This window comes from Nicotiana tomentosiformis, chromosome 1 (genome assembly GCF_000390325.3).
Source record: "Nicotiana tomentosiformis chromosome 1, ASM39032v3, whole genome shotgun sequence".
In the NCBI taxonomy this organism is placed as follows: domain Eukaryota; kingdom Viridiplantae; phylum Streptophyta; class Magnoliopsida; order Solanales; family Solanaceae; genus Nicotiana; species Nicotiana tomentosiformis.
Genome location: NC_090812.1, coordinates 89,919,555 through 89,990,495, shown reverse-complemented (window position 1 = coordinate 89,990,495; position 70,941 = coordinate 89,919,555). Strand labels below are relative to the sequence as shown.

At 36.8% G+C, this 70,941-nt stretch overlaps 7 protein-coding genes across 8 annotated transcripts; 4 read left to right on the top strand and 3 right to left on the bottom strand.

Annotated features, from left to right (window-relative positions):
• The first annotated feature begins 1,574 nt into the window (after positions 1 to 1,574).
• LOC104117149 (protein trichome birefringence-like 41) lies at positions 1,575 to 4,821 on the top strand. Its single transcript, XM_009628153.4, has 5 exons — positions 1,575 to 1,991; positions 2,573 to 2,744; positions 2,954 to 3,129; positions 3,350 to 3,508; positions 4,366 to 4,821. The coding sequence occupies exons 1-5, from the start codon at positions 1,639 to 1,641 to the stop codon at positions 4,664 to 4,666; spliced, it is 1,161 nt and encodes a 386-aa protein (XP_009626448.1). The 5' UTR covers positions 1,575 to 1,638; the 3' UTR covers positions 4,667 to 4,821.
• A 1,534-nt stretch (positions 4,822 to 6,355) lies between these two features.
• LOC104117150 (protein YAE1-like) lies at positions 6,356 to 9,521 on the top strand. 2 transcript variants are annotated; one of them, XM_009628156.4, is made up of 6 exons: positions 6,356 to 6,497; positions 6,582 to 6,641; positions 7,907 to 8,033; positions 8,551 to 8,672; positions 8,783 to 8,904; positions 9,036 to 9,521. In XM_009628156.4, exons 3-6 carry the CDS (start codon positions 7,928 to 7,930, stop codon positions 9,337 to 9,339), a joined length of 654 nt encoding a protein of 217 aa, XP_009626451.1. In that variant the 5' UTR covers positions 6,356 to 6,497; positions 6,582 to 6,641; positions 7,907 to 7,927; the 3' UTR covers positions 9,340 to 9,521. The 2 variants fall into 2 exon arrangements, with proteins under 2 accessions (XP_009626451.1, XP_070043453.1); XM_070187352.1 differs by having other exon boundaries at positions 6,396 to 6,641.
• Positions 9,522 to 9,816: 295 nt separating this feature from the next.
• Positions 9,817 to 13,016, bottom strand: LOC104117151 (uncharacterized). Its single transcript, XM_009628157.4, has 2 exons — positions 10,424 to 13,016; positions 9,817 to 10,276 (listed from the first exon to the last, which is right to left on the bottom strand). Exon 1 carries the CDS (start codon positions 12,785 to 12,787, stop codon positions 10,436 to 10,438), a length of 2,352 nt encoding a protein of 783 aa, XP_009626452.1. The 5' UTR covers positions 12,788 to 13,016; the 3' UTR covers positions 9,817 to 10,276; positions 10,424 to 10,435.
• A 4,069-nt stretch (positions 13,017 to 17,085) lies between these two features.
• Positions 17,086 to 24,446, bottom strand: LOC104117152 (uncharacterized). Its single transcript, XM_009628158.4, has 7 exons — positions 24,043 to 24,446; positions 22,751 to 23,088; positions 21,051 to 21,203; positions 19,448 to 19,540; positions 18,731 to 18,789; positions 17,935 to 18,028; positions 17,086 to 17,473 (listed from the first exon to the last, which is right to left on the bottom strand). Exons 1-7 carry the CDS (start codon positions 24,305 to 24,307, stop codon positions 17,258 to 17,260), a joined length of 1,218 nt encoding a protein of 405 aa, XP_009626453.1. The 5' UTR covers positions 24,308 to 24,446; the 3' UTR covers positions 17,086 to 17,257.
• Positions 24,447 to 26,180: 1,734 nt separating this feature from the next.
• On the top strand, positions 26,181 to 41,804 carry LOC104117148 (uncharacterized). The gene is made up of 15 exons (XM_009628152.4): positions 26,181 to 26,677; positions 27,185 to 27,327; positions 28,360 to 28,449; positions 30,008 to 30,070; positions 30,875 to 30,961; positions 31,089 to 31,238; positions 31,324 to 31,481; positions 31,827 to 32,061; positions 32,255 to 32,365; positions 33,743 to 34,801; positions 34,896 to 35,159; positions 37,725 to 37,910; positions 38,028 to 39,182; positions 39,783 to 40,133; positions 40,872 to 41,804. The coding sequence occupies exons 1-15, from the start codon at positions 26,389 to 26,391 to the stop codon at positions 41,172 to 41,174; spliced, it is 4,644 nt and encodes a 1,547-aa protein (XP_009626447.1). The 5' UTR covers positions 26,181 to 26,388; the 3' UTR covers positions 41,175 to 41,804.
• A 1,261-nt stretch (positions 41,805 to 43,065) lies between these two features.
• On the top strand, positions 43,066 to 46,389 carry LOC104117146 (U-box domain-containing protein 44-like). The gene is made up of 3 exons (XM_009628151.4): positions 43,066 to 44,012; positions 44,353 to 44,653; positions 44,776 to 46,389. The coding sequence occupies exons 1-3, from the start codon at positions 43,260 to 43,262 to the stop codon at positions 46,245 to 46,247; spliced, it is 2,526 nt and encodes an 841-aa protein (XP_009626446.1). The 5' UTR covers positions 43,066 to 43,259; the 3' UTR covers positions 46,248 to 46,389.
• Positions 46,390 to 47,080: 691 nt separating this feature from the next.
• LOC104117154 (putative B3 domain-containing protein At4g03170) lies at positions 47,081 to 47,776 on the bottom strand. Its single transcript, XM_009628160.4, has one exon. It carries the CDS (start codon positions 47,774 to 47,776, stop codon positions 47,081 to 47,083), a length of 696 nt encoding a protein of 231 aa, XP_009626455.1.
• Positions 47,777 to 70,941: the final 23,165 nt, after the last annotated feature.

The window sequence follows — 70,941 nt, the reverse complement described above, 5'->3', positions numbered from 1 at the left end:
GAACATAAAATTTGGTTCCGAAATAACTTGACTTTTATAATGAAGTGATATTATATAAAGATGTTGTTATAGATAGGTCTGACCGTAGAACATACATTCGAGTATGATTTTGTGGCGTAACGGCTTATGCCATTGTGCAATTTTTTATTCAATATGATGAGGTATTATATATATATATATATATATATATATATATATATATATATATATATATATATATATATATATATATATATATAACTTTATAATTATATTCCTTTGTGTCAAGATGATCACCTCTCTAATTGTCAGTTTTACTTCTGTTGCACATATAAATGTCAAAGAAAGAAAACAACCTATTAATCAAACTAAAGAAATCAAAACAAAAGTTCCCTTCATCTTCATCACCTAATTAAGAACACGAGACGCACTAGAAATCAAATCAATATGCTCTCCACTGAAGAAGAAGAAGAGACTTCTTGTTTGGATGATTGTTACCTGCTCTATTGTATCGTAGTGTTACTTTAAATACAATATTTGTTTTGATTATTACTTAAATTTTATTGTATCGTATCATTAAATCTATCGTTACGTAACGACGAAAAGTATCACTTTATGAAATGCCCGATTTGGTGTGGTCGCGTCATTACCTTTTTTTTTCTCATCTTGCCGTTCCTTATTATTAAATAATTCTATTTTATCATTTACTCTTACCTTTTTATATAATAATTCTACCTCATACCTTACTTTTTCTTTATAATATTGCAAGTTCATTCTTCATATTGTTGGTGCATGATATCATGAAAAGACGATAAATAATACAATATATCCAAATATTATATACATTAAAATGATATAGTACAATACAACACAACACAATACAATACAATACAATACAATACAATATAATATATTATGAAAGGATACATAACAACCATCCAAACAAGATGTAAGGATATAGTATGTATCCAAGAATCTTTATTAAGCATAAAACTTTGAGTTCAATTTGAAAAAAAACGTGATTTTCATAACAATCTGAATAAGGTACATATCACAAGGCTCCTTTTATAGGATTATATGCAATTAGATGAGAGCTAGCTTGCATATCTCAAATAGAAAATAGGGTGGTCAAATTTAAACGAATGATCATGTTTAATATTCAAGTATTTTCTTATTGGATTGTAATGTACACTTCCACAACTTCACTATTTTACACCATGTGCTCTGTACATGTCATCAAAATATACCATGATAAATTGGCTCATGCATGTACTTAATCACCTTTCCATTTCTATCCACATTATTGTTTCATCTCACTTTTCCAGCATAAAAGTTAAATGTTTCTCAGTATATATATATATTCACTGTTCCTTTAGTTAAGCATCTGCAAATTTAAAAACAAACCTTTCAATAAGCGACCAAACAAGGACTGTAGTAATAAAGACACTATTATGACAATTACTATCATTCCTTAATTAATCACTAGTAGTAGCAGCAACGCACGTGTTACATTGCTTGTCTGATTTTAATGACGCTACAAAATCTTAAAATACTAGCTCTATATCTTTTATTTATCAACCAGAAAATATCTCATCCCAATTGTTATTTTCAGGGATTTTTTGTTCAGTTTAGTCGTTTGCTTAGAAAGCGAGAGAGAAGATGGCTAAAGGTGTGAATAGTACTTTAGTATATATTCTTGGTGCCTTGTTTATGGTGAGTTTTGTGTTTGTTTTCGAAGCCATGTTGACAATATTCTCAACGTTTTATCTGGATGCATTTGCCAAGAAGTTAGTTCAAATTGAAAGAAATACAAAAGGAATATCAAAACACGAACAATCAGAAATTAGAAATTGCAACTTGTTTGAAGGGAGTTGGGTGTTAGATGATTATCTTGATCCTTTATATAACACGACTACTTGTCCATTTATTCGAAAGACATTTGATTGTACCAAGCGCCCTGATCGTCAATATCTGAAGTATATATGGCAACCTACTGCTTGTAATTTACCAAGGTATTTTCTCTCTTTCTGCTTGTGAAGTCAGAAATTTTGCTAAAGGTGTTGATCAAGATTTAGTATTTATGTATAAAAATAGTACTTATTATTTAACTTATATATACACGGTATAATTCTATGGCAAAGGATGTTCAGCTGATCACCCTTCACTAGCAGTAGCTCGGTCGGCCCTGCCAGCTCTCATCTGATTATTACCCAGTTAAACGATGTTGTTTTAGTTTACCTCTATTTTCTGCCTGTTATTGGGGGAAATTTGGTTTTCTACAAATATATATATTACAACAGATGATACATAATGTAATTAAAATGTCATAATTAAAAAGTTTGGAGCAACAGTAAAGTTGTCTCCGTGTGACTTATAGGTCACGAGTTCGAGCCGTGAAAGCAGCCACTAATGCTTGAATTAGGGTAGGCGGTCTACATCACATACATTGGATTACGGCCCTTCCCCGAGCTCTACTTGACCACGGAATACCTTATGAACCGGGCTACCCTTTAAACGTCATAACGCGTAGTTTGAAAGATTATCGTAATTGTATTTTTCAGTGTATGCATCTCACGTGAAGTTTCTCTTGCAGGTTTGATGGTAGAGATTTTTTGAAGAGATTCAACGGGAAGCAGATCATGTTTATTGGGGATTCTCTAAGTCTAAATAATTATGACTCATTTTTATGCTTACTCTATGTTTCAGTGCCTGGAATAAATTATAAGACTAAGTTAACCAACCAAAGCGTTACTGTAATTTTTGAGGTAAGTAATTATATTCTTCATTTCCTTTGTTGGGTACTCTCTATTTTATTTCATTTCCCTTAACCTAAAGTTCAAAACTGTTTTGACAAGTGCACCAGTCAGTGTAGTTCAGAAAAGAGGCAGAGCTAGAAGTCCGTATAATAAATTTTACTTAAACATTATTTTTCTTCATATCATCATACATTATTTTTCTGGACTTTCATTTGAAGGATTACAACGTTTCAGCCACATTATTCAACTCATTATACCTAGTAGACGTTGAAGAGGAACATATTGGAAAAGTATTAAAACTCAATTCCATTAAAAATGGAGAGATTTGGAAGCAAGCTGATGTTTTGATCTTCAATACTTGGCTTTGGTGGGCGAGAAGAAAGCCAAGACAACCGTATGAACTCACATTACCTACTCACTTTTTTCTCTATAAGAATACTTTTTCTCTATAAGGAATTAGGTTATACACATCGGACGTGTAAATATTTTTCACATTATAAATATAATTTAACTTGTGATAACAGGTAATTTATCATTTTTATGAGATTATCGGTTGAATATTATCATGTTAACCATGATTTTTTTTTTTGTTGAAATGGTGTAAATATGTATAGGTGGGATTATATTGAGGATGGTGGCAAGGTAGTGAAGGATATGAATCGTATGGTTGCATTTCGGAGAGGTTTAAACACATGGGTCAAATGGGTTGAGACAGAAGTGGACCTGACCAAAACCAAAGTTTTCTACCAAGGGGAAGCTGCTTCTCATCACTAGTAAGATATTTGTTGATTGTAATTCTAGGAAAAATATCCAAATATCCTCGTGTATTATTCGAAATATCTCTCGTTTTGCCTTTCCATTAAACTTTGGTTCATTATTATTTTTTATTTTTTTACATTAACAAATCATCTCATACTTGCCCTTAATTGTCATAAAGAAACTCCATCATGAAATGACATGGACTCCACGAGTCCAAATTCTTTAAGAAAAAAAAATTCAAATTTATTCCTTTCAATTTTTTACTGTTCTCTTCAATCCATTTTAATTGATTTTTTAGCCTTTATTATTGGTTCATAATATTTGACTTTTTCAGATATCAAGAAGAAATTAATTTATTTTTTTTCAAAGTTTCTCTTGGAGTAAAGTGACTAGGAGTATTTGTTATACTTTCAATGAACAAATTATGGTTATCATTTTTATTGTTAATTAATATTAAAAGATTAACTCCTTAATAAATGTGAAAATAGTCAAAAGATCAATTAAAGTGGACCGAAAGGAGTTTGATTTAAAACTACCTTTACGCAGAACTATGTTAGGAGTAACTTCCTACGTCAATATCCCCGTGCAATGCTGATACAGCCTCGGTCAGCTTCAGCTCAAGGTTGGTTAGTCCTTCCTTGTGCTCAAAACTTGCTTGAGTCTACGACCCTAGATGGACTTGACGAGGTCAAAGAGTTAGTAGATCAAGCAAGTTTTGAGCACAAGGAAGGACTAACCAACCTTGAGCTGAAGCTGACCGAGGCAAAAGAAACACAAAATTGAGCAATTTCAAATAATATAGAACAAATTTGACCATTTTTACCTTAATGCTAATGGATTTCTGCACTTTGTTTTTGTTTGTTTTTTTCAGCGGAGAAGATTGGGGTGAGCCAGGAGTGAAGGGTTGTTTAAATCAAACAACACCGGTAGCTGGATCAATATACCCAGGTGGTTTGCCATTACCTGCAAAAATAGTGAAAGAAGTATTGAAGAATAAGTCAAAGTCAATATTTCTGCTGGATATTACAATACTAACCCATTTAAGAAAAGATGGACATCCAGGCAATTACAATGGCTACGGAGGCGTTGATTGTACACATTTTTGCCTTTCTGGAGTCCCTGATACTTGGAACCAACTCTTTTATGTTTCTCTTCTCCATTTAACGTCTTAGAAATTAAACATCGAAGAATATTTTTGGGAAAAGATTATGGAATTATTCTCTCTTTTTTTCTACTTTACCACACTTCTTTTTTTGAACATTAAGACAACTTGTTATGTACTCATTACTTATTTTCTAATAATTCTAGTAGTGAAACACTTGGATTTTGTTTTTAGGAAAGCTTAAGGGCTTTAATTTATCCGAAAAGGGCCAGAAATGGCCTGAAGTATTGGAATTAGTACAAAATTGCTCTCCGTCCACCTATTTGAATAAAAATATCTCTACCGTTATTTTTTTGGTTCAACACTACCCTTATTACTAACAGAAAATTCATTAAAAAAAATAAAATTAAATAATATCCACGTGTCACCGTCCCATTGGTCTAACATAAACCCCCTAACATAAACCCCAACCCGCAACCTGCCCAGATATTGACCCGCCCCAATTTTAAAACATAACTCTCTCTCTCTCTTCGCTATTTCATATTAGTGATCATTTAATTACGAGTGTATGTCTACTATTATTCATGAGGCAAATTTAAAATTGAGTTATCTATTAGAATTATTTTTATGTAAGATGCAAGGAATTGTCATATTCTTCTTAATGCAAAAAGTTTAGTTTTTTTTTGTTTATGCAATGGGTATTCTTTATTATATAATTTTCTTTATTTAAAATTTATGGGAGGGTTTCTTCACTATTTTTTTGTCATTCCTCCATGAAAATTTGAGGATTTGTTTTTTAATTTTTTATTATTTATGTGATGTGTATTTCTATTTTTTATTTATTTCACTATTTATTCAATTAATATGTAAGCTTTTCTACTTCGTGTAATGGGTATTGTGCAATTGTCACATTTCATACACACTGGGTTCATATGATGTGCTAATAATAGTTAACAATATTTTTTGATAATTTCTTCAGTATTTATTTTCTTATTTTGATTGTTATATTCAATATTCGGACGGGTTAAGGGTGAGTTTAGTTATATTTTAGTTGAAGTTTAAGTTATGTCAATGGAACGGTGACACGTGGATATTAATTAAATATTTTTGTCTTCCAGAATTTTCTGTTAGTAATAAGGGCAATGTTGAGCCAAAAAAATAACGATAGGGACATTTTTATTCAAATAGGTGGACGGAGGGTATTTTTGTACCAATTTCAATACTTCAGGACAGTTTTGGCCTTTTTCCGTTAATTTATTATTCGTTGCTTAAATGTAAGTACAAAACATGAGTAAATAGGAACTTTTTTCAATTAAAGGCCATCTTATACGGAGTTTGCAATCAAACAAAGGAAGTGTGTCAATCTGACAAAATATTTAATCGTTCGTTAGATTGCAATCAAACAAAGGAAGTGATTCAATTTATTATTCGTTGCAGGTTTTTGGTGCATAAATAGATCTTTTTGACGGATTTGATATAATTGCAGCGATTTGTTAATTAAGATATTCTAAAATTATTTGAAGAAAAATAGTGATAAAAAAAATTATGAGAAATTTCAAGAAACATTACTTCTTAAATTTGAACAATTAGACTTATATTAAAATTAGAAAATTTGATGATTGTATGCAATTTAAATGTTAGGACTTCATAGTTCTGGGGTTATTTGTGGAGAAAATGACATAAATAGTTCCTTAAGTTCTGGGTAGATTTAAAATGGTCCTTCAAAATATAATTTAAGCATATTTAGTTCTTTATGGTTATAAGTAATGAACAGTTTTTAGTCTCCGTTAGCAAATACCCTAACACCGTCAATTAAAACTAACATGAAATTCAGGTGAGCAAATATCTGTGACGACCCCAATCGGTTTCTTCTCTACGCCATTCTGTCCGAATTCCCTCCGGTGAGAAAATCTTTACCTTTACGGTTCCAAACTTTACCTCCGGTGAGTATATTTTTGTGTAAAAGGAGTTGGTGCTGAGTACAGGAAAGGAGGGGAAGAAACAAAAGGAAGGTAGACTCCATAATTCGAAAGCTTCAAATCAAGGTAAGAAGATCCTCTTATTCAAAAAGCTCACTCTAAGTATTGAAACTGACGTAAAAAGCACGATTTTTTAATGATAAAGATAAGTTTTAATCTGGGGAAAAGATTAAAATCCATTAGGAGAAGCTCAGACGTTGGCAATCGATCAGTAAATCCTAATTGAAATCTTATTAGAGAAGGATTAATGTTTTGCTAAGGTTAAGGAATGATTTGTTCCTTGTGTTATAACAATTACTGTGATTCGGTTGCTGTGTGAGATTCATTTACTTCATATGCCATTTTTTGGTTTGAGATATCAGTATCAGTTCATAGTAAAAACAATGGAATCATAATAACAACGAAGAAGAGGTTAATAAGTGTCCTTTTAACATGGACTTTTGGGTTATAATGATGATGGGGTTATGGAGTTGCTTGTTTCTTGTTAATATTACTGCTTTGTATTGGTAAATGATGTTATTTTTTCCATTGCTTTCTTGTATTTGTTTATTACTTGCATCTCATCTTTAAAGTTTCTAGGACTTGATTTTGTATGGTAAAGATAAGTTTTAATCGGGGGGAAAAGATTTTAATTTATAGGAGAAGCTCATAGGCTGGGAATAGGTTTTTATTCCTGGCACATTGTTTCTTTTTGGTTGCATATTATACAATTTCTGTTTGATAGTAGACATTTATGTTATTATTTTTTATTTTATTTTTATGTAGATTCATAAGCTACAAACATTTTTCCGATAAATTATCAAAAGCTACAAATTTTGGGTTAAAACTTATTTATCAGTGCCTGCATTCCAACCAGAGGTTGCTTGATTCGAACTTGGTAAGCTGAACTTTTCATCTATTACGGTAAAGAGGGAATATAACCAAACAGTACTGAAGATGGTATAAATGTGTTCAAGAATAATTGGAATGAAATCTTTTATTTTGTTGCAATGGATGGCATTTTTGGAAGCTACTGGATATAAAATGGTATAGATGATGATCCGTTGCATCAATCATTTTAAAAGTTTTCCGTTGCTTTTTTACAAGAAGCATGACAGCTGCAGTGATATGTATTCTGGTACAATTATCTTCTATTGAGCACCTGAATGCTTCTATTAGTAAAATACACTTTGTGCATTCATGTGGAAACTTTTTATTAAAAGTTATATGTAGTTTTTCACAACAGGACAAAGGCTGTTGGTATAATTATGACGCAATTCTTTACTAATTGGTTTCCTTCTGGCTTATGATGCTTGAATTGGCTTGATTTCTTTTCTTTGTAATGTTTTCAGCTGATTGTCCAAGGTTTGGAGATGGATAGCAGTATAAAGCATGAACTCTACTCTGACATTTTTGATATGTCAAATCTTCAATCAAGTCTTAGGTCGACTACCGATACCGGAAACAATGATTCACATGGTATGGACTTCAGCTGATTGCGTCAACTGATAATTAAATTAGAAATGCATTTGGTATTAAGATTTGAACATCAAATAGATTACTGTTAAAAGAGGTATATTCCGGTGCTCTTATTCCTGGAAATCTGGAATTGCATCTTTATTTGAATAACCATCGAAGTGAAAAACTGAAGGTCTTCATTGGCATTTTAAAGAGTAGTATTCTAAAAAGGTCTTCTTTGCTGGCTACTCTCAGCAGATTTGGATGATAGCAAACTTCAGCTACCAATGCTTTTTTCTCTCTTTCCTTTATTTGTGTGCCTAAGATTAATTAAAATTGAAAGAACTGTATCTCTCCTGTCTTTTACTATTCTTTCATTTCAAACATTTTAAAACTTTATCGCGATTTGTGAATAATTATGTAAGTTAAATGCTGCTAAGTGGAGATATTCCCATATTTATGTATGGTTTACTTAGTTGGCTCTCTCCAGCACATAGTTGTGTTAATAGCACTGACTGTGATTAACATCTAATTCCAGACAGCGATTGGGACGACGTGTGGAATGATGATGGAGATTTGTGTCATGATTCTACTGATAAATTGGATAAAACATCTGAAATGGACAGGGAATGGCAGAGGCGGCATGACCAATTCCATACTGTATCCTTACAAGTTTAATCTGATTGAGAGTATCCAGAAAAACATAACTAGATGTATTCCTTTTGGTTGCAAATTCAATTTGTATTTGGTAATTCCTGATGAATTATCAGATTGGATACCGTGATGGTCTTATGGCAGGGAAAGAAACTTCAGCACAAGAGGGATTTAACATCGGTTTTAGGGACTCTGTATATGTTGGATACAACTGGGGTCTTGTCAGAGGTATCACTAGGTGAGTATGAGCATCTCTTTGATGGAATTTGTGGAGATTTGAGTTTGTATTACCAACTAGAAATTTTCTTCATGCTGGGTTGGATTTAAATTTGATCTTCTCTCTTTTTGTTTTCTTCCTCTTTGTTGAAGTGCTTTTGCCTCTCTTCCTGATGGCTTGAAAGAAAGAATGGTTGATACTAAGGAAATCCAGAATAAGTTCCAACACTTACACGAGTCTGTGCAATCTCTTTCAACAACGGAAGTGCTTAAGGTGTTCCATGATTATCTGTCAAAGAAATCGGAAGAGAGTGGTAAAGATGATAAATCCAGCTCCTGCTTGGCCGATGCCAATGACCTCAGTCCCGATGACTATCTTCTGGACCATTACCAGAAAGAGCTACAATCACTTATTGATGAATCAGGGCTCAAATTGCACTTAGACACAAAGCAATAGCTTTTCCTTCAGAAGTGATGTTTTTCCATCATACCCCATGAAAATTGCATTCAGAAGAAAAAAGATAGTATACTTGAATGCATAGTTTGTATGTGGAATAATTCCATTTTCTAATATTATATGCAAGGTTAAGTTAAAGTTGTGTGGCATTTTAAAGAGTAATAAAAAATTACTTTTTGACATGTTTGAGCTTGGCCCCATGAGGTAACTAATACTGAAGGAAAAAAGGTAAGTAATACTGCTAAAATTTTAGAAATTGGAAGTTTTCAAAAAGATTCAAGAGAAAAGATATCAGTGTATTGCTATTGTTACTGCATAGGAGAATAGTCTGTTGAAAAGAGTTGAAATCGCAGATCTCATAAAGAAAGTCCAGCACCTTATAGTTCATGACTAAATTGTCTGATCTTAGCAGCTCAGCATTTCAGCCTTATGATTATACTATTAATAAAAAAATTGTGAAAGGAATGTAGCAAAGAATTAATATGAAGTGGAAGTTGTGAAATAATAGCTGAAGATCATGGTATCATAACATTTCATGGATACATACATGAAATATTAACCAACTGTAGCTAAAGCCATAGATGAAAATACATAAAAACCCTTAACAACACTAAAGCATGGATAGGCATCATCCTCGACAAATAAGCATAATAGCAGGTTCTATTAAATAGCAGGTTCTATCAAATTATCGGAGAATCCATGATGATGTTTTCCATCATTCAATCCCAATCAACTCCCTTAATGCCATTAAGCTGAAATCTTTGCACATGCTGGAGGGTTGTGACTTGTGAGCAGCAAGCCAGTTGTTCCTGGACCAAAACAAACAGTTGCTCCTGGACCTAAGATTCTTGTTTGCTCCTAGAAATGTATTTTTTCTTGGGCTTTCTTGGTCTGACAGGCTTAATTTATAAAGAACTTGCTCCCCGCTGATGTCCACCTGTGCCACAATGGAAACATGTGTTTCGATCTGTAACTCATCTATGGAAACAACTTTATGTAATTCAAGATTTGATCCTTATCATACTAGTTTGATTATGAGCTACAAGGACAGGATTGTATCAAATTCTACGAGTTTGTAACTGACCTTGAACTGGCATCAGCGACAAGCTTGAATTGGCCTAGAATGTGCAAATCCTGCTGCGCTGCGCCTGAGGTGAGGTTCCCATTTAGATGTTGGCATGACTGTTTCAAAAGCTTCCACGAGCAATGCTACCTTTCTCTTGCGAGCTGGTGCAAGTTTGTCCACTGCTCGTCGGAGTGCAAAATCAACCATCCAGTCCTCTGCATTTTTCCTGTCATCCATCATCTGATGCTTGAGATCAACTTTCTCTGCTTCTGGATCTGGCTCCACTGGCAGGAAATTTGGTGCTCGTGGATTGAATTCTTTTGATTCCCCTGGCTCCTCAATGTCAATGCGCCTGGCTATGCCTCTCAGGTTTGTGTAGCTCTCAGACAGTTCTACACTCGAATCATATTTATGTGTCTTCTTATCTTTAAATCTTGGTGCATCTTTGATTTGGTTCAGCTTTTCCTCACATGCCTCAGCTGTTGAATCCGCTTCGACACCAGAAGCGTTTTCAGTTCTCTTGGGATCTGCATCCACTACCAATTGTTTATCATTACTGCCACGATCATTTTCATTTCCTTGTTCACAACAATCTGTTTTTGTTCCCACATCTTCCATCTTGACAGCAATGTTTTCATCAGAACTTTTTTGATTGTCCTTGCATGTTTCATCTTGTACTTCATTGAAATTGCAAACATTTAGCTCTTGATACCCCATAAGTGCAGTTGCACAATCATCTTGAAGAGTTGTATAGTCCTCGCAAGAAGCTGAAATTTCTTCTTCTAGACAGAAGGTAACAGCAACCTCAACCTGATAATCCATTGTTGCTGCCTCGCTGTCTGCTAGACAGGGACTGCGCTCATCTTCTGGCTTCTCAGCTATTTCACCTTCCAGAAAGAAAGTGGCATCCAGAGAGTTATTTGAAGTGTCCTCAGACGCTTCAACGCACTCATCAATGTCAAATACTGTATGTGAACAGGCAGATCGTGAGTCATCATAATCATAACTTATTCCAGAGATGATACTTCCATTATCCAAGGTCTCTTCCAGAATAGATGACTTTGCCATGAACTCGTCGCTGCCAACTGAATCATCAACCAGTGTGATGGGCTCTATATCATTTGAGATTGAACCTGTTTCGCCTTCGCTGTATGCATAGTACTTCTCTACATCCCAGTCCATATCGGAAGCTTCAGACTCTTCTATATCTAATTCACTGTGCATACTCAAGGATTCACAATCTGTTTCTTCAGTAGCACCTTCATTTAGATTCTCTGCAAGAGAGAAGCCAAGGATGTTAATTTCTGCTGAAATATCTTCTCTCTTTTGATCAAGATTGCCCTCTGTATCATCTGCTGCCACTTCACTGCCTTCATTCGAAGTTACTAGATCATCTGCCGAGTTTGTGTTTTTGCTAATGGTATCAGCCATCTCTTCCCTTTCTTTGTTATAAATTTCGACAAAAAAATCTCTGTCGTCGTCTTCATTTGTCACAGGAGCTACCTCTGTAGGATTCACTATTTGTTTTGGTACATTAGCATTCAAGCCTAATCCATGGGGATTAGCTCGACGTGGAGATAGGCATCCCAACTTGAAGTTTCTCTGAGTCTTTAATGCACGCCTTTTAGCTGACAAGAAACACTTTAATGGAGGCAAAGGAGGGTGATGATGGCCATTAAGAGAGCAATATGTGTAGGGGCAGACCTTAAAAACAGAAGTTCCATCTGATTCTGTTGCTCCGGGACTAAGTTCAAGGTATGAAGGAAACTTAGCTTCTTTCAAAGTTGATGAACATGTTGCTCTTTCAACATGGAAGTTTTCACACAGAACTACTGCTGGGGAACATGATTTCTTGGCCGAAACTCTTACTGGTTTAAAACTAGGAGTTTTTGTCAGTGTTGTCCTCACTAGTTTCAAACTAGAAGTTCTAGCTAAACTTCTTGTTGGTTTATTAACAGAAGAAGCTGAGCCTAACTTTGAGTTATTGGAATTCTTTCTGCTAGAACTTTGAGAGTAAGTTTGAGGGCTCCTTGAACTAACCTGAGACTGCTCTTTCCTTGCAACAGAACTGCTGGTGGACTTCATATAATTTGGAGTGGACTTCTTTGGTGTTGAAGAATTAGTAGTGGGATGAACAAGAGGTGGTGGCTTTCCTGGCTGAGGAACATGCCTTCTAAATTTGGGTGAGTGACAGATTTCATATTCTGAGAGCTTGGTTTTGCCTGATTTCTTCATCATCTTTATCTTGAGGTCAGCTCCTCTGTTTTTGATATCATGTTTTGGTGATATTGGTAAAGATGGTTTGAGGTTCATCGTTTGCTTGTTGGCTTTAATATGATCAGCTTTGATATCAAGCTTATTTGGAACCTTTCTTTGCACCATCTTAGTTGTTGGAATAAGATATATTCTTTTCAAAGGAAAACCACAAGGATATTTGGATTTGAGGTAGGATTTTCTTGGGTGTTTCTTCTTCTTGAGATAGAGGACTTTGAGATCATGAAGAAAGGCAGTTTTTGAAATCTCAACTACCAGAGATTCTAAGTTTATTTCCTTTGGTTTGCAGCCTTCTTTTTATTTTCTTGTCTTGTTTTCTTGTGTGTGTGGGTGGGGGGGTGCTTATTGCTTTTTGGTGTTTGATTTGTCATGTGGGAAGTTATTAATAATATTAAGGTTAAGATAAGAATTAGATGCTGACCTGCACTAATTGGGAGGTCATGGGTCCCTGTGTGCCTTTTGGCTTATTTTATGCTCATTCTTTTTTTCTGGTTCCCATTTAATATCCTGTATGAGTGGAAGTTACATTTTGGTAAAGCGTAACCTACCAAAGGTGACTTCATACTCGGAGCTTTAACCCGAGATTTTTTATTAAAGATGAACTAATACTTATCAATCCACGATAACATTTGATGGTTCTTTTTATGGTCATTCTGGTTTTGTATTATTGTGATATGTGACAAGGAAAGGGAACTCAAACATATGGCATAATGGAGATTTGATTTGTTAAAGTATTAAGTGATGAGCCATTACAGATTTCCAGTGTAATGTATTTATTAAACGACTGAAGTATCCTCAATTTATATAGGAGTGTCAATCGTTCGGTTCGGGTTGTTATTTTATAAAATTTGTACCATACCAATTTTTCGATTTTTCTATTATGTATAACTAAAATTAAACTTTTCGAAATCGTCCCAACCATGTCGGTTTCTCTTCGGTATCTACGGTTCGGTTAATTTTTGGTATTTTTTTAAATGTCATGTAAAAGTCATTAGTAAAAGTAGAATGCAATAATATACATACTTTTATAGGACTTAGCAAAACTCTCTAGGCAGTTTTAGTATTTAAATGGTGATGAATTAAGAAACATGAAAGATGGCTAGAGTATAGATCCATCCACTACTCTACAGCAGCGTAAAAGAAACTAGCAAGGACAAAGAAAAGATAAATCACACGAGTGGAAAGATATTAATCAAGTTGGGACTCAAGAATAAAGTCTATAGAAGATTAAATATTTATAAATCTAAATCAGACGAAATGAAACATATTCAATTCAATACATTGTAGTTTGCTACTCATAATTGCTAGAATACTTTGTGTCTTGCTAGTAAATATGCTAAGAATAATTTAGTTTCAATAGGAGTAGCATAATAGGTTTGGGAATTTAGGATTTTGATTTTAATTACTTATTGGCTTGTAACCATTTTCATAATTTCATGGCCCAAAGAAAAATTTAATGCATTATTATTTTTAAACTTAATATATAAATATATTTTCCACATATAAATTTATTCGGTACGGTTCGATATTTTTTCGGTTTATTTTTATAAAATAAAAAATCTACCATAATTATTGGTACGGCTGTAGATTTATATAAGAATCTATGGTTTTATTTTTAAAAACCTAAAAATCGATTCGGTACGGTACGGTACGGTACGGTTCGGTCGGTTTAGTCGGTTTTTAAATAACCCTAATTTTATACGTTAAGGGATGGCTTTATCCAGTAAAATAACTTGCCATTTTGGGATGAGATTTGTTAGTTCTATACGTAAATAATTCACGATATTTTGAAGCTTAAAAAAATTATAAGTTATAAACAAAATCATCCTTTTTAAAAAAAATGACAATGATAGGAGTAACGATTTTAGTTAAAGATCAACTTTGTTGGCCAACCATAATGGCATAAAATAAGGGAGCATAATATATAGTTTAGCTGATTATGCAGATCTTTAATATACCCAAATCGTTTGTTTTCAAGTATTAGACCGTATAAAAAATCATTATTCTAATTAAAAAGCTAAAACATGTAGAGGAACTTCTTGAAAATATAAAATATCAGAGATGATGCTGAAAATGGAGGATTCTTTTTCTCTTTCTTTCTTTCTTTCTTTCTTTTGCTTTATTTTATTAGATTAGATAAAGGAAAGTAAAGAAATGAGAATATGGAGAAGACAAATCTTGTATTCTAGGGTGATTTAGTTGACCATAGAAAATCCAAGTGCTCTTATATTTATTTTACTTTTTTGAAAAGGAAAAAAAAAGTTAGTGGAAATGGTCACAAAAAATGAATTAAGCTAATGGTCGGCCAAAAAGCTTGCCTATTGTAGGACCACCCACCTAAAGGAGGAGCGTCTTAGGTACAGCAGATTTTTCCAGGCACTCCGCACTTCTTTTCTCTTTGCTTTCTCTTTAAGGTAGAAAAAAAAAGTTGTGCTAAACGTTTTTTCTTGAATAATGATCATGTTTGATATTTTTATTTTGATCATTGAATTATTCTTGAATATCTAGGAGTCGTTGAGTTCGGAAACAAGTTATGCAGAAATTGATGATGTAGAGATTTATATATAATTTAAAATTAGTAATTCAATAATATAAGAATTATTTCTGTTAGACGATATTATAAGACGTATGAATTTGAATAGATGATTGTATCTTTTGTTATTTCAGTAGTTTTAGTTCATGAATTGCTAATATATACATTTTTCTATTTCATATTTTATCTCGAATAAAATAATAGTGGAGTGTAATTTATAAGAAGAAACAAATTTACAAACAATCGAGGTGCAAATTATGTTGATTTTAGTGAGGAGATTGATTCTTTTTATCTGAGCAACCAAACAATGTACTAGCTATGCTAAATATAGAAATTATTTGCCCAATCAAACGGCTCCACGAAGTGACTATACGTAACATAATTAAACTTATTTGGTTTCGTTGAAAGAATATTTGCGATTAATTGAAGTGCTTTTACATATTGTAACTGTATTCTTAATTGATGGCCAAATGACTTCCATACTCTTAAATTAGGTTAAATAATTCGTTGTCAAGAATCAAATAAACTAAGACAGTAATCTTTTTAATATTATCTAAAAATTTAAAATTATCTACACACAAGGTTGACGTTGAATTCTTTGTTTATATATTTCAAATGTATTTTAGTCACCGTGCTTTGCAAACTGAAGTATTTATCAGACCAAAAAAAAGAATAAACTTATTATATCAGCATCTCTTTAGTTTTGGGAGGACAAAGACAAAAAATAATTTGCAAATTTAATTTCGTTCAAACTATAATGCTATAAGAATTACAGTATCAACTTCCATTATTTTACTCCAAACTAGTGATTGATAATATTAAGATTACAGTAATTCATTATGGTATTTTGATAAGATAGTGATGCTAACTCAATTATATAAGTAGTCACTTTTTTTGTCCCTAACTTGTTGCGTACCGCCCATGAAAAATGTGGATATAAATCGAAGTCATTTCCTAATAGAAGTAGCATGGTGCTGTCATGTCTTGTCAAATGCATGCATAATTGACTGGACTTTTGAGTTACTCTTTCTTCTTTTCCTTTCATTTGTTTCAAGATAGTTTTTTGTCTTGTTTTTAATTGCATATAATTGGTAAAAAATTACGAGCATTTAGTATTTATGCCAAATTAATGAACGTAAAATACAAGTTCAATGGAACGCACACTTCTCTCTTAATTATAATTAAGTAATATGTATTTTTATTTTTATTTTTAATTGCTAAAGCTAAAATATATTGTTTGATGTAATCATCAATTGCGGATAATCAGTTATCTCGCGTTAAGTATCAATAATTGTGTGCAAGTGATGACTTTAAAACAACTACAAGTATCAGTTAAATTTAGGAGTGTAAAATGGGCGGATTGGACTGATTTTAGGCGGGCTAAGTCAATAAATGGGCGGGTGAATAAACTCTTCAAAAGTTAATTGATCTGAGATGAATGACTAAAACTTGGGACATAGCCCAACAAGCCTAACATTTATCATGCTTTAATTAATGTGTGTTATTTTCTTATGAATTGTTTAATTAACAAATAAGATTTTTTTTCTTTTGTTATGATCGTATATAACATATCAAACAAAAAAAAATTGTTTGTAAGATATTTTATTAAAGTTACTCATGGATCGCTTTTGGGCTAAAAAACATCCCAATTTTAGATGAGTTGCGATGTTGTGAGTCAAGATTGGTTGATTTCAATAAACGGGTGGGTCAATGATCGCCCCACCTTGGGCAGGTTGGGCGGGTCAAGTTTTTCTACATAAAAACTAGGTTACATGAAAGGAATTTCTAAACTCATGGTGGAACTTTGGTTCACTATCATAGTATCATCAATACTTATCACAGTGGTAATCATTTTTAAGTAAAGTGGCAAATATAATAGTAATTGGTCTTTCATCGAATGTATTTCACTTATATAAATATTTTACAAAATAGAAGTTCCATAATAGCATATAAATTAGGTTTCACCCTTTGATGTGAAGGTTAAGATCAAACGAATGATGAAGTTCCAAGACTACCTAGCTATTTAAGCATGTGAAATACAAAGTTTATACACCTTTTCGTAGAGCAATTAGTAACACAATAAAAATAGGGAAAAGAAGAAATATAATGTAAGGGATTGCCTGTCGGATTGCACCTTCTTCAGATTCATCCTCTTTTAAAGAATAGTTTACTTTATCCCTAATAAAGGCGTTGAAATAATTCTGATAGCCAAGATTCATTGAAGAGAATGTTGAGCCAGTTACCTTCATCATTTCCATGGCCTGCCATCAATTAAGACAAACAATTTGAGTACTCATACCAAACATTTTCCTTATCAAGGATTTCAAATATATGAATTTCCAGCTTATAAAAGATCCAACCAAAAGCCAATGGTCCAATTCTGATATACTGAGAGCTTCAATGTTATCTCGGTGACGGGAAGGGGGTTCAATTGTATCCCCTTCGTAGGAAAATTCTACTACGCAAGTAGAGCAATTAACAATATCTTTTTGATGTCGAATTCTCTCGACAAAAGGGAAATTCTAGTTTAGTAGTAAAGGCGGTTCAAAAGTTACTTTAGGCCACAGGTTCAGATGCCAACTATGACATAATAGCATTGTTTTTTAATCATTTTGTATAAATTCCTGGCTGAAATCAAGTGTGCTTTAAACTTCAACTTTCGATGGTTCTTTACCCTCTAGTTTGATGCACAACTTGTACTCCCTGAATAGCTAACTATTACCTGAAAACTGAACATGAATTGCCTTGCTTTCTTGCTCACTTGACCATTAGGATGAGACTGAAGCTTCTCATACATTATACGAGCTTCATTGGACCTGTCAATTATGATGTGGATTTGAATGGTCAGTCTTAGAAGCAGGCACAAGGCCAAAAATGCAAATGCAAGTTCACAGTTAAATGTTTTAACATTCAAAACATCATAGAGATCATGAAATGACAAGAGTTTGCTGCAACAATTGTCAATCCACAGTGAAGTTCTAGAGCTCCAATTTCCCTGGACTCTGACATAACTGGATTAACACCTATCTTTTATATTATGAAGATTCTATAATGTAAGAAAACCTTCCAGTGCATGCTCATATAACTTTAGTTTTATCCAGACACTTCACGGTGACAAGAGATTTTTCTGTCCATAACATTTAATTAACTTAAGCGTTAAGCACTTGATCTTGTTAGAGAGACATATAATCATTCATACTTTCTCTTAACATTCCGAGTATTAGCCATGTTATATTTTAGAATTGTCAGAAAGAGTAGGTCATGGCTTAGTGAGTAAGGAATATGGGCATGGCTGCAAAACGTGATGGACATATCAGTATTCAGTATGTTATTCCCCTTGTAGAAAGCATATGAGAACAATGCAAAGCATCATTTTCTCTTTTCCTTTTTCTTTTCTCTTGGGTGAGCTGGAATTCTTTAGCATAAATTCTTTAACTACTCTTGTAACAGATAAAGACAGGCATTTCATAAGAACTTGTTTAAACCCTTGGAAAATTAGAGAACTACAGATGACAAACCTACGAAGCGAGTCTTGACAAATAGACCACTGCAGTGCAGCTAATCCATGAAGTTCAGTCTGCACAAACATTATGTCATATATTTCAATGTCAAATGTACTTGTGAAGAGAAGTTCCAATTGCCTTCAGGTTTGCATTATATTACTTTATGCTTCTGTTAAGAACAGGATAACACAAAGTATTACACTTCTGTTAAAAACAGGACAACACAAAGTATTACGCTTCTGTTAAAAACAGGATAACACTATGTTAAGTATAAAAGTAAGACAAATGTATCTAGTGTCTCATGAAACAGGGCATTCATTCTGTAAGAAAGCAAATCTTAAGTTTTCACATTCAAAAGAGAAAGCAAATCTTAAGTTTTCACATCATTCGAAAGAGAGACAAAAAAGTATGAGTTATTACTTTAGTCCTCGTTACTTATGTGCATGCAAATCAACTTGTTTAAGGCCTCTTTTATCATAATAATGTTCATATATGCAATCCTTATCCCCAAAAGATATTTGAGTGTGAAATTGGCACTTTTCCTTCTTTTTTGGTGGACGGATGTGGGTCATTTGCAGGAGAGTGCTTAGGGAGTTGTGCCTTTACTCATATAACAGACAATGAAGTTGGATAAAATGCAGATGTGAAAAGGAAAGGAAAAAAAAAATGATACATGCATAAATTATGCAAGCTTATAAGGTTGAAGAATATCTAACTAGTACAAGAAATCACCTGAAATGGCAACTCATTCATAACTTTCTCATAAAATGGTAGTGCTTCCCTGAGCTTGCCAAGGTCCATGAAAGAGTCGCCATCCTTCAGTGCCTAAGCATGACAATACTAAAATTAAGAAGTAAGTCATACCTCATGATTCTCAATCAATCAAGAATATAAACCCGCATAAGAATGGCATAATACTAGAAACACTCTTCCCTTTCAAAGGACTCCTTCAACATAGTTTATTAACTTATCTAAATCAACCATAAACATAAGTTTCTGAAGTAGTTTAATTTTCAGTTTATCTTGCTTATAAGGGATGGAGTATTTGTCAGTAAATCCATTTTAAAAAAGCGTGCTTCAATCAATTTCAATCATGTTGGTAAGTCGTTGGTCTAATTTACCACTTGTCAATTCAGGAAATGAAACCACATCTAGCCTCTTAAATGCATTAAGAAACACAAATGGAAAGGCATGTCGTCCATAGAGGACTTTTTGGACTATTTGGTTCTAGAGAATAACTAAATCAGACCAATATCATTCCATTTCCTTCGCACGTCCCATTGCCAAACCCAGTGAGTCTTTCTAACCATAGTTTTGCCGGTAATGTCATGCTTTTTGTAAAATAAATCTTATATGCACCATTCGCGCATGTCAAAATGGCTCTCCATGAACATGAAATGTTGGCACCCTTAATGCTAAAAGTTCATTCAAGATTACCCGCCAATGCAAAAACACAGATGTCAGTTGTAGAAACTTCAGAAGTTAATTTTTACTACTTCGGGACTAATGTAACAATTGTCCACATCTAGCATTTAGCTTCACTATTTCTTGTTCATGGCCCAATTAAATATAATCTACAATAGCCTGGATTTGCAAATATATCTAATTAACCACTGGAATGTGGAGATCCAAAGCATCATCAAATCGAGGAAAATTACACTGCTTGGTAGGTGTGCTTAAGTTATAATGAGCTCTGAAGGCCAGTATCCCGGAGGTTCTCTAACTCCATCTGATGGTAATGTGAATTTATCCCACTCACCAAGGGCCATGGCGATGATATAAATTTTTCGAAAATGCACGGCGATGATATAATTTCCAAGTCTTAAAACCTTTAATTTCAGTCCATCTAAATGGATTTGTGAGAATACGGAGCATATCAGTACCAACCCTCCAAAAACTATCAATCTTCCTCATTCATTTAAGTGACTGACAATGTGACAAGATACCCCTCTTCATTTCAAAATCAGACTCTGGTTTATGTATTCAAAGTAGAAATGATTGGAAAAAACATTCAATTCCACTACTTGAATTAACAAGTCTGGTGTTTATCGAATCAAGTCGCCAACAACATGGCAATTCGTAGAACTACTTGAATTAACAAGTATGGTGTTTATCGAATCAAGTCGCCAACAACATGGCAATTCATAGAACTGGGGATGGTGTACAACAGCTTTTATATGCTGAAAAGTCATAAGTTATGTATAAATGATGAGACTTCTGCATCAGCTCTCAAGAACAATAAGAAGCAGATTAAATGTATTTTCCTTAATGAAAGAAATCTGATGCATTAAGGAACATGATATAAAGAAAAATAACAGTAGCAGTTAAACTATACCTTCTCACATTCAAGTTTTACGTTTTGATCAATACTTAGGCCTACTCTCTTCTTGTAGGCAGCAAGTAGCTCCCTCGTACGTGCTTCTTTAGCTGCTTTCTCTTCTCCTGATTCAAGTGCCTCTCCTGGACGTATAGTTCTTCCACCGCCAAACTAAGCTCCAAATAAGCAATAAGGTTATTCATAGTGTTTTGCATAAATAACTACATTCATTAGTTTAAGAGAGCGGGGTATTCAAAGAAACTAAAATTTGATAGAGAGAGGCATAGTCCAACATAATGATAACGAGAAATAATTTCATAAAGCTGGCAGTATGCAAGGAGGGCCAGGGCTAAGAAGGCTGAGAAAGAGATGAAATGCAACCTCTACACACATATTTATACGCTAATGCCGAGAATGAATAATGGCAAGTGTTTAACCTTTTGCAGCTTGCTGGTCAGATGGTTCGATTTTATGCTAATTATCAAAAACATACCAAACTAATAAGGTATCACTACCCAAGAAACCATTAAACAGTGCTTTATTTTAGAAGTAATCAGTAATGAGTAAGTTTTTTATCCTGCTCCACCTTACCACAAAGAGAATCGCTCTCCCAATCCACCCTTACTACCAAAAAAGAAAAGAGAGAAAGTTCTTATTCAAGTGTATCCTTACAAAAGTTAAAACTCTCCTGTAAAACATTGTCAGTACACCGAAAATTGGAAGTTGTCAATCAGAATATTCTATACCACGGAGATTAACACTATGTAGCAGCCTTTGCTTTCTAAATCTCCTAGCAACAAAACATTTGCAGATACTACAGCTTGTCATTCTTAACTGCAAAAAGAATAAGGTTTCATGCATGGATTAAGCTGAGTTGCAATTTCCTGAAAATATCCATGCACTCGTCATCAGCAATTTTTATTAGCTCTAAACCCACTTATTTCCAATATTAACCAGATGAGTAAACTATCATTTTGCATGCCTGTTTTCTACTTTTACCCCTTCTCTTTTAAAATTATTCCTGACTTGAAGCTTACCTTCATTACTTTCTACTGCTGCACCGGAGCTATCAACAGGGATTCAGCCATCATTAAAAATGCTTGTAATGGTCAATTGTACTCATCTATTGCACACACATAATAGCCCCAGATAATTTCCACAATAAAATCCCCGACCTTAAATGCTACGCATATTTTTGAAATACCATGGACAAACAGATTGTTTTACAACGTAATGCAAGAAACTGATGGAGCTTACTTCTCCAAACAATGAGCCTGTTCATTTTTTGGAGAGACGATTGTAATATGATGTCATTTATCCAGTTTTGCTTAGCTTTCTATGAATATCTTTCCTTTGTACTTTACAACGATTGTATCTTTCCTGATGGAGCTTAATTCTCCAAACTTGCATTTACTGTTTCACTTTTGATTAACTTTCTGCTTTAGGAAGAATCATGGTCAAATTGGTGAGGTTCTGGAATCGGGAGTTAGCACTGAAATTAAACTACTGCTATTTCATAAAACATTGAACTCAGGGCATATCAAAGAAAGCATAAACATTAATTGCACCAGAACACACTCAAATAAACATATCCTACAATAGCAGTAAAAGCTGCTATTTCCATGAAATCATAGTAGATAATGATAACACGAAGCATACTGAATAAGAAGACAATGCATAACAAAAAGCTAAAGCACAAGTCATAATGGGCAACCTACAGTTTTTGAGATGTCATTTGGTCTGGGGAAAACTCCCCATGTGGAAACCTTCGGCTTATAGGTATTTGTGTCATCTTCTTGGATGCGGTTTGACTTTGATGTCTCAGTATCTACAAACTTGCTTGTGTCCCCAACAAGTATCTCTACATCAGGCAAGTTTCCTTCAGGGAATGAGTCTACTATTGGAACCAATCCAGCAGGCAGTCCCCTGCTCTGCTTTTTATCAGAAAAACCAAGCCCCACGAAATCACTACTTGAGATCGTCAACTTTTCCTTCTTACTAACACTCTTTTTGGGTAAGGCATTTCTGTCACTTTCTCCATTCCCTTTATTTGATCCTACAGAAAAAACTCACAGCCTTCAATTGAATACAACTCAGATTACAAAGGATAACGTTGATGCACCAAATGGAGGATAATAAAGCCCTTATCTTTTGCATAACAATCAAATTCTAAAGGGTCATTGGTTCACATGTTGCTGAGATTATAATGCATTAATTCTTTATGGGATGAATAACAATGAAGGGAACATTATACGGTAAAGAATAACAATTCAGAGAATGTTATGCAGAGATTACCTAATTTGATGAATTTTTTGTATTTAATTTTAGACAGTAGATATTTTAATCTCCATATTACTAATACATGTATTCTTATTTCATGTTCTATATCACATAAAATAATACATAGATTTTCGCACTACAAGTACTATCTAATACCAGTAACTAAACAATGCTTTAGTTATGCGGCTATTATTTTTATTATACAACCAACCAAACACTGCATCAGTCACGAATGAATTTATTTTTTATAATCCCTCCTACCAAACATTATGCCATTTCATGTAGGGAATATTTTTTTTTTAATCTCCCTAACCAAACAACCCCAAATAATCTTGATCAAACTACTAGAAGTATAACTCTTAAGCTACATCCTTTAACCATGGTTTACAATATCCATACAATCCATCTACAGTTAAAAGAAAATTACACAATATAAAATGCTAAGCACATCCATATTGCATTAAACTTAAAAAAAAAAATCCTTCACAACTCCATATTGAAGGTTTTTTAGTTCTAGCTTACTAATTTCTACAAAAAATATTTACGTGAATATATTAATCATTTGAATATAAGTAGAGGGCGGAAACTTTTCTCAGTAAACATTCAAAGAAAAAATTGTCCAAAAATCATGGCGAAAGTTTAATTATTGAAAAGAGTAAAGTGAAGAATTTTGGAAAAAGATAGGGAAATAGAGAAAGCATATAAATAAGTAAGAAGATATTTGTCTCACTTTCTTGTACAGTGTTACTGTCCAATGCAAGTTTATCAGCTGAAGGCACCACTTTATCATCTAATTTAGTTTCTTTCTTGTAAGCCTTAGCTTTTAAAAATGCAAGCTTCACAGGATCAGTTTCAACCTTCTGGTCCTGAGGCTTATCTTCTGAGTTATTGGAAGCTGAGATTTTGAGAGTTCTAGATTTCATGATTTTGGGATATGGGCCAGACTTGATGGCTGGGAAAGAAGAGAAGACTTGGGAATGTGGGACTAACGCCATGTCTCTTCTTTTCTGGTGCTGAATTAATGGGCCAAGATTTTCAAAGAATTTGTTCTCTATAATAAAGAAGGTGCAGAATTGGCCATGGGAGTGGAATAAACAGCTGCCCTGCTGTTTGCGAGCTCAGATAAGAGGAGATTTTAGCTGCTAGTACTATTTTCAGCCTCACTTTTTTCTCCTTTTTCGCGTTATTTTTATTTTAATTTGTTTTGCATTTAGGGAAATGTAGAAAAATTGAACAGGTAATGAGAAAAGTGTAAAATTAGAGTCAAAGGGAAAATGCTACTAGAAGAGTTGAGACAACTACATATCTATTTGTTTTATTTCCTCTATAAAGAAAAAGATATATAAGTGTACCAAGAATATTATTTTTTGTCTCCTTAATTTTCTCTTTTCTCTTATCAAACCAAACAAAGAAATAGGAAGTTGTAAAAATATTTCCTTCCCTTGATTAATTAGCTATATATCATTTTTTTCCCTTCTACTTCATTGTTCTGTACTCACCAAAGAATATAGCAATGATTTTCTGAATTGGTTTTTTGGACAATTTTGCATGGATGTGTATCAAATTTGCCTTTTTCATGAGAGATGTTTTCTTGAAAAAGCTCACTTCTTATATTTTTAGGTTTTCGGTTGATGAATACAGACAAAACAACTCGCATAATAGAGATGCAATAAAATTTTATATCGAAGACATTCCTCGAAAAAAGGCATTAGTTGTTATTATGCATTGAGATTGTGCTTGAGCTCTTGATCCCGATCTTCATTTTTTTGTTGGAATTGTTTTTTCAAGTTCACGGCAGCATTTTTATGTCCACATCGAAACTCTATTAAGTTCAAGCGATTTAAAATTGAGAGAGATATAATCAAATCTTCGATAATAGTATTTAAGTACATTTTTTTCACTAAAGATACACTTTTTATTTCACACTATCAAGGAAAATATGTTTTCTTTCTCGGTATCAATCCATTCAATTAGTTGCTTGCTCTTTCTCTTACATTCTCGCATTTTGAGCTTATTCTGTATCCTAACAAAAGTGTTTGATTTTGCATATGCTTAAATGGCCACATTTCCGACAAAGAAGGATGTTTGTTTTGAAATCCTTTTGCATGACTACCAACAAGAGGAATAACTATATGCGGCTCATTATTTGACAAAAGGTAAACATTCAAGAGTGTGACCTAGTAGTCAATGAAGTGAATTATGAGAGGTTTCAAATTCAAATTCTAACAAAGAAAAAATACTAGGTTATTTTTTGACGATACAAAGGAATCAAACGATCCCAACAAACACATGAAACAAGGAAAATAATAGACAAAAGAGAGTTAGAGAAATAAGACAAAAGAGAGAGATGTAGATACCCAAGAAGCAATAAGAATACACAATTTTTATCATAAAAGAGACTCATACATAGGTTCTAAGCCCTTATATTGAATTTCCAATGTCTTTCCGTTTATTTGAGCTGCATGTATTCTCAAAGATAATGTTAAAGTTAACCATCTAGACTCAAACCATTTTTCAAATTGTAGTGAAAATGTAACCCCAAATCATTTTTTCTATTTTTTGATTTGACAATAATAATTATTATTTTTTTCTTTGGAGTTAAAGATAAATAACATACGGAAGTTTTGGAGTTAATATGCAAACTTATCACGACCTTTCACAATATTTTCTTTACTGCACAGATTGAGTAGATAATCAATTTATACCACAACCTATCGAATGACCAAAAATAAATGAAAAAGGAATTTAGAGGCGTCTTTTGTTTCCATTGAGTTGTTTTGATTTTTATTTTTTGTTTTAATTTTCTTTCCGTATTTATTTTTTAGTAAAGATCCATTTAAATTTAGTTTAGGCCGGTTCGGGTCGAAAGTCGAAACTAAAAAATTCAAGTTAGCTCTGCACTTTCTTCTTCACCGCCTTCACTTCCTCTGAAGTGACTGCAAAAATCTTCAAAACCCAAACCTTTCTTCACCATAAACCCTACTGTTCTCCTCCCCTACAAGATTCTAGAACCTCATACCAGAACCAAATCCCCTAAATTTTCTCCTCTAAAGTTCAAAATTCAAATACACCAATAATGACTAAGGTTTACGGAACCGGAACCTACGATTTCCGGCGCCACCGCGTAGCTGAGTACCCGGTGGAAGCATTACCGCAGCCGGCAGAGAAAATGCTTCCTTCCGTAACAGACAGGCCGCCTGAGTCAAAGCCCGGTTCGAACATTCCTAGCTCCATAACCCTTGCTGAGATCCAACGCGACCGCTTGACTAAAACCGCTGCTTCTAATTGGGCTAAAACTGGGGAGAAGAAACCCTTTAGTCCTGAGCTCGTCAAAGAAATTTATGACACGGAGCTCACTGTAAAAGGTTAGTAGTTGAAATTAGAAAAAGTGCTTTAATGTTTGTGTTTTATTCTTAAAAGTAAATGATCAGTATGTGTTTCGACTGACGTCTGAAAGTCAGTCTACAAAGGACTAAATTTTATAAAAACATAATTGGATATATGAGTTTCTATTAATGTGTGTGCTAGTAATATATATGTATTTGGCACCCAAGTGTGTGGCCTAGTGGTCGATGAAGTGGGTAGAGAACCATGAGCTCTCAGGTTTCCTTTGGAGATAACAAACACTTGCTGATTTCTTCCCATCTGTCCATGCCACCTCGGTGGACAGAGTTACCTGCTACCTGTATTGGGAGATAGCAAGTACCGGGTGGAATAGCCTAGGTGTGCACAAGCTGGCTTGGACACCGCTGTCATAAAAAACAGATAAATGTATGTGCATATGCATATGGTGGTATCTGATGATATCTTGTGATTAGGCCGTCGTAGAAATAAATTTTGATTGATGATATTTGATCATGGTTCGTGTAAAGGGGGGAGAAAGACGGTTCCACTGCAGAGGGTGATGATATTGGAGGTTAGCCAGTATTTGGAGAATTATCTTTGGCCCAATTTTGATCCAGAGGCTTCTTCCTTTGAGCATGTGATGTCAATGATGCTGATGGTCAATGAAAAGGTATAATATTCTTACTACCTTTGGACTCATCTGAGTTACTACGAATTTCTGGTTGCTTGTCAGGGTGTTCCGCCTCACAATAACAAGGCAAAGCTATTAAGTACACAGAGATGGTGCATGTTATTACCATGTTTTTACAAAAAGCAACTTATAATACTATACATCTTCTACTAAAATTGTCTGCCATCTGATAGCATCTGTTACTGCACAACACATACAGAACGCACCTTTCTCAGATAGAAAGCTTTGAAAGAAAGCTTCCACTTCTTAAACCTCCGTGTCTTATTAGGGTCTCCTAAAAGAAACATCCAAGGTCACCTTTGTTGCGCGGCTTGCGCCTTCTTAATAGTTGAGCTGCGATGGAATTCTTGTAATTCGCAACACCAGAAAAATTTGGGGAATCTTCTTTCAGTGTTGTGTTTTTTTACTTCTTACCCTTTGCTACCAAAAATCCCGTGAAGCATTTTAATGTCATTTTCTCCTTCACAATCCCTTTCCACGCATTTGTCCTATGTGTAAACATTTCCTTAAGAACCATCCATAAATCCGTCCATCTTGATTACAACCATACTTCATATGTACACTATGATATTCATGTCTTTCAAAACCTCAAAAATGCAATTCAGTTAAGGATTGAACTGCTTTTACTCTGCATATCTCTTTTTTGAGAATGGTAACACGTGTATTTAAAAAAAAAACATTAAGCCATATACTTTTACTCTGCATATCTGTGGGTAATTTTGTTGCATTGTACGTCTGTTGTGTTATGTTCAAAATGGAAATTGGTGGCTCTGTTTCTTTTTCCTACAAGTTAAATAGAAGGAAAGCTGCATTTGACTTATAAGATGATGAAAGACGGAATAAGTTAAGCATTGGTAGAGTTAGTGAGATATCTGGCTGCATTAGCAGAAAATTTAGAGTCTGTCATGTGCAATAGTTTCAAATAAGGATCATGTAAATGCTTATGATTCCTTTATTTAATCTTTGCACGCTATTTGTCACTGGTTACCAAATAATTTTTGCAACTTGTAGTTTCGGGAGAATGTGGCTGCATGGATCTGCTTCTATGATAGAAAGGATATGTTCAAGGCATTCCTTGATAGGATTCTTCGGCTGAAAGAGGTTTGTTTTTGTCTTGGGCTCAACGAATTTTCAGTGGTTTAGTTATCCTCAGTAATTTGGTAATGCTTGTTCTATCGAAAAAGCTTGTTTTCTAACCTGAAGCTGCGTTGTAACTTGCTTTATAAGCATCAGTAACTCCTCCTCGACTACTAATGTGAATAATAACGCATCCTTGGTGGATGATTGATCAGTAGGAAAATTTTAGCTCCACATGAAGTGTAAAATAAGAATCTATTTCAACAGAGTTCTCTCTATCTCTGATGTGAAGGTGCGCTAGAAACTGAGAGTGCTGAAAAGAAACAAAGGCAAAGGAGAAAAACAATATACTTTTATCAAAAGCGCCTAACCACTTTAAGAACACCTTTTGTGTGTGGAGACCCTTGAAAAATGCATAGGTGAACTGTCTACTTTGCTGAACGATCAAATAATTCACAGCTTTTTGTCAAGTCTAAGGATCATATCTTGTAAACTTTGACTTGCATCTTACCTTGAGAATGCAATTGTTTTGTTGTTAGGTTCTATATATAGTGTTAGTAAACCATGGATTGCAGAGTTAGCATAGCTACTGCGTATGGATAGTTTGGTTGACGGGCTAGTTGTGCAGGGATCATAATATAGGGATTGTTATGTTATGTCATTAACAATACACGGATCATTATGGATAAGAGTCAATAATTAGCACTATTATTTGGTACACGTGTACATGGTATAGTGAAAATAAATTCTTAAATTCAAGAATGTTAGAATTCTTACTGTATAGTAATATCTTGATTTTCTTAAATAAAATATTCTTATTTTTGTTTTTGCTATGACAAGACATCTTAAAATAAGGCAGCTTACATCAAGGGTAAGTCACCTTTAAGGGAATTATGTTCTATTTTAGGTGCTCTTCGACAGGTATTGCTAATACAATTGATCTTATTTCACATTATATCACACATAAAATAATACATAAATCCTGCATAAGTTGTGTAAGTATTACTTATGCAGGAAAGGGAAATGACAACTACTACTAATCAGTTTTATGTAACAAGCCTATACTTTTCAGCTCTTTATGTAACTTTACTGGTAACTATTGTTTGTCCAAAATCTTTGAGCAATTGTTGAAATCTTATGCAGACTGGTAAAGAAGAATTTATAATTGTCAGCGGTAACGATTAATTTTTATCTTGTTAGACTTTATGACCATATGTACGTAACAGTGATGACATGGTTTCTTTTGGCATTTTTGTTTTATCATGCATCCTTGGTGCTATAAAATTTCATGGTGGAGGTTGTTTAAGCATTAGAATGCTAGAAAGCTATTGTTTCCGATCATCTTGGTCTCCAGGTCACTGTTTCTTTCTCTTAATTTGGTTGATGTGCGACACTTTCATACTAGACTGTGGTTCTGGTGTTGTATTTTCTTTTCTTAAGTTAAACTGTTCCGTTTTTAAGATAACTTTCTGATTGCGGCTGTTTCATATGGTTGAACATTTCAGGGCATTGGTAGTTCATTAGTGGTAAAGTTACTGCTGCTATTCATTGTTTTATCTCACAGTCTAAGACCTGGCTGCAGGGTAGAAGCTTGACAATTGCTGAGAAAATTAATTATCTACTTTTCATGATCAATGCTTTCCAGGTACATTTACTTACTTATTGGTGGATCTTACTCTAATTTTCTGATTCCATTTCCCTTCACCTCTAATATCTGATTTCTTTTTCTACATTTTCTGAATTTTAATTATTTCTCTAATTTTAGATCGTAAATGTTATGAAGTATGGGCAAGTATATGTTCCCTGCTCTACCAGCATATGAGATGGACACATCCACATTTCTTCTTCCTAGTTTTACGAAATTATTCTTAACCTATATCGATGTTGAATGTATCTCTGAGTCGTATAATCGATTTTCTCATTGTTAGAATTGCACCCGGTTAATATATGGATTTTAATCTCTTTATATGGTCTTGAACAATCCTTCTGCTTGTGTGGTGTTGACTGTTGCATTTGTCCCGAAGTCCATTTCTCAACATGGTATAGCCAAAACCCATATCTAATGTTGGGCTACCTAATATTGGTTATCCATGTTATGCTACCCATGCTCCATATATACAGCCCTTTGGTATGCGGTAGGTTAGTATTATTGTGGTTTTTTGTGGTTGAGTTTGGCCTAAGGTCCAATTTTTTTGTTTTTAAATTCATGAAAAATTATAGCATCTTGAATGTTGGGAAAGCATATTGTTTTTATATTCACCAATAAAAAAGCGTATTTCTACACCTGTAGCGACTGTTAGGTATCTGCATTGCTTCCTGGTACATAATTCATGGCCGTTGTACTATTATTTTCCTATTTTGTTTTCTGGGAGTGTTATTGATTGTACTCTTTTTTATGTTGTCATTTATTTTCATTTGGATGAATTATTTACTACTTTTGTTCTTTCAGAGTTTAGAAGATGAGATAGTTAGCAAAAAGGTATTGAGATTAGCTGGTCTGCAGTGTTGGCATTGCTTGTCATATGGTCGATTTCAGGTAACTCGTACTGTGTTGCTAAATGGAGTAGAATGTTCCTCATCCCATCTCATTTTCTTCTTCTTCTTCTTCTTCTTCTTCTTCTTATTCTTATTATTATTATTATTATTATTTTTCTTGAGAACAGATGGAGCTCTGTCTTAACCCTGATCTAATCAAGAAATGGAAGAAGATTGCAAAAAGAGCCAAGGAGGCAGCTAAAAGAGGGGAATCTTTTGATCCCTCAAAGATGCTAGAACTGAATTTCTTGAGACATCTAATTGAAGAGTTTCTTGAGGTATCTGATAAGGGACTTGTCTTTCCACCATTCTCTCTAGCTTGTTCTAGCAGAAAATTTCTGATGCTTACTTTGCCATGATCAGGTTCTTGATTGCAAGGTTTTTCCTCAGCCAAACTCTGAGGTTGATGATCACTTGGATATCACGAATGATTTTGAAGGTGTTAATGATGCCTCTGTCCTATACTGTGAACGATTTATGGAGTTCCTCATTGATCTATTGAGCCAACTGCCAACTAGAAGGTAATAATGCTCGCTGTAGTAGAATAGCTTCCGATGGAGAAAGTTAAAGGATGCTGGCTTTGTAGCAGAAACATTAACATGAGTGTCATGTACGGTGTGGACTCAGATATAAAGTGATGAGTGTTGAAAATTAGGAACATGATACCATTCCATCACAATTGCTAGTTTAAAGCGCATAAAATCATTTAATTCTTGATTGTGCTCCTTTTTGCGGAGCTTGGTACTTCTCAGTTTGGCTGACGTTCACTACCACCGTTATATTTGCTACATAATTTATCAACACTAGATTTGTTCCAATTTGTTACCATTTTCTCACGTTGCTTTTTCTATTTGGTTGTTCTGCAGATATATAAGGCCTGTTGTTGCTGATGTTGCTGTGGTTGCCAAATGTCATTTAAGTGCTCTCTATAGGCATGAAAAAGGAAAACTTTTTGCCCAGCTGGTTGACTTACTTCAGTTCTATGAAGGTTTTGAAATTGATGACCATTTAGGGAGACAAATGACTGATGATGAAGTGGTTCAGGCTCATTATGATCGTTTCCAGTCATTCCAGCTCCTTGCATTTAAGAAGATACCCAAGGTCTGTTTTGATTTCTGTTCCTTTTGATGATGATGAACAGCTCTGGATATTGTTTCTTTTTAAGAGAATGCAATTTTTATGCACAATATAACTGTATCATATTTAATCTGTTTACCCCTCTCTCTCTCTCTCTCTCTCTCTCTCTCTCTCTCTCTCTCTCTCTCTCTCTCTCTCTCCCCCCATGTTTCTGTAGCTACGGGAACTTGCATTGTCAAATGTTGGTGCAATAAACAAGCGTGCTGATCTATCCAAGAAACTTTCTGTGCTTACTCCTGAGGAGCTGAGAGATTTAGTATGCCGGAAGGTTCGTGAAATGGCTCTTTACTATCTCCGATATATGACATAGAAAATAGGATAATCGTTCATTATTTATCATGTGAAGTTCTTCTATATACAAATTATGAAGTGTGCAAGTTTACTAATTAAAAAAGAAATTATAAAAGAGTGCAAGTTAGAGGTCATCCTTTTGATATTTTCGATGAGGAAAACTTCTGTTTAGTCGGAATATACCAAGTACTTAGGTGCACTACTTGTCTTGTAAAAGTTTGAATGCTGGGTGCTAAATCTGTTGAAAAATACTTAAACCCTTCAGTGATGTTCTTCGACAGTGTTGATAGTCATGTTTGTATAACTTCTGTTATGGTACCTTGTTATCTCAAATTCTATGAAAAGTAGATTTCAGCTGAAGTAGTGACATCTAGACGATGATTAAATCAACTTTTTTGACGGTTAATGACTCAGCACACTATACAATGATGATAAAACCAAAAGGTATATCTCTTTCTTGTGGAGATATAGGATTCAGAGATAGATTAGCCACAAAGGACTAATGATCTCTGTAAACCACTGATTCAACTGCTAATGGGTTTACAGCTATTCTTACTAATCTTTACATGTGCGATTTTCTCTTCGGTGAACCTGCTTAAACAAATTACAATCTGGATAATTTGCATTGTTTGACTTGCTTCATGGATTTGAACATATTGGGCTCTATTAGAAATGCCAACTCCTCCTTGTCTATTTCCATGTTTGCATCAGTGTGATTTCGGGTCGTTCTTGCAAAATAGCATTGGTACACAAAACTATACCTTTCGTATAGATTGTTACCGAGGCTACAAATGATTAACTTGTTTACCTTTAAAATAATGGAGAAAATGATTGTTCGTTTCACGGCATTGAGGTCCATAAGGACCCAAAAAAGAAAAGGAAGGAATATAAGGCAGATGACTAGAACTATAGGTGCTTTGCTTAGCTCTATGACAAATTCTATAGTTGTTTGATGAAAATACGATTTTCCGTTGAAGGGGATTTCTGATAATTGTTGTTTGATGTGCAGTTAGTCTGTGTGTGCTCTCTTATCTTTAACTATTTAGAGAGCTGCCTCTCGAGCAACCCCTACTAGTTATCTTTGCAAAAAATGCAGATTGGTTGCTGTATGCTTTCTGACTGATATCATGTCGGATAGTGCAGCTTAAACTGTTAAGTCAGAGATGTGTTGTTGGTGGCTTAGTTACCTCATAATTGCTTTCTGGTTTTTATTGCTAAACGTTTAATATTAGTGCATTTGCTCTCTTATCCCTTTGGTAGTTATACTCGCTTATCTCCATAATAGCACAAGTAATTATCTTCCGCAAAATGATAGATTGTTATTGCTTGTCTGATACCTCCTCCTGTATTGCAGCTAAAACTGATATCAGTGGATGATCCATGTTCAGATAGAGTTGATTTCTTAATTGAAGTAATGGTATCATTCTTTGAGAGACAGCAGTCGCAGAAAGAGGCCATAAATGCTCTTCCTCTTTACCCTAATGAGCAAATAATGTGGGATGAAAGCCTTGTACCAAGTATCAACTACACTGGGGAAGGATGCCTGGCACTTCCAAAGCTCAATCTACAGTTTTTGACACTTCATGACTATCTGCTTAGAAACTTCAACCTCTTTCGCCTTGAATCAACCTATGAAATCCGTGAGGACATCCAAGAAGCTGTGCCACATCTCCTCGCTTATATCAATAATGAAGGAGAGGCGGCGTTTCGAGGTTGGTCTAGAATGGCTGTACCAATTAAAGAATTTAAGATTACAGCAGTAAAACAACCAAATATAGGTGAAGTAAAGCCATCTGCCGTAACAGCAGAAGTTACTTTCAGCATCTCCAGCTACAAATCACAAATTAGGTCAGAATGGAATTCACTTAAAGAGCACGACGTTCTCTTTTTACTTTCTATTCGTCCTTCATTTGAGCCTCTCAGTGCCGAAGAGGCTGCTAAGGCAACTGTACCACAGAGGCTTGGTCTTCAGTGTGTGCGCGGCTGTGAAATAATCGAGTTGCGTGATGAGGAGGGAACTCTTATGAACGATTTTACTGGGAGAATCAAGCGGGACGAGTGGAAACCTCCAAAAGGAGATCTTAGAACTGTTACTGTTGCGCTTGACACAGCACAATACCATATGGATGTTGGTGATATAGCAGAGAAAGGCGCAGAAGATATTTATGGTACATTTAATATACTGATGAGGAGGAAACCGAAGGAGAACAATTTCAAAGCCATCTTAGAGTCTATAAGAGATCTGATGAATGAAACATGCATAGTTCCTGACTGGCTGCACGACGTATTTTTGGGCTATGGAAATCCTTCTGCAGCACAGTGGACTAATATGCCAGACCTCCTTGAAACAGTGGATTTCAAAGATACCTTCCTAAATGCTGATCATGTTAGGGAGTGTTTTCCAGATTATCAGGTATTTATTGTCTTTCTTTTTCTGGTACTTATGCTGTGGTGTTCATTGTACTCACTCTGTCTTTCTCTCTGTTTCCTCATCTTCTTTGTTCTAGGTTTGCTTCGTTAACCAAGATGGCATAGAAAGCTTGCAACCAAGCCCCCCCTTTAAGATTAAGCTTCCTAGGAATCTGAAAGGGAAAGCTCATGCTCTTCCTGGAAGTGAAAAATTTACTATAGCTTCAGCTGATGCTGTAGGTATGCCAGAAGTTCATTCTGAAAGAGACAAGCTTATTGTCGAAGCATATATCCCTCCTGATCCAGGTCCCTATCCTCAGGATCAACCAAAGCGGAACTCAGTTAGATTTACCCCGACACAGGTGCTTATCACATCATACATGATTTATGGTTCTAATTTCTTTATTTTCTCAGATGTTATCCTCATTGTTTTGTTTTTTTGGGTTCAATTTTTTTTTTTTAATTCAACCAAAGTATAACAATGTACACAGCTAACTCTTTTGGACTCCAGAGCTAGTTCTCAAAAAAAAAAAAAAAACGCAAAACTGTATCTACATCATTGAGCAAAATTGGGCTTACAATGCTATCATTAGTTCCGGCTCAGCACCTTCGAGGAAGGGTATAAACTGGAACCTCATTATATAGCAGCAATCCAGCCAACTCTATGTTGGATGCCTATTCAACCCTCCAATGACTCTTCCATTTACAACTCCTCTGGCCTATGATATGGAGTTGTATAACCTCATTGTTTTTGTTTGTGTTTTATCGAATTCTATTACTTTTGCTGTCTTGTTCTTATTCTCATATGTCCCCTAATTTCTAAGATGATTCGTATTTCATATTTGAAAAAAAGGCTAGCCGAATACTTAAACACTGTTGTCCAATCTGAATGTGCAGTATTTAATCAGATAAGAAATATGCAGATTCTAGGGGCAAAGTGAAATGTAGAATGACTTTGTAGTTACCTATCAGTTTAAAAATGACTTTATAGTAATACTGAATGCTTTATGTAGTCTGCCTGCTACTTTCACACTGAATGCTTTATGGGTTCTTGAGTCTGCCTGCTACCTTCACATTGAAGTGGACATGTGGTATTGGTTCTACTTTTCTTCTATTTTGGTTGGGTTACAAAAACGGTTGTGGTAGGCAGTTTCCTGCCTTCTAATATGTGCTTGTGGAGCCAGTAAATCTTGCTTTTAATGATATGCAATAAATCCAACTTTCTACCTTTTTGCCCTATAACCGAATCAAATTTGTATTGCTTGGGATCCTTGCCTAAGAAGGGTAGTAATTTACTTTATGGAGGAATTGTCTAACATCAAGGATTCCATGCATCGATGTTGTCATGGTGTTTGAGTATATGTCCCAAGGTTGTAATGGCATTGTGCTACTATTGGTTACATTTAAAATACGCTGATAAACGAAGACTATTTTTCATTGCCTCTTATAGATGCAGATTGAAGATGAACTCGTCTTTGAAAATTGGAAAAAAGTATTCAAAGTTCTGAATTATGATGCTTGTGCCGAATCCTTTGAGCACAACTTACATAAAAGCAAGTTGTGGATTAAAGAGACTCACTTTAATCTTGTTTCTGGACTTGTGCTTTGCCCAAATTATCTTTTCATTTCTTTTGCTTTTACTTTCTGCTCAAGTGGGTGAATCTTCTCTTGCTTAATTGTATTAAATTTCAAGATTCAGAATTTGGTAATGCTTGTTGGTTTCAATGGTAGTTTTGAAATTCTAATTAGAGTTAAAAGAAAGAGCATTTTGTAGAGTCACCCCATGAAATTCTATGTTTTTTGGATTTGTTGGTATCAAAACGACATTCCCAAAACAAGACAGATTCACGTCAATCTCTATTAACTATAGTTGTTTGCGTGCAACTAGGAAAACATGATTGGATACACATTCTATATCTAGAATTGGCTTCAGACGACCTATTAATTATCATTGCACCTCCTTGCTGTTTTATGATCCTGGAATAGTAAGTTTTATCAGAGGGATGCTATTGTCCTATTTAGACCGTAACACCTGTTAGGAGCACTGAGCTTAAGTAAGCAAAAACATTTCTTGGTAAACTCTCCATCAATCACATGGAGAGAGATCATCTTTATATACCTATCGTTATTTGAGATATAGGTGAATTTGTCTTAGGAAAAAACACAATGGAAGCAAAGGATCCTTTCCATTTGGACCAAGATTTTTTGGCATTTTCCGCTTCCGAGATTCAAAATACATGAACTCTGACCAGTATTTTGTAATGTACTTCTTCACTGTTTTGATATGAGGAGAATTGCAACATGTGACTTTTGGTACAGTTTCCAAATGTCTAAATTTTAATTTTAAAAGAAGTGAATTGGTCTAGTCTTACTTAGCTTGGAAGTTGGTGTAATAAATGAAAAGTTCCAAACATATAATAGATGGAGGGTGTGGTTGTGATTAAGAATTACTTGTTGCACTGAGGGGTCTTTTCAATTTGATCAGAGACTTGTATATTGGTGTGCGGATAAGTTTGAGATTAGCGAACCTCTAGTTATAGATAACCCCTAACTTGCCTTAAAAAGCCAATTGTTTAGTATTGGTAAGAAACAGGCCTGAGTAGAGCATAATGAACATAAATGATTCATATAGTCGGCTCCAACTAATTTGGGACTGAGATATAGTTGATTTTCAAGGTTCTATTTGTTTTTAAGACCAGCGGAAAAACAGAGTGAAAATCTGCGGTGCTCCTCTCACACTGTTTGTTGTCTTACTACTGTACAATCAAATCAAGTATCTTCGACTTCAAGTTGTTGCTCTCTTTCATTCTCCTTGTAGCTTGTCTCTTTTAAAATTCAAGTCTGATTGTGTTAATTTGGTTTAAGAATCACTCTGATTGTTCTACTTAAGTTTACTCTGGAATCTTTGCTATCGTTGGCCTATGTAGGTTGGAGCAATTATCTCAGGCATTCAACCAGGTTTATCCATGGTTGTGGGTCCCCCTGGTACGGGAAAGACTGATACGGCTGTGCAGATTTTGAATGTTCTCTATCATAATTGCCCTTCTCAACGGACCCTGATAATAACTCATTCTAATCAAGCTTTAAATGATCTTTTTGAGAAGATAATGCAAGTAAGATATTTTCTGGGTCTTGAGTTTTATGCATTTGAAATGCGATATGAATTTGTTGCAATTTTTCCAATTTTTTTTGTAACTAATAATGACTTTCCTCTGCTGTGATTACTTTAGAGAGATGTGCCAGCTCGCTATCTTCTCCGGCTTGGTCAGGGAGAACAAGAATTAGCAACTGATCTTGACTTCAGTCGTCAGGGAAGAGTGAATGCCATGCTTGTTCGGCGGCTGGAACTGCTTAGTGAAGTTGAGCGCCTTGCAAGGTCCCTTCAACTTCCTGAGGATGTTGGTTATACATGTGAAACTGCAGGATATTTCTGGCTGCTTCATGTATACTCACGGTGGGAACAATTTTTAGCTGCTTGCGCTGAAAATCAAGATAAACCTACATTTGTTCAGGACCGGTTTCCCTTTAAGGAATTTTTTTCTAATACTCCCCAGCCAGTTTTCGCGGGAAAGTCCTTTGAAAAGGACATGCGTGCAGCTAAGGGGTGCTTTCGTCATTTGAAAACGATGTTTCAGGAGCTCGAAGAATGTAGGGCATTTGAATTACTCAAGTCCACTGTTGATCGATCTAATTACCTGATGACCAAACAGGCAAAAATTGTGGCAATGACCTGCACCCATGCGGCACTTAAAAGGAAGGATTTTCTTCAAGTGGGTTTCAAGTATGACAACCTGTTGATGGAAGAAAGTGCCCAAATTTTGGAAATTGAAACTTTCATCCCTATGTTGCTTCAGAGGCAGGAAGATGGCTATGCTCGGCTTAAACGCTGTATACTGATTGGTGACCATCATCAATTGCCCCCTGTCGTGAAAAATATGGCTTTTCAGAAGTACAGCCACATGGATCAGAGTCTCTTCACAAGATTTGTCAGGCTAGGGATTCCATATATTGAGTTGAATGCGCAGGGTAGGGCACGGCCAAGTTTAGCTCGGCTTTACAATTGGAGATACAGAGAACTGGGGGATCTGCCTTATGTGAAAGAGAATGCGGTCTTTCATAAAGCAAATGCTGGATTCTCATATGACTATCAGTTGGTAGATGTACCCGATTACAATGGCAGAGGTGAAAGTGCCCCTTCACCCTGGTTCTATCAGAATGAGGGAGAGGCTGAATACGTAGTCAGTGTCTATATGTATATGCGTTTACTTGGATATCCTGCGAATAAGATATCAATCTTGACTACTTACAATGGTCAGAAACTTTTGATCCGTGATGTGATAAATAGAAGATGTGTCCAATATGACTTTATTGGTCCACCACACAAGGTAAATATACTGTTACCTCTTTGAGCTGTATCTTGTTGTTTCAGCTTCTGGCATTTTAGTGAGGATCTTTATTAGAATTCGAAAGCAAAATTTTCTCTAGTTTATTTTCTCATTGGCATCTATCTTCGGGAAAGGGGGATTGGGAATTGTGGGAAAAGAGGTGGTTCTGTTGAAACATGATCTTTAAGAGCGGGATAATCTTTATCCAAAAAAAGAGAGCGGGACGGGATATTACCTCAAATGTCATCAATAGTATAACATGTGAGTCTGTATTCTAGAAGTTTCTGAACAGTTGCAGTGAAGATCCTCTTTAGACTTGGAAAACAACATTCTCTCTTTTGTTTTCTCGTTGGCATCTTTCTTTGTTTGGGGGGGGGGGGTGGTCTGGAAAAAGGGGAAGTTGAGTTGAAACATGACTGGTAAGGTGGAATACTACCTCAAATGTCATAAATAGTGTAACATGTCGGTGTATTTGGAATGAATGCTTTCCTCTATCGTTTCAAGGGGGCCCCGCAACATACAATGGGGGAATTGTTAATAAATGCTTAATGGTTTCTCCCTCTGAATGTCTGTTAATTTTTGTGTTACTTTTTGGGATAGGTTACAACTGTCGATAAGTTTCAAGGTCAGCAGAATGATTATATCTTATTGTCTCTCGTCCGTACGCGCTTTGTTGGCCACCTTCGTGATGTCAGAAGATTGATTGTTGCAATGTCCCGTGCGCGTCTGGGTCTTTATGTTTTTTGTCGACGTTCTCTTTTTGAACAATGCTATGAACTCCAACCGACGTTTCGACTTCTTTTAGAGAGACCTGATCACCTCGGCCTCAATGTTGATGAGGCAACATCCCTGACAAATCGTCCTGTTGGAGAAACTGGACCAATCAGTCTTGTTAGTGGACCTGAAGAAATGCAGGGTATTGTGAATTTCAAGATGCATCAGGTCTATCAGGTATCTTCTCTCTGACTGCAATATATGGATGATAATTTTTGGATGACATTTTGGAAGCTTGAAGCATTGCTAGCTTAGTCTTGTGGATTTGATTCAAAACCTTAGTCAATGGGAACTGTTTGATGTTTCCTGTGTTGACTTCTGGGGACACACCGGTTAAGAAATGGTATATGATGGTGTTGCCAATTATATATTTTGCTTTATTTTGTATAAATTTCTTCACAAGTCACCGATTAAGAGTAATATACTATTGGATGGTGTAGCATACTGTGACATGCTTGAGTGTCTTGTGACATCTAGAAACATATACTGATTAAACGATGGTGCATGTTGGTGCAGCCCCCTGTCAACATGAAATGGTAGAAATGTTGTAAATGTCATGGAACTGTTCTTTCATCTCTTGTTTGTGTAGTTTAAGACATTTGTTTCCTTCTTTTATGCCTTCTGCTCAACTCTACACCTGAGAGGCCTCCCCTTCACTTCTCAATGTTGCCTAGATACTTAATTTACAGCGTTTATACACATTATTTTTCTGATGGGGAGCCTTGGAACAATGGTGTGATCTATAGGTCACGGCTTTGAGCCGTGGAATCAGTCACTGATGCTTGCATCAGGGCAGGCTGCCTACATTACACCCCAGGCGTGCGCCCCTTCCCCGGATCCTTCGTGAACGCGGGATGCAAAGCCTTACTTTTTTCATAATTTGGTGCTCAACGTGTTCCTCTATCTTCTGCACAGGCACGGATGATGAGCCATATTGAGTATCCTCCTCATCCGGAATCTGTCCCCGTGCAAAGTGTGGAGCAGAATGCGATGTCCCTATCCCATCGTATGGCTACTGATAAGACAGCTATTGAAGATGGCGCACAAGACACAGAACCATCAGAGTCGATGGAGTCCCCGAAGGATCCACCTGATGATGGAGAGATGTTAGTTGCAAGCCATTCAAATGGAGAGGTTGATGGTAAGGATGAGAGAGTTGATACTGGCGGAATGGACATCGAGAACAACTTGAATGTGGAAAGCAAGATGGAAGAGTAATATAAGCTATTCTGCAAGTTTGCCTTTCTGGCCCCCCATGTAACTTGATTGCCACAGAGATGTAAAATATGATATTCATTATCAGCGGCCCTAAGTTGTATAGATCTCTTAAAAGGTTGTCAGTTCAAAGGCCAGATGTCGTGGAACAGCTGCAAATGCAATGTTACGTTGGCTGCATTCGACTTCCACAAGCAGCACGGTTCTAAGCTCCACAGCCCGTGACTTGGTTGCAGTGTGTGTAGCAAAATTGTGTTCTCGTAGGTGGTAATCACCAATATGAGCAGTAAATCAAAATAATTATTCTGTAGAGATTGGAGGTGGGGAAAACCCAGGGCGAAGGGTGTGCTGTTGGCGAATGGACTGCACCACCTCGAGATCCTCATCAAGACACTGTGCGTGTATGGCTGGGGAGGGGCTGCTCCTCATTGGTTCACTTACCAGCGAGTTCAGGAGGTGCCTATGGTCGGTAAAATGACACAACTTTTGTAACTTATTTCCGGAAATTATGGCCAAGTTCTCCTATTTTGAGAGTAGGTATTCTGATATTAACCCTTGCTTGACTTGTTAAAATCTCTAGCCTCTGTATTGTCATCTGACTCCTCTTGTTCTAAAGCTTAAGCTTTCATTCAACTTGCAGACACTTTAATTTCAATTTCAACGTTCTCAAACACATGTTTCCACATTCCAACCTATCAAATCAAATACTTCACTTCTCATCATAAAAACAATTGATTTGGTAACGTGGAATATAGAAGTGATATTATTATTATTATTATTATTATTATTATTATTATTATTATTATTATTATTGTTGTTGCTGTTGTTATTATTATTATTACACTTTGTGGGTCTATGAAATGCTATCTTTTACCTAAGAAACGTCGAAATTCATTTCATATATAATTTAAAAAGTTAAAACGTTACATCCCAATTTTACATTTTTAAACACAACTTCTCTTTATCTTCCTACAATGGCCAACTTGTGTCTCTAGCAACTTCTAGAGTAAATAAGACTTCAACTCTTCGCGTAGTAAACGTGTCATGTCAAATAAAGATGTTAGATCGAATACCAAATTATTATTATAATCTCTTTAACAGAATATCCTAGTCAGCTGCCATTCCTGTGTCCACATTCTCCTAGCTGGCCTGCCGGCCGCTGGCCCCTATCAAAATGGACCAACGCCACCCTCAGAAGTCAGAAGAATTCACTTTTTTTTTCCTTTTCCTAAACCAGGGTGCGAAAAGACAGTTACATACTCCAAAAAAGTAGGAAAAGGTGGAGGAAAATCAGTTGTAAGTTGGAGGAAAGTGATTGCGTTTACTTTGTCATCCCTTAATTTTTTTTTTCCTACTTAATACGAATCATTAAGATAAGATATGCGCTTCATTTTGTGTTGACCTTAATTGAGAATTGATACTGTTTATAAAGTAATTTGACTCGTATATTACTACATTTGTTTCGTCTCCTTCCCCATATTCCGTGACAGAAAATTATTTAACAGTAGATTTCAACGGACAGAAGAATCCACTTTTGAAAATATCCATCAAAGAAGGACCAGCCAAAAAAAAAAAAAAAAAAGAGAAAAAGAGAAAAAGAAAAGAAAAAGAAAAAGGAAAAGAAAAAGTGGAGTGTGCGATTTGCACTAGTACAAGTCATACAAGAATATTTAGGACTAAGTCAAACATTCAAAGTTTATTAGAAACATTTATTACGATGTGAGGCTTTCTTGGATCATTAGATAGATGCCTGCCTTGCCTTCACATCCATACAAAGCACATCCTTCCAATCTCTCTCTCTCCCCTTTCTCTCATGAAAAACGTACAAAACATAATATTCAAAATAATTCTAGAAATAGTTGTTATAAAAATGACCACATGTATAACAAAAAAAACAAAACACCACTTTCAATTAGGAAAAGGATTCAATATTTTAAGGCAAATTAACCCTTGTATTTCACGTCAATGAACTAAGATGATGAACATAACAGACAAAACTACTAGTACTACAGTAAGAGTTGAACCAAGTCTTGGTCTTTCTTCATTTTCTTCTCTTCTTTCATACTTGAGAAAAGAAAAAAACTGCAGATGAGTGTGAAAGAAGAAACATTAATCATAGAGGTGTCCTCTGATCAACAATCAATTATTACAACAGATGACACTATGGGTTCAGAATATTCATCTGCTCAAGAACAACTCTTAGAATTTATGGAGAAACTGAGTTCAATTCTCACTGAATTGAAAGATGATAAAAGGGTTATTATGACCAACAGTACTCCTATTCAGAAAGCCATTGAATCACTTGAAGTCGATTTTAAACGTGCCGAGGCCTTATTGAAAAGCAGCCAAATTTCCCCTGCTGCACATGATGAGCAACACATACAATTACAAGTAATTGTGCAGAATCTTGCAAGGGCTTTAGGCCTTGTGCTTTTTGCTAGTCATGACGTTGTCGAAATTACTAACAAGGTTGAGATTGAGACACTGAGAAGAGAGATGATGAAGATGAGTAGTGTTAATAAGCCTAGTTTGATCATGAGTTCAGATGAATCCGAGTTCTCATCATATGATCGAGAGATAGTGGAAGAAGAAGACGATCGAATAACTTTAGATGTCGATGATATTGTTGTTCAAATCAAATATAGTGATGCTGAAAATCTTAAGTGTGCGCTCCATGGATTGAATACATTGGTTTTGGATGGTATGGTTACTAAAGAAAGGGTTCATCATGAAGATATGATCCCCGTTCTGTTTAATCGATTGAGTTCAAGTAAAGCTGACCATAGATTGATCATACTCAGAATACTAAAAGCCCTGGTCGCTCAAGACGAGGAACATAAGGTACATTAACTTAGTACTCCCTCCGTCCCAATTTATCTAGCACCGTTCAGATTTCAAGAGTCAAACAAGTTTTTCTTTGACTTTATCATATGCCTTTTAAATAGTTTAAATTGTTAATTGTTATGACTTATAGTACCTTTATACGTACTTCCCAATTATGTAAATTTTATTTCAAAAAGTTTAGAAATTCTATCTTCGAATTCACGATCAAAATTAAGAAGTTTGATTCGTGAAATCCGAACTGTGCTACATGAATTGGGACGGAGGGAGTATTAATTAAATGCATCTATATTTTGAGGATCAAGAAGCTGAAAGTTTGGACTTTTCACATTGTGTGCAGGAAAAGATGGCAGAAATGGGAAATTTATCGATACTGGTGAAGTCGTTGGGTCGTGATTTGGAAGAGCAAAAAGAAGCAGTGGGGTTGTTGGTGAGTCTCTCTAATGTTGCTGCAGTTAAGAGAAGAGTTGGGAGAATCCAAGGCTGCATTGTAATGTTGGTTGCAATTTTTAATGGAGATGATCAAATGGCTTCTCATGATGCTGCCAACTTGTTAAATTCTTTATCAGGCAATACTCAATATGCTCTTCATATGGCTGAGGCTGGTTACTTCAAGCCTCTTGTACACTACTTGAACCAAGGTATTTTACGAAACTTCCATAAATTATATACTCCCTCCGTCCCAATTTGCTAGATGCAGAGGCACATAATTGATCGATATGAACATAATGAGTCGCTTACTATATCATATATATGTTTGCAGGATCCGATATGAGTAAGATTCTAATGGCAACAGCACTTTCTAGAATGGAGTTGACAGAACAAAATAGAGCTAGCCTTGGACAAGATGGAGCCATTGAACCCCTAGTGAAAATGTTCACAACCGGGAACCTAGAAGCTAAGCAATCTTCTCTAAACGCGTTGCACAACTTATCTGGCTCGAAAGCAAACGTTCAGCGTCTGATAAGATCAGGCATCGTTTCAACTCTACTACAGCTTCTTTTCTCCGTGACATCGGTGCTCATGACTCTAAGAGAGCCAGCATCCGCGATTCTTGCAAAAATTGCAGCTCAATCGGAAGCTGGCATTGTACTAGTGAAACAAGATGTTGCGCAGCAGATGCTTTCGCTCCTTAATCTGACTAGTCCAGTAATCCAGTGTCACTTGTTAGAAGCACTTAATGCTATTTCTGCACGTCCGAATGCCTCAAGGGTCAGAAGAAAAATGAAGGAAAATGGCGCTGTTCGCCTTCTCTTGCCATTCCTAACAGAAAACCGCAAAACCGAGATAAGGAATGGAGCTTTAAATTTGATTTACGTATTATCTAATGACATGAAAGGTGGAGAGCTAATGGAACAACTAGAAGAAATGCATCTGAATACATTGATAAATGTCGTTTCATCATCTTCAACAACAGATGATGAAAAGGCCGCTGCTATTGGTATACTAAGCAATTTTCCAGTGAGTGATAAGAATGTCACGGATGTGTTTATGAGAGCAAACTTATTGCCCATTTTGATTTCCATAATAATGTCTTGTACTCCTACAACATCACGATTATTGGCTGAGAACATAGCCGCAATATTAATCCGATTTACTCTTCCTTCGGATAAGAAACTACAACAGTTTTCTGCTGACAATGGGGTGATCAATGCTCTGGTAAAGCTGCTCACGTGTGGTTCGATAGTTGCCAAATCTAGAGCTGCAACATCTCTAGCTCAACTATCTCAAAACTCATTCGTTCTGAGAAAATCGAGAAAATCAAGATGGTTTTCTTGTGCCCCTCCTCATCCTACAGATGGTTTTTGTAGTGTACATGATTGTCATTGCTCTACAAGAAGCACATTTTGCTTGGTAAAAGCAAGGGCAGTGCCTCTGTTAGTCGAAATATTACAAGGCAACGAAAGGGAAGCCGATGAAGCTGCACTAACTTGCCTCGCAACATTATTACAGGATGAGATTTGGGAAAATGGGAGCAATTTCTTAGTGAAAATGTCATGTGTACAACCAATTATCAAGAATCTTGAAGAAGGGATGAGTCTGAAAGCTCAAGAGAGATCACTTTGGATTTTGGAAAGGATTTTCAGAGTGGAGGCTTATAGAGTTGAGTATGGTGAATCTGCACAAGTGGTGCTCATTGATCTAGCACAGAATGGTGACTCATTGTTGAAACCTACAGTGGCTAAACTGTTAGCACAACTTGAGCTCTTGCAACCCCAATCAAGTTACTTTTGAGACATCATGTTAATGAGTTTCTTTTTGTATACTTCAAATATTTGTTGATTGATTGAAATATTGAAATTGTACAGTGCTTGTACTGATAAACATTTTCAGTTGCGATTTTTTCTCGTTATTAAAAAAGGTTTTTGGAAATGAATTAACCTTGTTATCTTCAGCACATTATTTCAGCATTCTGAAGTCCTAGTGTAGAGGCAACCGCTTCTTCTCCTCCTAAACGTGTGAGTATTGTGAAAAAATATGAACATCTAATTCAAAACCTTATGACAATTGGTGAAGTAGCCCAGGATTGTTTAAGCCCCTTCGAGACCCTTGCACAATCAATGATGGACAAATGTACCATTCTCTGATGCCCTTAAATGTAGAAGGTCAGGGTTCGAGCCGTAAAAACAGCCTCTTGCAGAAATGTAGGGTAATGCTGCATACAATAGGCTTTTGTGGTCCGGCTGCACCGAACTGCTCTTTCATTTTTTTTAGAGAGAGGGGTGGGGGGTTTGGGGGGCATTGAGTACAGAGACACTTAATTAGGCTCTTCATATGAAGCTGGTTATTTCAAGCCTCTTGTACACTAGTTGAACCAAGGTACACGAATTGTACCTATTTGATTAATTTATCCTAGTACTAACTATTTGATAAGATTCTAATGACAACAGCACTTTCAAGATGAAGCTCACAGATCAAAAGAGAGCTGGAGCAATTGAACCCCTAGTCAAAATGTTCACCACTAGAAACCTAGAAGCTAAGTTAAATCTATAAGATCTATATTACTAATAACTCTACGTAGCCACTGCTAAAAATAAACTGAAAAGTGAAGACGAAAACCTCTATGTTCATGACTTTCTGTTATTGTTCTTGGACCTGGGCAATGGCGATCTGATCGGATCATGCTTCCAAGTGAGTGCAAAACAAGGCTTGTCAGTTAATCTATGACGAAACATCCAAACAGTTGCCCAATAGTCGTTATGTTCATGCAAACCGTAAGATCTATAGAACTTCTTCCAACCTGAATTAAGCACATAAAGCTTAGAATCTGCCCAAGACTTGAATATCATATCGTATGCAACCCCGTCTGGACCATAAGTAGTCACTTGTATTCCTTTACTATCATAAACATCTTCATGTTCTTGCAACATTGGCAATATAAAAGCTATGACTTTGTCTCTGTTCAAAGAAAGCCTGTTAAAATTATCGCTTAAATCTGTGTGTGTCAAGTGCTTTTCGAAGGGTTCACTGCATATTCCAATGATTCCTCTTAAACTTTGAATAGGTGGAATTCTTGGCAATCTTTTGCTTAGCATGTTTTGGAGTAAAATAGCATCTTCCTCTTTCAAAACATGGTGTTTCATTGATAAAAGTATATAAGCTGCATTATTAATGACCTCCCTCTCCTCCTCCTCGTCGTTGTCTCTATTTTCCTCATGGATTTGTTCATTATCAGCCATGATTGGTGGTTCCACTTCCTTGGATTTATTGTTAAGTATTGTTCCTCTTGACGATCTCTTGAATATGCTTCCCTTTTTCGCCATGATTTATTCACTCACTCTTTAAAACCTAATGAGAATTAAACTACATCAAATTATAGGGAAAGGGTGTATAGACTATAGTGTTATGAAGAAGAAAGACTTCTTAAAATCTCAGGAATTTTAATAAGGTTCCTACTACCATTATACAGTCCTGGGGTGTGCGTCTTAGTACTCATTTATTTATGGATATATATATGTTTTTTTCCTAATTTTTCGTGTTTGTATTTATGGTATTTGCGTGTTTATTGGTACTTTAATTAAGGGAAAAAGCTAATGATTTTCGTGTCGTCAAATATTAATACAGTAAACTATGGTATGTAACTGAAGATTTTATTTTTACCAAAGCAAGCGCAAAAGTGCTAATAATTCGCAATTATCCTCGCCTTGTCTTTTTTGTAAGGAAAAAGGGCCAAATATACCCATCTACTTTCAGACATTGTCTAAATTTAATCTCTGTTATACTATCGGGTCAAATTTACCCCTACCGTTATACTATCGGGCCAAATTTACCTCTACCGTTATACTATCGGGCCAAATTTACCCCTACAATCAACAAACTTTTAAAAATTACCCCTTAGTCCGTCACCCAGAATCTCCCAAATCATTTTAATTAAGTTACTGATTCTTCTTCTTGGTCCACTATTTTCGAAATAATTGGCATTTACCCGCTTACTAAATTGGAGAAAAAAAATAAGAGAAAAAAATATTAAATAATACAACCATTAATAAACAAAGTATAGTAAATTGAAAAATCTAAATTAGGTAGCTTGTCTAAATTCTAAAAGTATTTACGACAATTTTAATGAATTCGTAAGAGGAAATCAGAAGAACGGGGATTCAAATCGCCTATTTTTTCCCCTTCTTGTTTGCAAGAAAAAAAAAAGTAACTAAACTAAACAGTAAACAGGAGGCATAGTAGCAGAAATAGAAAGATGGACATCCCAATGTATTTGGAAAGAAAGAAGAAGATAGGGGGAGGAGGGGTATGCCCATTACTTTAGCTGATCTCTTATTTATCCAAGAAAACAGATATTAGGATGCCTGTTGAATTCACCAAATGTATGAAGACTTTGCAAGTATTGGTGATTGAAGTTGAAGGTCCTCAGAGTCTACATTGTCAAACTCAACATTGCTTTAATCAAATGCCTACACATTATGCACTCTTAGTTAGTCGATCGACCTCTATACTAACCAGACAATGACTAAATATATTTGAATATATATATGTACATACATGATGATCAACTGCATATAATACACAATAAATAGACCCACTGAATTCTACAATGTGTATATGATTGAAAAATAAATAATTTTTTTTCCAATTCCAAACCCATTATTACAAGAAGAGAAGTAGGTGCATGGTAATTAAAAAGAAAGAATTACAAAAAAATACACGTGACTTCACACCATAAAAAAAATGACCCATGTTTTTAAGTTTTACCCGACTTAGCCCATATTGTACATATTTTGAAAGCACTAGCAAATTCAAAATCTGTGTTCTTACAACCATTACTTCTAAAAGCTATGGAGTTAAATTTGTGTTCTCACAACCATTGCTTTCACTCTCTCTTCTTGTCACATCTTCTACATATGCTTCAAGGGGCCGTCCGCCATTACTGCTTCTCCCCCTGTATCACCTGGTTGCAATATAAGAAAATTGAAGAGTAGAAGTCTACTATTGAAGGGCATTCAAAGCTTTGTTTTTGAAAATAGGATTTTTTGAGTTTGTTAGTTGTTTGGATTGGGTATTGTTCCAATTGATTGAAAATATCAAAAGGAGTTCAAAATTTAAATTTGAAGTGATTTGGAGTAGATTTGAGCAAGATTTGAGTTAAATTTCAGAAAAGACGCAAGGAAGAAGACGTAGTCAGTTTTTGTATAATTATGTATAATCTTGTATAATAATATATAAGAGTGTATAAACACATCTTATATACTATTATACACCTTTATACAAGTGTATGTATACGAACTTTTTTTACGATTTTCAGTTGTAATTTTTGTTCAAAACCAGTCCAAATCTCCATTAAATGACTTCAGATTTTATATACAACCTCCTTATACTATTTCTAACAAGTATAATTAACACCCACTCCAAATTTCTCACAAAATCAAATTCGAAATTTAAACCCACATATTTAAGCTTGTTAAAAATTTAATTTTCACCACCCAAATGGATTTTATTTGTTGAACTAATATTTGAGTCACAGTTAATGATTCGAAAATTAACTTAAAAGCTTGAGCAATCTTTTTTAAAAATTAAATAGTAATTTCGAGAACCTATTGGAGTTGAATGTTGAATCTTAGCCTATTATTTTTGGGCTAATTGGTTGTAAATTAAAATATGGGCTATAAAATTAAAAAGTAGGGAGTCTAGTTGTTCTTATGTGAAATTTTCCCAATTAAAAACGTTTATGAATAATTTGTAGAGTCTAGTAACTTTAGCATTCATATCAATAGTAATTTTCGAAAATAGTGGAGCAAGAAGAACAAGTGATTTAAATAAAAGAAATTTGGTAGATTTTAGATTACTTAACGGATCAAGGGGTAATTTTTAAATATTTGCTGATGCTAGAGATAAATTTGGCCAGATAGTATAACGGTAGGGGTAAATTTGGCCGGATAATATAACGAAGGTTAAATGTAGACAATATTCGAAAGTAGAAGGATATATTCGGCCCTTTTCCCTTTTTGTCAACTACCTTAAATCAATATTACCACCATATTGGTATGGTGGTAAATACTTATGCGCAGACATAAAGTTGTATTTTTCTGATGCTAATTGGTATTTGATATCTTTATTTGATGTTTAGAGCTTGAAATCATAGTTATCATGATAAATCCCTGTCTAGGCGATTTCTGTGAAAAAGTTAATGCCTTGACTGATATACTTGAAAAGTATGCTTATTTCTCCACTTGTGGTGATAGAGTTGAATCTAATATTATTTGAGTTGCTTCTCCTTTTTGTCAGCAAATACAAGTCAATTTATATAGATCTGAATATCCGAGAAGCCCAATGTATAAGAGTGACTCACTTATACACTATATTCTTTCAAGAATTTTTTGCACAACAATTTAGAGCCTAATTACTATAGGTAACTATAGTTTGCCTAATTATAATTTATAGCTACTGTTCAATTATTACCAGATTGTATCACTCGTATTCAGATGCACAACAAATACAACATGTGTCAAATATATTCGTTCGCGCAACAAATACAACTTGTATCAACTAAATTCGTTTGTGCAACAAATACAACCAAGGCGAAATACATAGGTGTCACAACCCCAAATTTCCACCGAAGGAGGTCGTGATGGCACCTAGTCTCTAAGACAAGGTAAGCCTATCAATGCGGAATAATCATAAATATCTGAAATAAATAAACTACAATTCAAATAATTACAACTCCCAAAACCCGGTAGAAATAAGTCACAAGCTTCTAAAAATTTATTCTCAATGTTTCTATGTATCAAGGTCTAAAGAAAATAAGGATGCAACATAAAAATGATAGAAGGAGACTACAGAGTCTGCAGACGCTGACGGATATACCTCGAAGTCTCCATGCGCAGGTAACTCACTCACGTCTAGACTGGTAAGATGTACCTGGATCTGCACAAAAAGATGTGCAGAAGCGTAGTATAAGTACACCACATTGGTACCCAGTAAGTGCCAAGCCTAACCTCGGTAGAGTAGTGACGAGGTCACGTCATGCCCTATTGGAGAATAGATAATGACATAAAAAAATATTTAAATAGTTCAATAAGATAAAATGACTATGGAAATGAATCAAATAGCATATCACATTTAATGACAACAAATAATTGCAAATAATATCTCGTGGAATCAAAACAGAATTCCTTTCAACTTTATGAAAATCACAACAATTAATCGAAGGCAACTATTACCATAAATCAATATCAACAAGGGCACTACCGAGGTACCGCCTCGTAGTCCCAAATTATAAATAAATTCACAATATCTCATTTTCTTATCTCACCGCGGGAGCCTTCACAATTTATTTTAAAGAAAATATTTTTTCCGAAATATCATCCCGCGTTTTAGCCATCCTTATCACAACGCATGACTTCTAGTAGTTCCCCCTACTAGCCACGCGTATCAAGCCACCCTTATATCACCGCATGCGTTTCAATACCCAGACCTTATACCACCGCATGCGTATCAATATCACAATATATCACAATTTGCACCTCAAGTGCCCAAATATTTCAATTTGCCAAAATAAATTAACGATATTTTTCACAATAAAGAGCTCACGGTTCATGCAAACATAAATCATCAATAATATTTTTTCACAATAAAGAGACCATAGCTCCATCACAATGAGTACAAAAATTTTACAAAAATATCCAGGAATAAATAATATAGCAAAATAATATTTCAAAATCTTTAATACGTTGCTTCAGTACCAAATTTAAAATGTCAAATATTTCATATTAATAATATTTAATTTTAAAAAAATCAATTTCAAATAATGCACAGAATAAAAAAAAACCAAGTTTCAACCAAACAGGTAAAATAATTAGCAGGAAAAGGTCAATCAAATTTAAAGTATACAAATCAAATCAATGATGGAGAATATAACAAGATTTAATAAATTAATTAATATGCAACAATGATCTTCATAATTTAAAAACATAATCCTTCACATTTAGCCCGTGTACACACTCGTCACCTCGTGTACACGACTTTCATCACATTATAATTAATATCAATCCTAGGAAAAATTTTCCCCACACAAGGTTAGACAAGTCACTTACCTCGACTTGCTCCAATTTAACCAAGTAGTATGATTTTTTCTCGATTTTCCAATTTCGGCCGACTCGTATCTAGTCATAATTAATTCGATACAATCAACAAAAATTATAGAATTAATTCTGTAAGAAAATACTATATTTTTCAATAAAAATCCGAAATTTACTCAAAAATGGCCCGTGGGGCCCACGTCTCGAAACTCGACAAAAGTTATGAAATCCGAAAGCTCATTCAACCACGAGTCTAACCATACCAATTTTATCAAAATTCGACCCCAACTCGACCCTCAAAGCTTCAAATCTTATTTTCAAATCCCTAAGTTCCAACTCCCGATTTACACCTCAAAAACATGTAATATAGTCGGATTATTTGATGATAATTCAATATTATGGAGTAGAAATGATCACAAGGGACTTACCTCAAGTTTTCCCGTGAAAACCTTGCTCAAAATCGCCCAACCCGAGTTTGAAATGCCCAAAAATGGCAAAAGCTCGAAACCCCTCTGTTTTTGTATTGTCCAGGGATTTTCGCATCTGCGGCAACTTGACCACTTCTGCGCCAACTGCATGTGCGGAAAAAGTCCCGCATATGCGCCTTTGCCCGCATCTGCGTGCCTGTTTGCAGTCCTGCGCAGGCCGCTTCTGCGCGCGTCCCTCCGTACCTGCGCTCACGCAGGTGCGAAATTTCTCTCGCACCTGCGACCATTGCCCCATAGTCCATTTGTGCATCTGCGCTTGCCAGGCTCGCTTCTGCGAGCTCGCACTTGCGATAGAATTTCCGCAGGTGCGAATGCAGCAGAGGGCAGAAACTTCAGCTATTTCTTCTAAGTTCGAATTTGATCCGTTAACCATCCGAAACTCACCCGAGGCCCCCGGGACCTCAACCAAATATACCAACAAGTCCTAAAACATCATACGAACTTAGTCGAGCCTTCAAATCACATCCAACAACAATAAAACATGAATCACACATAGATTCAAGCCTAATGAACTTTGAAATTTCTAATTTCTACAAATGACTCCGGAACCTATCAAATCACATCCGATTTACGTAGAATTTTGCGCACAAGTCATAATGACATAACAGAGGTACTCAAATTTTCAGAATCGAATTTCGACCCCGATATCAAAAGGTCAACCCCTCGGTCAAACTTTCCAAAAATTCAACTTTAGGAATTTCAAGCCTAATTCCACTACGGACGTCCAAATAAAATTCCGATCATGCTCCTAAGTCTAAAATCACCATACAGAGCTGTTGGAATCATCAAAATTCTATTCTGGGGTCGTTTGTATATAATTCGACATCCAGTCACTATTTGAACTTACACTTTTAATTTTTTTCATCAAAATTTCATATCTCGGGCTAGGGACCTCGAAATTTGATTCCGGCATACGCCCAAGTCCCGATTCATGATACGGACCTACCAGAATTGTCAAAATACTGATCTGAGTCCGTTTGCTCAAAATGTTGACCAAAGTCAACTCAATTGAGTTTTATAGCTCTAATTCATATTTTAATCCATTTTTCACATAAAAACTTTCCAGAAAATTTTACGGACTGTGCACGCAAGTCGAGGAATGATAAATAGTGCTTTTCGAGGTCTTAGAACACAGAATTAATTATTAAATTTAAAGATGACATTTTGGGTCATCACATTCTCCACCTCTAAAACAAACGTTCGTCCTCGAACGGAGTTAGAAAAAGTACCTGAGCTGGTAAATAAGTATGGATAACGACTGCGTATATCATGCTCGGTCTCCTAAGTCGCCTCCTCGACCGGATGACCCCTCCACTGAACCTTTACGAAAGTAATGTTCTTTGACTTCAACTTTCGAACCTGCCTATCTAAAATAACCACCGGTTCCTCAGCATAAGATAGATCCTTGTCCAACTGAACAGAAGTGAAGTCTAACACATGAGACGGATCGCCGTGATATTTCAGAAGCATAGAAACATGGAATACCGGATGAACTGCAGAGAAACTAGGTGGTAGCGCAAGTCTGTAAGCCATTTCTCCAACTCTTTCAAGAATCTCAAAAGGCCCAATATACCTAGGGCTCAACTTGCCCTTCTTCTCGAACCTCATCACACCCTTCATAGGCGAAACCCGGAGCAATACCCGCTCACCAACCATGAATGCAACATCACAAACCTTTCGATCCGCATAACTCTTCTGTCTGGATTGGGCTGTACGAAGTCGATCCTGAATCAACTTAACCTTATCCAAGGCATCCTGAACCAAGTCTGTACCCAATAGTCTAGCCTCGCCTGGTTCGAACCAACCCACTGGAGACCGGCATCGCCTACCATACAAAGCCTCATACAGAGCCATCTGAATGCTTGACCGGTAACTGTTGTTGTAAGCAAACTCCGCAAGTGGTAAGAACTGATCCCAAGCACCCCCAAAATCTATCACACACGCATGAAGCATATCCTCTAGTATCTGAATAGTGCGTTCAGACTGCCCGTCCGTCTGAGGGTGAAATATTGTACTCAACTCTACCCGAGTACCCAACTCACGTTGTACTGCCCTCCAAAACTGTGAGGTAAACTGTGTACCCCGGTCAGAGATGATAGATACTGGTACACCGTGAAGTCTGACAATCTCGCGAATATATACCTGAGCCAGCTGCTCTGAAGAGTAAGTAGTTATCAAAGGAATGAAATGAGCTGATTTGGTCAGCCTATCCACAATCACCCAAACTACATCAAACTTCCGCTGAGTTCGTGGGAGAAGTAATCCACCCGGTCGCTGATGCTCATATTTCACCTGTTGATAATTTAGACACCAAGATACATACCCCACTATGTCTTTCTTCATCAGCCTCCACCAATAGTGCTGTCTCAAGTCCTGATACATCTTTGCAGCACCCTGATGAATGGAGTACCGCAAACTGTGAGTCTCCTGGAGAATCGACTCACGCAAACCGTCCACATTAGGCACACATAGCCTGCCCTGCATCCGTAATACATCATCATCTCCAATAGTGACTTCCTTGGCATCACTATGCTGAACTATATCCTTAAGGACAAGCAGATGGGGGTCATCATACTGACGTTCCCTGATACGATCATAAAGAGAAGAATGAGAAACCACGCAAGCCAAAACTCGACCCGTCTCGAAAACATCCAGTCTAAGTTGGCCAAGGCCTGAACATCCAAGGCTAAATGCCTCTCTGCTACCGGTAAATATGCTAAGCTGCCCAAACTCTCCGCCTTACGACTCAAGGCATCAACCACCACATTGGCCTTCTCAGGATGATAGAGAATGGTGATATCATAATCCTTAAGCAACTCCAACCATCTCCGCTGCCGCAAATTAAGATCCTTTTGTTTAAACAGATGCTGTAGACTCCGGTGATCGGTGTAGATCTCACAATGGACACCGTACAAATAATGCCGCCAAATTTTTAAGGCATGAACAATAGCTGCTAACTCCAGGTCATGTACATGATAATTCTTCTCATGCACCTTTAACTGTCTGGACGCATAAGCAATCACCCTACCGTCTTGTATCAACACTGCGCCGAGACCAATATGTGACGCGTCACAATACATAGTATAAGATCCTGTACCTGTAGGTAATACCATTACTGGGACTGTAGTCAAAGCTGTCTTGAGCTTTTGGAAGCTCTCCTCACATTCTTCGGTCCACCTGAACGGAGCACCCTTCTGGGTCAATTTGGTCATAAATGCAGTAATAGAAGAGAAACCCTTTACAAATCGGCGATAATACCCAGCCAAACTAAGGAAACTCCGGATTTTCGTAACTGAGGACGGTCTGGACCAACTCTGCACTGCTTCAATCTTCTTTGGATCTACCTTGATCCCCTCGCACGAAACTATATGACCCAAAAATCCCACTGAATCAAGCCAGAATTCACACTTTGAAAATTTTGCATATAACTTCCTTCTCTCAAAATCTGAAGCACAGTCCTGAGGTGTTGTTCATGATCTTCCCGACTCTTGGAATACACCAGAATGTCGTCAATAAACACAATGATGAAGGAAACAAGATAGGGCTAAAATACAATCTTCATTAAGTGCATAAATGCTGCTGGGGTGTTGGTCAACCCAAAAGACATCACAAGGAACTCGTAATGACCGTACCGAGTCCTGAAAGCAGTCTTCGGGATATCTGGCTCCCGAATCTTCAATTGATGATAGCCTGAACATAAGTCGATCTTAGAGAATACTCTGGCACCCTGAAGCTGATCAAATAGGTCATCAATACGTGGCAATGGATACCTGTTCTTCATGGTAACCTTGTTCAGCTGGCGGAAATCAATACACATCCGCATAGAACCATCCTTCTTCTTTACAAATAAGATAGGAGCACCCCAAGGCGATACACTGGGCCGAATGAAACCCTTATCAAGCAAATCCTGTAACTGTTCTTTTAATTCTTTCAACTCTGCTGGGGCCATACGATATGGTGGAATAGAAATGGGCTGAGTGCCTGGTAACAAATCAATGCCAAAGTCAACATCCCTGTCGGGTGGCATACCCGGAAGATCCGCTGGAAATACATCAGGAAAATTCCTTACTACAGGAACTGACTCTACAATATGAGTATCAATACTAACATCTCTCACATAGGCCAGATACGCATCACACCCCTTCTCAACCATTCATTGAGCTTTAAGAAATGAAATAACCCTACTAGGAACATGATCCGAGGTACCTATCCACTCTAGCCGTGGTAGACTTGGCATAGCCAACATCACCATCTTGGCGTAACAATCAAGACTAGCATGATAGGGCGACAACCAGTCCATGCCCAAAATAATATTGAAATCCACCATACTGAGCAATAATAAATCAGCTCTGGTCTCAAAACCACTAATAACAATTAAACATAACCGATACACACGGTCCACAATAATAGATTCACCCATGGGTGTAGATACATAAACAGAAGAACTCAAGGAATCATGTGATACGCCCAAATACGGGGCAAAATAAGATGACACATAAGAATAAGTGGAGCCTGGATCAAATAAGACTGACACGTCTCTATGACAGATCGGAATAATACCTGTGATAACAAAATCGGATGCAATATCATCTGTCCTAGCAGGAAGGGCATAATATCTGGCCTGGCCTCCCCCTCTAGGGCGACCTCTACCTGCCCGACCTCCACCTCTAGCTGGATGTGCAGGTGGAGTGGCAACTGGTGCAGTAATCATGGCTTGAGAAGCCCGAGGACCCTGTAGAATAGGTGGGGCCTGAGAAATCTGCGGAGGTGCACCCCTCCTAAGTATGGGGCAATCCCTCATGATATGACGAGTGTCACCACACTCAAAACAAGCCCTCGGAGGATGTGGCTGCTGGGATTGGCTCGGGCCTGATCGACTAGACTGTCCACTGAAAGCACCCCGTACAGGAGGTATAGAAGACACTGGTGGTGCATAATATGGAACCTGAGGTCTGGGAGTAGTCGGAATACCACTGGAAGCTGGAAGTGCTGAATGAATAGGACTGCTCACATAACCTCTACCATGACGGGCTGCAACTGGGGCACGAGAATTATTATATATGCCAGAATCTCGGGGTCTCTTAGCTTCCCTGTCTTCCCTCTCCCGAGTTCGTATACCTTCCAATCTCCTAGCAATTGACACCATCTGTTGGTATGTGATGTCCATCTCTAGCTCTCGGGCCATAATGTATCTGATACCAGGGTGAAGACCCTCAATAAATCTGCGAACCCGCTCTCGAATAGTAGCAACTAAGGTACATGCCTAGCCAAATCACTGAATCGGACCGCATACTCTGACACGGTCATAGAACCCTGATGCAACTGCTCAAACTCTGCGCGCCATGCATCCCTAAGACTCTGAGGAACATACTCCCTTAAGAAAATATCCGAAAATTGAGTCCAAGTGAGTGAAGATGCCTCAGCGGGACTATCCAACTCATATGCCCGCCACCACTGGTAGGCTGCTCCTCTAAACTGGAATGCCGTGAAAGAAACCCCACTGGAATCCACAATACCCATAGTACGAAGGATATGGTGACATTCCTCTAGAAAATCCTGAGCATCCTCTGAAGCTAAACCGCTGAAAGTGGGAGGGTGGTACTTCTTATACCTCTCGATCCTGAGTTGCTCCCCCTCTGAAACTGTTGTCCCAATCTCAGGCCGAACTGGGACAACTGGCTGCACTGGTATAACCTCTGGGGCATGGTCAACTTGGGCCCATGGTTCTGGAGTACGGGCGGCGGGAGTCTGTGCTCTCCCCCGGCCTGAGATGTGGCAGGAGCAAGTGGAATTAACCCTGCTTGAGCTAGAGTGCCAAACATGCTCAAAAACTGGGCAAGAGTCTCCTGAAGTGCAGGAGTAGTAACAGGCATCTCGGGTGCCTGCTCTCCAACTGGAGCTACTGGTGGCTCTGGTGCAGCAACTCGTGCAGGTGCTCTGGCTGCACCACGTGGTCTTCCTCGGCCTTTGACTCGGCCTCTACCCCATCCCTGGCCTCTTGCGGCTCCAACAGGGGGTGCAGGTGTCTGATCATCAGATCCAGTTGTGCGTGTCCTCACCATCTATGAGAGAATAGAAAGACAATTGTTTAGAACTTTGAAATCAACAAAGGCGCACGATAAGGAATCAAAGAAGTGAATATTTCCTACCAATTCCATAGCCTCTCGAAGATAAGTGCAGACGTCTCCGTACCGATCCGCAAGACTCTACTAAACCTGCTTGTGACTCATAACACCTATGAACCTAGTGCTCTGATACCAACTTGTCACGACCCCAAATTCCTTCCGTAGGAGGTCGTGATGACACCTAGTCTCTAAGACTAGGTAAGCCTATCAATGCAGAATAATCATAAATATCTGAAATAAATAAACTACAATTCAAATAATTATAACTCCCAAAACCCGGTAGAAATAAGTCACAAGCTTCTAAAAATTTATTCTCAATGTTTCTATGTATCAAGGTCTAAAGAAAATAAGGAAGCAACATAAAAATAATAGAAGGAGACTCCGGAGTCTGCAGACGCTGACAGATATACCTCGAAGTCTCCGTGCGCAGGTAACTCACTCACGTCTAGACTGGTAAGATGTACCTGGATCTGCACAAAAAGATGTGCAGAAGCGTAGTATGAGTACACCACATTGGTACCCAGTAAGTGCCGAGCCTAACCTCGGTAGAGTAGTGATGAGGTAACGTCATGCCCTACTGGAGAATAGATAATGACATGGAAAAATGTTTAAACAATTTAATAAGATAAAATGACTATGGAAATGAATCAAATAGTATGTCACATTTAATGATACCAAATAATTGTAAATAATATCTTGTGGAATCTACTATGGCCATTAAAGACAACTATGGCCATAAATCAATATCAACAAGGGCACTACCGAGGTACCGCCTCGTAGTCCCAAATCATAAATAAATTCACAATATCTCATTTCCTTATCTCACCGCGGGAGCCTTCACAATTTATTTTAAAGAAAATATTTTTTCCGAAATATCATCTCGCGTTTTAGCCATCCTTATCACACCGCATGACTTCTAGTAGTTCCCCATACTAGCCACGCGTATCAAGCCACCCTTATATCACCGCATGCGTTTCAATACCCAGACCTTATACCACCGCATGCGTATCAATATCACAATATATCACAATTTGCACCTCAAGTGCCCAAATATTTCAATTTGCCAAAATAAATCAACGATATTTTCCACAATAAAGAGCTCACGGCTCATGCAAACATAAATCATCAATAAAATTTTTCCACAATAAAGAGACCACAGCTCCATCAAAATGAGTACAAAAATTTTACAAAAATATCCAAGAATAAATAATTTAGCAAAATAATATTTCAAAATCTTTAATACGTTGCTTCAATACCAAATTTAAAATGTCAAATACTTCATATTAATAATATTTAATTTAAAAAAAATTAACTTCAAATAATGCATAGAATCAAAGAAACCAAGTTTCAACAAAACAGGTAAAACAATTAGCAAGAAAAGGTCAAGCAAATTTAAAGTATACAAATCAAATCAATGATAGAGAATATAACAAGATTTAATAAACTAATTAATATGCAACAGTGATATTCACAATTTAAAAACATAATCCTTCACATTTAGTCCGTGTACACACTCGTCACCTTGTGTACACGAGTTTTATCACATTACAATTAATATCAATCCTAGGGAAAATTTCTCCCACACAAGGTTAGACAAGTCACTTACCTCGACTTGCTCCAATTTAACCAAGTAGTATGCTTTTTTCTCGATTTTTCAATTCCGGTCGACTCGTATCTAGTCATAATTAATTCGATACAGTCAACAAAAATTATAGAATTAATTCTGTAAGAAAATACTACATTTTTCAATAAAAATCCCAAATTATCTCAAAAATAGCGCGTGGGCCCCACGTCTCAGAACTCGACAAAAGTTACAAAATCCGAAAGCTCATTCAACCACGAGTCTAACCATACCAATTTTATCAAAATCCAACTCCAACTCAACCCTCAAAGCTTTAAATCCTATTTTCAAATCTCTAAGTTCCAACCCCCGATTTACACCTCAAAAATATGTAATCTAGTCGGATTATTTGATGATAATTCAATATTATGGAGTAGAAATGATCACAAGGGACTTACCTTAAGTTTTTTCGTGAAAACCTTGCTCAAAATCGCCCAACCCGAGCTTGAAATGCCAAAAAAATGGCAAAAGCTCCGAACCCCTCTGTTTTTGTATTTTCTAGGGATTTTCGCATCTGCGGCAACTTGGCCGCTTCTGCGCCAACCGCATGTGCGGAAAAAGTCCCGCATTTACGCCTTTGCCCGCATCTGCGCGCCTGTTTGCGCTCCTACGCAGGCCGCTTCTGCGCGCGTCCCTCTGCATCTGCGCTCACGCAGGTGCGGAATTTCCCTTGCACCTGCGACCATTGCCCCATAGTCCATTTTCGCATCTACGCTTGCCAGGCTTGCTTCTGCAAGCTCGCACCTGCTATAGAATTTCCGCAGGTGCGAATGCAACAGAGGGTAGAAACTTAAGCTATTTCTTCTAAGTCCGAATTTGATCCGTTAACCATCCGAAACTAACCCGAGGCCCCCGGGACCTCAACCAAATGTACCAACAAGTCCTAAAACATCATACAAACTTAGTCGAGCCTTCAAATCACATCCAACAACACTAAAACACGAATCACACATAGATTCAAGCCTAATGAACTTTGAAAATTTTAATTTCTACAAATGACTCCGGAACCTATCAAATCACGTTCGATTTATCTCGAATTTTGCGCACAAGTCATAAATAACATAACGGAGGTACTCAAATTTTCAGAATAGGATTTTGACCCGATATCAAAAAGTCAACCCCTCGATCAAACTTCTCAAAAATTTAACTTTTGGCATTTCAAGCCTAATTCCACTACGGACTTCCAAATAAAATTTCGATCACGCTCCTAAGTCCAAAATCACCATACGGAGCTGTTGGAATCATCAAAATTCTATTCCGGGGTCGTTTGCACATAATTCGATATCCGATCACTATTTGAACTTAAACTTTTAATAGTTTTCATCAAAATTCCATATCTCGGGTTAGGGACCTCGAAATTTGATTCTGGCATATGTCCAAGTCCCAATTCATGATACGGACCTACCGGAACTGTCAAAATACTGATCCGAGTCCGTTTACTGAAAATATTGACCAAAGTCAACTGAGTTGAGTTTTAAAGCTCTAATTCATATTTTAATTCATTTTTCACATAAAAATTTTTCAGAAAATTTTACGGACTGCGCACGCAAGTCGAGAAATGATAAATAGTACTTTTCGAGGTCTTAGAACACAAAATTAATTATTAAATTTAAAGATGACACTTTTGGTCATCACAATAGGTATACAAAAGAGGCAAAATACAGAAATGCAGAAAAAATAGAATGCTCTCGTTGAGAGCCAAATTCAAGACTTCTGTTTACTAAAGTGGGTGCTCTAACCAACTAAGCTACGAGAGCTTGTTGCTCTCTTGTCTCAGTTGAAAATAATTAATCTCTTATTTCAGTACTACATGCGAATTTGCTATAAAATTTAAATATAGCTGCAAATAATAATTTTCTAAAAGTATAGCTACGAATAAAAAATACGGTGTATATATTTATTGTGTCGCGTAATTTTTCTATCCTGAATAAATACAAAAGTGGGCTTTTGAGGCCCAATACAAGAAACAACTAATGGACTAAGTAACTAAGTGATGTTGTTTGCATATATCTCAACACCCCGGACAAGTTGAAGGCAGATGCGGATCCAAGATTTGAAGGTTGCAAGTGCCACTATATGTATATAATATACCTATTACTAGCCACAAAGACAGAATAGGAAGAACGTACAATTTAATTAATCTTTGATTAATCCAACTAGGTCTTTTATTTACAAAAAAGACAAATAATTTTGATTTTAGTTCGAATTTTTTTACGCTTGATTCAATTATGTTCTAAGATATAATTTCAAAAAAAAAAAATATATTTCATGATAATACGCCTCCAATTAGAAGATTTTCATAAAGAATAGCTTAATTACTATATAATTTTTTTTTGCTTTGATTAATTTATCCTTGGGTTAATTTTTTCAATTTAATTGTTGAGTTAGATGAAAATTATTCTCAAAGCAAAAAATTTTAAATTTTCAATCTATGAGAATTAACTCAAAGCTCTATTAATCAGGATATTCTTTTTTTTTTTTTTTTGCAAAAATCAAAAAATGATATCGCTCAAATGACCTCCAATATACAAATTAATATTGTATCAGTAAAAAAAGATAAACTATATATTACATTGAATTTTAAAATTACGCATCGAAGATGTTGCTTATGAAATAAGATATAATTGTGCGAAATCGCTAAGAATAGTAAAGATCCATTTCTATAATAACTAGATTACCCTTGCCCGTGCCTTTGCACGGGCATTTGTGCGAAATTGTTGTACGCAAGATAGCTTTATTGTTTAGTTAGACTACTGTCACGACCCAAACTCACCTATAGGTCGTGATGACACCCAACATCCCATCTAGGCAAGCCAACTAATGATTTAAACATATATTCATTTCTCTAAAAACATTTCGAGTAATCAATCTCTTCGAAATTTTAAAATAAAATAAAGAAAGATATGAGAAAATAAGATAAATTAAAATCCAAGTAAAATAATTAAATCCACAAATTCTACTAGTGTGTACCAAGACCTGGTGTCACAAGTATATGAGCATCTAGTAGATTATATAAAATTCTAAATACTGTCTGAAAAAAATAGACAAAATACAAATACAAGAAGAGGCACTAGTTGCTGCAGAATGGCTAAGAAAGGCAGCTCACCACTAAGCCTCTGGATAACGTGGGTGCGCGCCGATAGGTCCTCCGATAGTACCTGTCTCAGGTCCTACACAAAAAGTGCAGCAAGCGTAGCATGAGTACGTAAACAACGTGTACCTAGTAAGTATCAAGCCTAATCTCGAAGAAGTAGTGACGAGAAGTCGACTTTGACACTCACTATGGGTCAATAATATTACAATAAAATATATTAAATTAAACATGATTTTTAGATGAACAACAATAATTTTCTTAATAAGCAAAAGTAATTAATTCCATACATTTCAATAATTTCCAATTTTATCAATTTACTTCACAAGCAGCAATTAAAATATCAAGGTATCGTGTAATTATTATTATTAGGCACGATTTCTGCCGAGGTCGTTTGGCCCGATCCAGCGTGTCGTGTATGCTGCCGAGGGACGTGCGGCACGATCCGTAGATGCATCTATACTGCCGAGTTATTCGGCCCGCTCTACAAGAAAGGAGGACATTTTCTTATGAACCTCCGGAATGAGAATATATATATATATATATATATATATATATATATATATATATATATATTGTGATTTAACGCAGGAGGATGTACAAATTTCTACAGCAGTTAAATATTCTGAACAAAATTTCAAGTATGTGAGATTTCAATCTTTTACCATTTCCTCTAACAATTTGCAACATAATTCTATTGCTTTAATTAAATAAGGATACAATTATCACAAGTAATTCATGATTTGAGTCCTATACTATTAGTATCTACGCACGGACTCTCGTCATCTCGTGGGTACGTAGCCCCCACAATTAGCAATAATTATTAATTTAAATCACCTATAGGGTAAATTTCCTCTTAAAAGGTTAGACACGAGACTTACCTTGTCTCAAAGCCCACTTCCCGATCACAACGTCGCGTAAAAATTCCAATTCGATGCCTAAAAATCCAAAACTATCCAAATGTTATATAAAATAATTAATACATGTTCGAAAATTCGAAATTAGACTATTAAATAAATTACCCTATCCAAAAATGGTAAATTCCTAAAATTCACCCCGAGCCCACGTACCCGGATTCTGGAAATTTTCGGAGAAAAACGTTACTCATAATCTCAAGAACTCAAATATATAATTTTCATCCAATTCCATAACCATTTTCGTGGTTAAAATCTCTTTTTTGTCAAAACCTAGGTTTTTTATCTAAACCCTTGATTTCCAAGATTTACAGGTTATAATCTACCCATAATCTATACATTTAACTCAAAGTGTATAGAACTAACTTACCTTTAAGTTGTTAGTTGAAATCCCCTCTCAAAAGCTCAAAAATCGCCCAAGAATGGAGAAAATGGGCTCAAAAATGGTTGAGCCCCGATTTTTTACCCATTCTGCCAAGCAGTGGTTTCGCATCTGCGGCTCACAAGCCGCTTCTGCGGCTTCGCATCTGCGAAAAAGGCATTGCAGATGCGGCTTCCCCCTAAGTCGGCCCCGTTCGCTTCTGCGGCTTGTACATCGCATCTGCGATGCGCTTTTGCGGTTGTACTTGCGCATCTGCGCCCAGTCCGCTTTTGCGGTGCCTTCCACGCACCTGCGGTCTCGAAGTTATTCTCAGGCTCGGAATTCCAAACGGACTTCAATTACTCCAAAACCTACTCCAAACCAAATTTAAAAAATATTAAACCTTCAATTAGTTGATTTTTTTCACTATTAAGCTCCGAAACACTCCCCTCTCGGGTTGTCCAAAACCCGATTCGAACATACGCCCAAGTAAAAAATCATTATACGAACCTATTGAAACCGTCAAATCCCGATTCCAGGGTTGTTTTCTCAAAATGTTGATCGAAGTCAAACTTGGGCTTTTAAAACCAAATTAAGGAACCAAGTGTTCCGATTTCAACCCGATCATTTTCAAATCTCGAACCAACCATCCCCGCAAGTCATAAATCAGTAAAAACACATACTTTATTTAGGGGAACGGGATTTTAAAAGTCAAAATGACCGGTTGGGTCATTACATTTTTCACCTCTTAAACAAACGTCCATCCTCGAATGGGTTTAGAATTTTACCTGGAGTGCTGGATAAGTGTGGATATCTGCTCCGCATGTCCTCCTCGGCCTCCTAAGTCGCTTCCTCGACTGGTTGGCCCCTCCACTGGACTTTTACTGCACTAATCTTCTTGGACCTCAACTAGCGAACTTGTTTATCAGCAATGGCAACTGGCTCCTCTTCATAACCCAAGCTCTTATCTAGTTGAACCGTGCTGAAGTCTAACATATGAGATAGGTCGGTATGATACTTCTGGTGCATAGATACATGGAAAACCAGATGAACTCCTGATAGGCTGGGAGGCAAAGCAAACTCGTAAGCAACCTCCCCAACTCGTCTCAACACCTCAAATGGGCCTATAAACCTTGGGCTCAACTTGTCCTTTCCCCCAAATCTCATGATTCCTTTCATCAGCGAAACCTTCAAGAGAACTTTTTCACCCACCTTAAATGATAAATCACGCGCTTTCTGATCCGCGTAACTCTTATGTCTGGACTGTGCTGTACGAAGTCGTTCCTGAATCAACTTTACCTTTTCCAAGGCATCCTTCACCAAATCAGTACCATATAACTAAGCCTCATCGGGCTCAAACCATCCGATGGGCGAACAAAATCGCCGACCATATAAAGCCTCAAATGAAGCCATCTCGATGCTGGATTGGTAACTGTTGTTATAAGAAAACTCGGCCAAAGGCAAGAAACGATCCCACTGACCTCCAAAGTCAATCACACATGCCCTGAGCATATCCTCCAAAATCTGAACTGTCTGCTCCGACTGCCCGTCGGTCTGCGGATGAAAGGCTATGCTGAGTTCTACGTGGGTCCCCAATTCACTCTGTACTGATCTCCAAAAATGTGAAGTAAACTGAGGGACTCTATCTGATATGATGAAAATTGGCACACCATGTAACCGAACTATCTCCTGAATATAAATCTGGGCCAACCTCTCCGAAGTATACGTAGTCACAACCGGAATAAAGTGTGCCGACTTTGTCAACCTGTCGACAATGACCCAAACTGCATCAAACTTCCGCAAGGTACGCAACAATCCAACTACAATGTCTATAGTAATGCGTTCCCATTTCCACTCCGGTATAGTCATCTGCTGAAGTAGGCCACCTGGCCTCTGGTGCTCATATTTAACTTGCTGGCAATTTAGACACCTAGCTATATACTCAACTCTGTCCTTCTTCATCCTCCGCCACCAATAATGCTGCCTCAAATAACGATACATCTTTGTAGCACCTGGATGAATAGAATACCGAGAACTGTGTGCCTCATCTAGAACCCTTTTCCTCAGTCCATCCATATTAGGAATACATAGACGATCCTGGAGTTGCAGAACATCATCCACGCCAATAGTAACTTCCTTAGAACCACCCCGTAGTACTGTTTCTCGAAGAACCATTAAGTGTGGATCATCAAACTGGCGAGCCTTGATCTGCTCAAATAGTGAAGACTGGGCCACAACATACGCAAGAACTCAGCTGGGCTCCGAAATATCCAGCCTTACAAGTCTGTTAGCCAAGGATTGAATATCCAAAACCAATGGCCTCTCCTCTGCTGAAATCAAAGCCAAACTGCCCATACTCTCCGCCTTCCTACTCAAGGAATCTGCAACTACATTTGCTTTTCCCGGATGATATATGATAGTAATATCGTAATCTTTTAGTAACTCAATCCATCTGTACTGCCTCAAATTTAGGTCCCCGTGCTTGAACAAATGCTGCAAACTACGATGATCAGTGTAAACTTCACAAGACACCCCATAAATATAATGCCTCTAAATTGTAAGAGCATGAACAATTGCAGCTAACTCCAAATTATGTACCGGGTAATTCTTCTCGTGGGGTTTCAACTGACATGAGGCATGTGCAATAACTCGTCCCTCCTGCATTAATACACAACCCAAACCAACGCGTGAAGCGTCACAATACACTGTATACATCCCCAAACCGGAAGGCAACACTAACACTGGTGTTGTAGTCAATGCTGTCTCGAGCTTCTGAAAGCTCACCTCACAATCATTAGACCTTCGGAACGGGGCACCCTTATGGGTTAATTTGGTCAAAGGTGCTGCAATAGATGAAAAGCCCTCCACGAACCGACGATAATAACCTGTTGAACCTAGGAAACTCCTGATCTCAGTCGCCGAAGTGGGACGATGCCAATTCTGAACTGCCTCGATCTTTTTAGGATCAACTTTAATGCCCTCGCCCGATACAATATGTCCCAAAAATGCTACAGAATCTAGCCAAAAATCACATTTGGAGAACTTAGCATAAAGCTTTTGTTCCCGCAGTGTTTGAAGCACCACTCTCATATGCTGCTCGTGCTCTTCCTTACAGCGCAAGTAAATCAAAATATCATCAATGAAGACAATGACAAACGAATCGATATATGGAATGAATACCTTGTTCATCAAATCCATAAATGCCGCCGGAGCATTAGTTAACCCGAAAGACATCACCAGAAATTCATAATGACCGTATCTAGTCCGGAAAGCAGTCTTCAGAACATCTGAATCCCGAATCTTCAACTGGTGGTACCCTGACCTCAAGTCGATCTTAGAAAACATGCTAGCACCCTACAACTGGTCAAATAGATCATCAATACGCGGCAACGGGTACTTGTTCTTAATGGTGACGTTGTTCAGTTGGCGATAGTCAATACACATTCGCATAGTTCCATCCCTTTTCTTCACAAATTATACCCGTGCACCCTAAGGCGATACACTTGGTTTGACGAACCCTTTTTCCAGTAACTCCTTAAGCTGCTCTTTCAATTCCTTTAATTCTTTTGGAGCCATGCGATACGGTGGGATAGATATAGGCTGGGTATCTAGAGCCAAGTCAATACAAAAATCAATATCATGATCCGGTGGCATGCCTGGAAGATGTGAAGGAAATACATCGGAGAACTCCCGAACTACATGCACTGAATCAATAGTCGGAGTCTCTGCAGTAGTATCCCGAACATAGGCCAGATAAGCCAAACAACCCTTCTCGACCATATGTCGAGCTTTTAGAAAGGAAATAACAAGATTAAATGTGCTGACAGACGAACCCTTCCACTCTAACCTAGAAAATTCCGGCATTGCCAAAGTAACAGTCTTAGCATGGCAATTTAGGACGGCATGATCTGGGGATAGCCAGTCCATGCCTAGGATAATCTTGAAGTCGGTCATATCAAGCAGCAAAAGATCTGCTCTAGTCTCATAACCACAGAATGTAACAACACATGACCGATAAATCTGATCCACAACAACAGAATTGCCCACAGGAGTGGATACATAAACAAGAGTACTCAAGGACCCTCAAGAAACACCCAGGAAATGAGCAAATAGAGAGGACACATATCAATACGTAGATCCTGGATCAAATAATACAAAGGCATCTTTACCACAAAAAGAAATAATACATGTAATCACTGCATCTGAGGCCTCTGCATTTGGTCTGGCCGTAAAAATATAGAACCGAGCTGGAGCACCAACTGGCTGGCCTCTACCTCTAGGACGACCCCTACCCACCTGCCCTCCACCTCTAGGTGGTCAGACAACTAGTGGAGCAACTGGTGCGATAATTATAGGCTGCTGACTATGCTGCACTGGTCTACCTCGAAGCCTGGGGCAGAATCTCCGCATGTGACTGGGATCCCTGCACTCGTAATAACCTTTCGGTGTGATGGGCTGCTGACTAGAAGTCTGACCCTGGGTACCTGAATACCCACTGGAAGAACCCCGAATAGCTGGTGGGCGATAAGAACTCTCTGGCATAGTACCGAAATAAGGTCGCATTGGGGCACCCCGAGGAGGCGGTGGAGCTGGATATGGGGGCCTGCTGGACTGCCCTCTCACGAACTGACCTCTACCCTAAGACGGAGCACCTCTGAACTCTCCAGAATATCTAAACCGCTTATCCATCATAACCTGTTCTCGGCTACGCTGACGCACACCCTCAATCCTCCGGGCTATCTCCACAACCAACTCATAAGAAGTCCCTATCTCAACCTCTTGGGCCATAGTGGCCTGAATGTAAGTATGTAAACATGCAACAAACCTCCTTACTCTCTCCGTCTCAGTAGGGAGTATCGTAAGTGCATGGCGAGATAACTCAGAAACCCTCGCCTTATAATCTGTCACTGACATCTTACCCTGTTGGAACTGCTCAAACTGAAACCGCAACTCTTCCCTCTGGGAGGGTGGAATGTACCTGTCCAGGAAAATATGGGTAAACCTGTCCCAAGTCATGTGAGGAGAATCTGCTGGTCTGCCAAGAATATAAGATTTCCACCATCTATGGGCTCTGCCCTCCAGCTGAAAAGTAGCAAAGTCTACCCCGTGAGACTCTAATATCCTCATGTAGTGCAGTCTGTCCCTGAACAGATCAATGAAGTCCTGGGGATCCTCATGTCGCTCACCCCCAAAGACAGGAGGATGTAGTCTAGTCCATCTATCCAATAGCTTCTGCGGCTCGGCGACCACATGTCATGACCTAAAATCCAACTAGTCGTGATGGCACCTAACTCAACCCGTTAGGTAAGCTAATTACCAACTATCCAATTTCAATAATAATTATTAAAGAAATTTAAGTGAATAAAGGTCTTAATCGTGTACAATCCCCAAGAACTGGTAGTACAAATCATGAGATTCTAAGAATAGAGTATACAAATCGGAAATGAAATAAATACATAGTCTGTTTGAATAATATATAAACAGAGCTTTTATAAATCTAAGGCTACCCTGAACAAGAGGCAGGTACAACAGGAACGCAAGTACATCTTCAAGTCCCGCAACCATCGAGCACAGCAATAATAGCAGCCAACATCTCCACGCAATGTGCAGAAGTGTAGTATCAGTACAACCGACCCCATGTACTGAGTAAGTAACAAACCTAGCCGTAGGTTGAAAGTAGTGACGAGCTTCCACTAAGGTCGGGTCCAAAACTAATAGTCCACAACAATCCATTACAATATAAAGAAAATAATGCCAGAAGTAACTCAGGGATAAAATACCCAGCCAAATCATGATTTCAA

Excerpts from the sequence above, each read along its gene's own strand:
- LOC104117150 (XM_009628156.4), top strand. The coding sequence starts at position 7,928 with ATGGATAGCAGTATAAAGCATGAACTCTACTCTGACATTTTTGATATG. Across the intron at positions 8,034-8,550 it reads CGGAAACAATGATTCACATG|ACAGCGATTGGGACGACGTG; the intron begins GTATGGACTTCA and ends ATCTAATTCCAG. Across the intron at positions 8,673-8,782 it reads GGCATGACCAATTCCATACT|ATTGGATACCGTGATGGTCT; the intron begins GTATCCTTACAA and ends ATGAATTATCAG.
- LOC104117148 (XM_009628152.4), top strand. The coding sequence starts at position 26,389 with ATGACTAAGGTTTACGGAACCGGAACCTACGATTTCCGGCGCCACCGC. Across the intron at positions 30,962-31,088 it reads TGTCATATGGTCGATTTCAG|ATGGAGCTCTGTCTTAACCC; the intron begins GTAACTCGTACT and ends TCTTGAGAACAG. Across the intron at positions 40,134-40,871 it reads AGATGCATCAGGTCTATCAG|GCACGGATGATGAGCCATAT; the intron begins GTATCTTCTCTC and ends TCTTCTGCACAG.
- LOC104117151 (XM_009628157.4), bottom strand. The coding sequence starts at position 12,787 with ATGGTGCAAAGAAAGGTTCCAAATAAGCTTGATATCAAAGCTGATCAT.
- LOC104117152 (XM_009628158.4), bottom strand. The coding sequence starts at position 24,307 with ATGGCGTTAGTCCCACATTCCCAAGTCTTCTCTTCTTTCCCAGCCATC. Across the intron at positions 23,089-24,042 it reads CAGTAACACTGTACAAGAAA|GATCAAATAAAGGGAATGGA; the intron begins GTGAGACAAATA and ends TTTTTTCTGTAG. Across the intron at positions 21,204-22,750 it reads CAAATGACATCTCAAAAACT|TTTGGCGGTGGAAGAACTAT; the intron begins GTAGGTTGCCCA and ends TTTGGAGCTTAG.
- LOC104117146 (XM_009628151.4), top strand. The coding sequence starts at position 43,260 with ATGAGTGTGAAAGAAGAAACATTAATCATAGAGGTGTCCTCTGATCAA. Across the intron at positions 44,013-44,352 it reads CTCAAGACGAGGAACATAAG|GAAAAGATGGCAGAAATGGG; the intron begins GTACATTAACTT and ends CATTGTGTGCAG. Across the intron at positions 44,654-44,775 it reads TGTACACTACTTGAACCAAG|GATCCGATATGAGTAAGATT; the intron begins GTATTTTACGAA and ends ATATGTTTGCAG.
- LOC104117154 (XM_009628160.4), bottom strand. The coding sequence starts at position 47,776 with ATGGCGAAAAAGGGAAGCATATTCAAGAGATCGTCAAGAGGAACAATA.
- LOC104117149 (XM_009628153.4), top strand. The coding sequence starts at position 1,639 with ATGGCTAAAGGTGTGAATAGTACTTTAGTATATATTCTTGGTGCCTTG. Across the intron at positions 2,745-2,953 it reads GCGTTACTGTAATTTTTGAG|GATTACAACGTTTCAGCCAC; the intron begins GTAAGTAATTAT and ends TTTCATTTGAAG. Across the intron at positions 3,130-3,349 it reads AGAAGAAAGCCAAGACAACC|GTGGGATTATATTGAGGATG; the intron begins GTATGAACTCAC and ends AAATATGTATAG.